This window comes from Giraffa tippelskirchi, chromosome 11 (assembly GCF_054371585.1).
Source record: "Giraffa tippelskirchi isolate mGirTip1 chromosome 11, T2T-mGirTip1v1.2.pri, whole genome shotgun sequence".
In the NCBI taxonomy this organism is placed as follows: Eukaryota; Metazoa; Chordata; class Mammalia; order Artiodactyla; family Giraffidae; genus Giraffa; species Giraffa tippelskirchi.
This window is the reverse complement of record NC_137285.1, coordinates 150,679,787-150,751,273: the sequence shown is the minus strand read 5'-3', so window position 1 is coordinate 150,751,273 and position 71,487 is coordinate 150,679,787. Positions and strand designations below refer to the sequence as shown.

Here is a 71,487-nt window from a genome sequence, read left to right as displayed (position 1 = left end):
TCTTCAGAGAATTCAGTGATATGTTAGAGCTCAGGAATGCCACTGGCATTAGGAAAAGTGTTTGGGGGTCCATCACCAGGAATGGGTGTTTACAGATCCGTGTTTCTACCCCCAGTTCCTCATCTCAGGATCCATGACCATCAGTGCACAGAAGAAACCCACACGATATAAGGTATGTTGAAACATTTGGAGCAATGCCAAAGATAAAAAGTTTTGTGCCTGGAAAAAACTGAGAAGAATTTATTGCTTTTCAGTCAGTTTTTCTAGGAGGAAAAAATACTTTTCCAAATGTTTGTATAGGGGAAAAAAAAACACTTTTTATAAGGATGCCCTCCAGTGCATCTTTTTGTGTACAGGGTGTATGGGTGTTGAGGAGGGTGCAGTGTAAGGAATTAGTTTCATAAGGTGTCAGGTGTGAGGGTTCTGATGGGAAAAATCAGTTCAAGCTATCTAGTGGGGTATGTTGTCGTTGTTTAGTTGCTAAGTTGTGTCTGATGTTTTTGCGACCCCATGGACTGTAACCTCCAGGTTCCTCTGTTCATGGGATTTCCCAGGCAAGAATACTGGAATGAGTTGCCATTTTCTTCTCCAGGGGATCTTCCCGACCCAGGGATCAAACCTGCATCTCCTGCACTGACAGGCAGATTCTTTACCACTGGGCCACCAGGGATGCCCAGAAGGGAATATGTAACCAAACAGAACTCTGACCTAAGAGTCAAAGTAGTGGAAATGGGATAAGACAAAATGATGTTTGAAAAGAGAATTGCCTTCAGAAAACTCAGGTCTAGAGAATAACATTGGAATATGAATCAGATACCATTAAAGTACATCCAACAAAGGATAGTCACTTCCCCTGTAGAACCTTCCCCACTGTGATTGGGATCACACCTCTGGAGATGGATTGTCCAATTGGCTGCGTGAACTTGGGCAAATTGTGCTTCACTCTCCCCATCTGAAAAAAAAAAAAAGGTGACCCATAAAATTCCCTACCTCTAAAGATGGTTCTGAGGGTTAAAAGAGTAAATAAGCATGAAGGATGAGGCTTCCCAAGTGGCAATAGTGGTAAAGAACCTGCCCGCCAAGGCAGGAGACACAGGCGATGCGGATTCAATCCCTGGGCCTGAAAGATCACCTGGAGGAGGGCATGGCAACCCACTCCAGTCTTCTTGCCTGGAGAATCCCATGGAGAGAGAAATCAGATACGACTGAGGGACTTGGCACAGCATGCACGCAAGCATAGAGGACAGTTACACACAGCATGTACGTGTGACCCAGATGTGATCTGGTGTTACTTTTGCCCCAAAGATACAAGTAGAGTTGGCCTTGAAGTTTATGAATGCCCTTGTGATTTTGCAAATCCCTGAAACTGTGTTGGCTGGAAAAAAAAAAAAAGCGCAACATGAGAGTTGAAAGTTAAGCTTTGTGCTGTGCTAGGTTGCTTCAGTCGTGTCCAACTCTGAGACCCTACAGACCACAGCCTGCAGGCTCCTCTGTCCATGGGATTCTCCGGGCAAGAATATTGGAGTGGGTTGCCATGCTTCCCCCAGGGGATCTTCCCAACCCAGGGATTGAACCCGCATCTCTTATGTTTCCTACATTGGCAAGAGGGTTCTTTACCACTAGCGCCACCTGGAAAGCCCCAATTGAGGCTTTTTTGGGGGACAAAGTGAAGAGTATAGCCCAGGAGACAGCATTTCAGATAGCCAGATAGCTCTGAGAAACTGCTCCAAACAGGCAGGAGGGAAGGTCAGTGTATATGTGATTTTGATGAAGGGGGAGTACATGCAGTCAAGCATTTTTTGCAGAAGCTTGCTGCTAGCTTCCTGAAGGTTACTGCTAATTTCATGAAGATTGCTGCTAGTTTCGTGAAGGTTACTGCTAGTCACAAGGAATAGATGTCACCATGAAGGATTTTAGTATTTTTCTAGATATGAGGAGATGCAAGAATTGGACTCATAAAATCTTCTGAAAATATCTAAGTATCTGAAGACCTGTTTGGCTAGTTTTTCCCAGAGCACAGAATGCCTCATTCCTGATCTCCACCCAGAACTTCTTTCAGGTGGATGTCAAAGCTTAAGGGTGGAACCAGCTTGTGATTTAATCCTTGTCAGAGGCAGACAGCAATTGCCCATTTTTAATTGGCAACTGACATTATCATAGTTCAGTTTCATATTTGCACAGGCTGTTTCCATTTTTCTTCACCACATCCAAGGAAACAGGTGTGAATAAATTTGCAACTCAGGAGGCCTGGGTTTGATCCCTGGGTTGGGAAGATCCCCTGGAGAAGGGAACGGCTACCGACTCCAGTATTCTGGCCTGGAGAATCTGGCATGGACTTTAGTCCAGGGGGTCACAAACAGTCAGACACGACTGAGCGACTTTCACTTCACTTAACTGGTTTTCACAAAAACTCACCAAAAGTGTTTTTGGTTTTGTTTGTTTGTTTGTTTGTTTTGCCAGAAGGGTGGTGGGAGAGGATGACGGCTGCAACTTCGAAGTTCTAGCCACAATCTGGCTCCCCTTGTCATTCCTCCCCCAACCTCAAGAAGCAAAAATAGATATTTCTTCTCATATCATCCAGCATAGTTACCTTTCCTTCTCTAGAAACATGTGATATCATTCTTCACAGAAACACAAAGACTCCTCTGCCCCAAGGATGCTAGTCCAGGAATTTAAAATCAGTGTGGCTCAATTCTACAAAATGAAATCAATTATAATTACTTATCAAGTCAGGAAAATGCCTTGGAAAAATTACTCAAGTGGCAGCATAATGTTCTGTTATTCTTGGGTGCTATAATGCACCTCATGTACCTTTAATGTTCCTAAATTCCAGTCAGTTCAGTTCAGTTGGTCAGTCGTGTCAGACTCTTTGCGACCCCATGGACTGCAGCACAGACAGGCCTCTGTCCATCACCAACTCCCAGAGTTTACTCAGACTCACGTCCATTGAGTCAGTGATGCCCTCCAACCATCTCATCCTCTGTTGTCCCCTTTTCCTCCTGCCTTCAATCTTTCCCAGTGTTATAGCCACGCGTTTTGGGAAACAAACTCACTCAGAAGGACAATGCAGGTAATGGAGGGCAGTTTATTACACCGGCGGGCCCAAGGCAGAGTCTCCTCTTAGCCAAGGACCCTGACCAGCATTTGTGAAAATCTTTTATACCCCATGTGTACGTGTCCGAACTCACCACCCCAAATTCCTTGAGACTTACATAAACAAAGGAAGGGTAAATATAATCACAATAATCTCATCATTTAGGTGTTATGTGTTCAAACAGTTAAACAATTGGCCAATAATCAATAAGCCCGAGGTTACACTCCGATAGGTACAGAAAAATTTACGGCCTGTCCAGAGACAGGGGTGATTGGTGTATGTTTTCTCTTAGGCGATGAGTAACCTGGATACGATCTTCAAGGTTCCCCTGTCCGGAGGGGGTCTTATCCTTCTATTGTCGTTTCCACAGGCACTAAGCACAGAGTTTAGAGTCCATTAGAGAGGTGGCCGAACATGATCAGCACAAACCGGCCTAAGATGGAGTCCAGGCCCTATGAATTCCTTCTTCACCAGCATCAGGGTCTTTTCAAATGAGGCAGTTATTTGCATGAGGTGGCCAAAGTACTGGAGTTTCAGCTTCAACATCAGTCCTTCCAGTGAACACTCAGGACTGATCTCCTTTAGGATGGACTGGTTGGCTCTCCTTGCAGTCCAAGGGACTCTCAAGAGTCTTCTCCAACAACACAGTTCAAAAGCATCAATTCTTTGGTGCTCAACTTTCTTTATAAATTCCAATAATTCAGTTCAAAAAAACATCTTGAGTATCAGGCACGTTCTGGTATGTAGGATGCCTTGGTAAACAGACAGACAAAGATTTATTGCCCCTGTGGCACTTATATTGTAATAGGAGGATAAAGAAATGAAACGTGACAGATAAGGAAACAGTACCGTGTGAGAAGGTGAGAACCACCACGGGAGCGGGGGAGACACTCGCAGGGCTGCCCTTGGGGGGCTGTGTGTTTAAGAGCTCTTGTTGGTCGGTCGCTCAGTTGTGTCCAACTCTTTGCAACTCCATGGACTGCAGCACGCCAGGCCTCCCTGGAGTCCCTCACCATCTCCCAGAGTTTGCCCAAGTTCATATCCATTGCATCGGTGATGCCATCCAGCCATCTCACCCTCTGACGCCCTCCTCTTCCCTCAGTCTTTCCTGGCATCAGGGAAAGCTTGTGTGCTTAAATAAGATGATCCATAGTCATCTCACTGAGAAGATGGCATCTGAGCAAAGCCTGAGGGAGAGGTTTGTTCTGAACCCAGGAAGGCTCTTCCTGTTTGTTTCCCCATTTCTCTAGCAAATTAACTTCCCTACAGTTAAAGCCTAGATCTCCCATGCATCTTATCAATTCCTTGCAATTGTCTTTCACCACAGCTTCTGTTGCAGGAAGGGAAACCCCTTCCAGGGCCTGAGAGTGGACTCTTGTCTAACATTCAGAAATGAATTGTCCAAGAAAACACACGTGCTAACAAATGTTAGCAAGAGACTTTACTGGGAAGGGGCACCCAGGTGGAGAGCAGGAGGGTAAGGAACCCAGGAGGACTGCCCTGCCACGTGGCTCACAGTCTTGGGTTTCATGGTGATGGGGTTAGTTTCCAGATGGCCTCTGGCCAATCATTCTGACCCAGAGTCCTTTCTGGTGGTGCACACATCACTCACCCAGATATTCCAGCGAGGAGGATTCTGGGAGATTGGTAGCACTTATGGGCTGGTGTCTCCTCTCTCCTGTTGACCTCTCCCAAATTCTTCCAGTTGGTGGTGGCTTGTTAGTTCCACATTCCTTATCAGCACCTCCTGTTGTTAAGATAACTCATTCAAGGGGCTACTACCTTTTCTAGCCAGGGCAGGTGGTTTCAGTCACTGTTTCCCTTAACACTTCAACTGTTTTTGAGAATACCCTTAGGCCTAGATTTCTCCATACTCTGTTGCAAATGAAGTCACCTCCCTTGGGGAGATTAAAGCCCACTTTCTATAGTTTCCTTCTCCCCTGGACAAATTCTCTGAGCCAGGGCTCTGGTGCTAGAATGTGCTGGGTGTCAAGGACTATGGGGTGCTTCTCTGTGAGTGACACCTCCACTTTAAGAGCTGAGGGCTTGGTGAAGGGTGGCAGCAGCCCAGTTCTCCTCTGTTTGCCTCTTATGATGTGGAACCCTGACCCCATAAGCCAGGGCAGGGGTGATCAGGGCCCAGGACTCACTGATACCACATCCAAGGTATCCCCCTATCCCATGAGTGGGGGGCTGGGCAGATGAAGAGAGCCCCTTTCTCTAGGTTGCACACACTGGGACATAGCCTGGGCAACAGATGGCTGGGCACAGGATTAGACATGCTAATGAGATGACCTGTCCCTCCAGGGAAGGTAGCACTAGATGAAACTCTGACTGGGGGATGAGGGGAAAGACTTGGAGTGGTCTTGCCTTGCTGAGAAGAGACAAGAGGGTGCAGACCTCGGTTCATATACCACAGACTCACAGTTTGTACTGAGTTTAAGTAGGTTTTCTTGAATAAATGTTTCTTCATTTGCTGTATGCCCGGAGGACTGTTTCCAGAGATTTTTAAGTGATTGGGTATATTTTTAGTAACATTCACAAGTTATAGTGGGGAGTTGGTCCTTGAAGTTCCTCAGACTCTCACACTAGAAACAGGATCCCTCAAAAGTAATGATGTTGTGTATTTAATTCAAATGTTCAATTAGGCTCTTTTGGAACATACATATCTTTCTTTAGGTGATCCTGGTTCATGAGGATGAATCACTGTTCTCTTTCCCCCAACCTAGAGAAGGGGGCTCTCTGCATCTGCCCAGGCCCCACTCATGGGCTGAGGGACCATAAATGGCTACAGGGTAAGTGTGCAGAGGCAGTAGCAGTGGGCGTTTTCTGGAGCATGCCACAGCCTGGGTCTTTACTAAGGAAGAGTCCTTTCAGCTGATCCTCACAGCAGCTCTACATGTACATAAAGATAAAATTAAAAAATTTTTAAACTCGTGAAACAGAAACTAGATTCTTCATAATCCATCCCTCACCCACTTCTCTGGTCACATGTAACCCAACTCCCCTTCAGCATTTCACGTTTCAGCCACATCAAATGCCAGGAGTTTTCTGGAACACCGGCTTCTCCATGTTTCTGAAGCTGAGTACATACTGTTCTCTTTCCCATAACACACTTTCTCAACTTTGTCTGCCACTGTGAACTGAGTCTGGCTATCCAAGGAAAAAGGAGAAATATGAGAAGATGGCAGGCTTGTAGCATATACAGGAGATGAAGGACTAGTCATAGAAAATAAACAGGATCTGAGGGAGTCCCAGAGACTCAGAAAGAGAAAGCATGGCGGTACAAAGAAGTATTCCTTTAGTGAGGTATATCTGGCCACGTTGGTACCACCATTAGGTACCTAGCAGCCCAGGTCCCCACTGCCCCCCTTGCATAACATCACAGCTCTCTCTTCCAGGAATGAATCCTAGTCTTTTGTTCATCTCTAAGTTACTTGCTCAAGGTTTATAGTCCTTAAGAGGAGCATTTCATTGGCTGTGGTCTGACTCTGGCTCGACAGATTGAAGACAGGAAGGCCCTCCCTCTGACTTTCATAGAAGTTTGATAAGCATCTCTCATAAAGACTAGACAATGAGAAGAGCCCTTAAAGTAGGAAGGGGGTTGCCGACTGGACAACCAAAAATTAATGTTGCCACTATCATCCTTTCCTTTTGTTAACCAGCATCAAAGCACATCCTTCTTTCCATTACTAGTTTCTGAAAAATCCTCTTTAAAATGTAACTATCCTCACATATACAAAAATGCATGCAGCATCTTTGAAAAGGGGCACAGCCTCTCTTCATAGCTCATGCAAGGCCCTCCATGCTGTCAGGAAGGATGCTGGGACTATGGAAAGGTTTTAAGTACTGAAGTGGCATTACTGAAGGAGGATGACATCGGCAGATGCTAGACTTAAGCTCATTATTTATTGAATTTTATCACATGAAGTATCACTTTGCCTCCCCCTTGATCATAAGATTCTTGAGTTGAAGTCTGAGTTTATCCTTAACACAATGTTTAGCCTGTTGTAGGTACTGTATAATTATTTGTTGAATAAATAAATATATCTTCTGAAAAAAAATGTATCCTAATCGGGTACTAGACAAATTTAACTCAGAGTCCTGCTAGTAAGTGCAATAAAATTCCAGAAAATCAGATTAAAAATTTTAGCTGGAATGTTCTTTAGCTGACGGCTAGACTGATTGCTTCATCAGAATCTGCTTCTGCTGCTCCTGATCAGCTTTCTCTGTGTCTGTTACAGCTTACATCTACCATTGTCATGAGCATATTTAGCGCCTGCTTTTCTGCATTTGGTTCAATTATATTATGTATTGCGTGTTTCTCTTATGCTGCAGAAATGAAAGACTATGTTTGGTCACAGGTAAGTAACAAATTTAAGAATAACTGGATCAAAATTCCAGATGTAACTGAAAAAAACTATGATGAATGGTGTATGTCTGCAATGAGCAAGGTATGGAAAAGACAACCAAAGTTATCAAACATCTTTGGCAGAGAAAAAAAAAAAAAAACACCTGTATTTCCTCCAAATTTTTGTCATGGAAATATTTTTGAAATCAGTTTTCCTTCAGTATTTGGAAACAGTAGAAACCTCAGAGAAAGAGGAACACCTGGGGCTACCAGGGCTGGAAGAGGCAAGGAAGAGTCCTCCCCCCAGGGGGGCTTTGGAAGGAACAGTGTCAGACCGATACATTTCTTTTGGACTTTTACCTTCCAGGCCTGTGAGAAAATACATTTTAGTTGTGTTAAGCCACTGAATTGTGATACTTCATCACAGCAGCCCTAAGAAGCCAGCATGGGAGCCCAGTAAGCAGCCATCCACTCTTCTTCTCTCGTGTTCTGAACCAAAGGAGCAAAGACAGAATCAAGCAGATACAGATGAAACTATCAGCTTTATTGTTGATTACCATAGTTGAGCACCAAAGAATTGATGCTTTCGAACTGTGGTGTGGAGAAGACTCTTGAGAGTCCCTTGGACTGCAAGGAGCTCAAACCACTCAATCAATCCTAAAGGAAATCAGTCCTGAATATTCATTGGAAGGACTGATGCCAAAGCTGAAACTCCAATACTTTGGCCACCTGATGTGAAGAACTGACTCCTTAGAAAAGACCCTGATGCTGGGAAAGATTGAAGGCAGGAGGAGAACGGGATGACAGAGGATGAGATGGTTAGGTGGCATCACTGACTCCAGGGACATGAATTTGAGCACACTCTGGGAGATCGTAGAGGAAATGGGAGCCTGGTGTACTGCAGTCCATGGGGTTGCAAAGAGTCAGACATGACTTAGTGACTGAACAATACCAACACCACCATCATCACCATAGTTGGAGAAAAAGTTTTAAATCTTTGGCCAAAGTTAACCTGCTAATGTACTGATACCTCCCCTTATGAATCAGACTCATCCGCTAGTTACAGATAGACCGCCAGTCTCCCTACACTGGCCCTGGACAACTTCCAGATGTTGAGAAGAAGAACTTGAAGCTGTAAGCACGGATCGTTCTGGAAGGAGCTGGCTTCTCTCCAAAATCAACAATTAGATAAATCGCTGCTTCTCACATGGGGAATCATAAGTGAAGAGCATCAGAAAGCACCAGAAGCCATTCTTTACCTATTTCTAAGAAAGAGAAAACTCCTACTTGGGAGCGTGGTAGAAATGTGGAAGTAGAGGGAGAGTGATCCCACCTGACACATGTCATAATGCTCCTGACACATGAGCTAGAAGAAAACAGAACATGCAAACTACACATGCGCCAGGGGAAGGCGTAACACACAGATCACATAAACATGTCATAATGCTCATGATACATGAGTTAGAAGAAAACAGAATAAAGCAGACTACAGACGTGCCGGGGAAGGCGTAACACACAGGTCACTAGTCACTCTCATCAAATGAGAGACTACAAAGCGAAAAAGATGGGCACCAGTATAGCGGCTGGTCCCATAGGTCATCTCTCTACTACTCAGTCTACTTTTCATGTGTAAAATAGAAATAAAAGCACCCAACTTGTAGGATTGTTCTTAAATGAGAGTGCTTAACATAATGTGTGACACATATATAAGTACTCAGTAAAATTTGAAACATCTTATTGTTATGAAAAATAGCCCCCAAATCATCATAGGTGTGTGAGACTGTTGGGATGAATGATTTTTACCCTATTTTCTGAACATTGTTCCTGTATAGTTTTTAAATGGTCAATTAACAGGAGGAATATTTCTCTTCTTTTTAATTCAGTTAGCTGGTGGTATGCTTTTACAATATTTATTCTTCACCAGTGTCACAGAACTGATCGTTGTAGGCATAACTTTGTCCTGGATTGTGCGAGCATTGCGTCATCCAGAACCCAAAGAAGAAAGTAAGTAGCTTTGTTTCTGGCTGACAGATCAAGATAAAACAGCTTCTGCTAAAACCCCTCTCTGAGGGACCAAAGTTTAGCTAGACCCGAGGGACAGAAGTGTTGCTTCTAAACTGAGGTCAGTGGCAGCAGAAAATATGCTAAAATGTCATTTGCTTGGTACTGTGAAAAACTGAAGCTGAACAACTTGTCTTGGGAAAAGCTGTGGGAGAATTATGCCTTTTAGAACTGGCGTCTCCCAGGTGCTCAGAGCAAACGTAGGCTGAAGAGGTTTCACGGGTCGTACGAAAGATAGGAACACTGAATGCTATAGACTCAGGGGTTCAAATTTAGTTATGAAATGTTGGCTTCTGAAATTTGGGATCTTCAAATGCCTTCCCAGAAGGCTCAGCAGGTGAAGAATCTGCCTGCAATGCAGGAGATGCAGTTTCATTCAATCTCTGGGTCAGAGAAGATCCCCTGGAGGAGGAAATGGCACCCACTCCAGTGTTCTTGCCTCGAGAATCCCAGGGACGGAGGAGCTTGGTGGGCTGCTGTCTATGGGGTCGCACAGAGTCGGACATGACTGAAGCGACTTAGCAGCAGCAGTACAGAAGACCCAGGTTCGATCCTTTGGTTGGGAAGATCCCCTGGAGAAGGGAATGGCTACTCACTCCAGTATTCTTACCTGGAGAATTCCATGGACTGAATAGAGGAGCCTGGCAGGCTACTGCCCATGGAATCACAGAGTCGGACATGATTGAGCGACTCACACACACACACACACACACGATATCCATAAGGGACTTTAAAACTATGACAGTAATTCGGAAATAATAAAGGCCATGTGCATAAGCAGGGTTGTATACATGCCAAAGGAAAACCTGAGAATGTCCTAGTCTCCCAGCTCTGGTTGATCTAAGGCTGTCTGCAAGCAAGGAGAAATGGCTAAGGCAGAGTTGCCAACTGTGTCTCAGAGCTTTAAAGACTTACCCCCAACACACACACACACACACACACACACACACACACTGAAAATTTTATTTGTTGAAGGCAGTTAAGGGAGTGAAGACCAGTGCAACAAAAACAATAATAAAGAAGAGTTAAGAAAACACACAATGAGATACTATCTCACATTCATTAGAATATTTTTAAGCAGAAAATAATTGTTGGTGAGGATGGGAAAAAATTGAAACCTTTGTATGCCGTTATTGAGAATGTGAAATGGTACAACCTTATGGAAAACATTATGGTGAGTACTCAAAAAATAAAAATAGAATTATCATATGAAATAGCAATTCCACTTCTGGATATATACCCAAAAAAATTGAAAGCGGGGTCTCAAAGAGATGTCTGAATACTCATGTTCAATGGCAGCATTATTTACAATAGCTGAAACATAGCAATCCAAGTTTCCATTGACAGATAAATGCGTAAGCCAAATGTAGCATATTCAATGGACTATTACGCAGACTTAGAAGGGAAGGGAATTCTGACATATGCTACAACTTAAATAAACCTTGGCGATGTTATGCTAAGTGAAATAAGCCAATCACAAAAACACAAATATTGTATCATTCCACTTATATGAGATACTTAGAATAATTGAAATTATAAGGCAGAAAGTGAAAGGATAGTTGATAGAGACTGAAGAACAGGTCATGTGAAGTTACTGTTTAATGGCTATACAGTTGCAGTTTTACAAAATGAAAAAAACTATGAGATAGTGGTGATGGTTGCACAATATAATGTACATATTTAAAACCACTTTCAAAACAATTTAAATCAATTTTTAAATTGATAAAGATGTTAAATATTACAAATATTTTAGGACAATTTTTTAAATTGAAAAAAATCAATATATTAATAGTAAACTGCATTAATAGAATAAAAGATAGAAACAATCACTAAAGATTGGTAGAAGGAAATATTAATAGACTGTAATGGCTGATAATATTACCTCCTTACCTCTAAGTTCTTTCAAAATAAAAATCAATCATTAATACCTCAAAAAAACCTGCACAGTAATAAGGCAATCTAAAACTCTACCTGGATCCAGAAGAATAGATATTTGCGGGATTCCTGTAGGATAATGTGGGCTTCCAGGGTGGCCCAGCGGTAAAGAATCCACCTGGAATGCAGGAGACACAAGAGATGCAGGTTCTATCCCTGGGTTGGGAAGATGCCCTGGAGGAGGGCATGGAAACCCATTTCAGTATTCTTGCTTGGAGAACCCTATGGACAGAGGAGCCTGGTGGGCTACAGTCCATGAGGTCACACAGAGTCAGACACAACTGAGCAGACACACATGCATAGATAAGTGTGTGTAGGAGATAATTGGAAAATGAAGGCAGAGAAGCAAATTTAGACCCATTTCTAATACAGCTAAACCAGCTTACTAAAGAGTGTGGAATTGAGTCTGTAAGGAACAGCACGCTATTGAAGGGTTTTACACAGCAGTGTTTCTTTATCAAGCTTTATGGTTATATCATTATTTCCATGAGAGTATTTTCTGCAGCAAATTACAGATCTCCCAACTCAAAATGCTTAATTAATCAGAAAACATGTCTTATAACGGCAAGTTCCCAAGTAAGGGACTTCTGGATCGACTGACCAACAGCTCGGGGATGGTATCAGTGACCCAGGTTGCTTCTGTCTCCCTCTGCGATCGTCACCTTAATGTTAAAGTTGTAAGATGCATACTTCCTGGCTCACATCCGCAGGAGAAAACGGTTTCTCCTTCTCAGGAGCCGAAGGGAAGCCTTTCTTCACCTCACACGGGCCCAGCTGCCTTAGTCCAGCCCCTCTCTGAAATGAACAATGGCAATGGGGATGGAGTTGCCCGGATGAATTTAAATAAAGGGGTAGGAGCGTGATTCTGAAGAAGTCCCTCACTTGAAGAATAGAGAGAGACCTGAAGAACAAGCCTAGAGACGAGGACACTTGGATGATCGCTTCAACAGAGGCCACATTGGAGCCAAATGATGAATTCCTAAATTTGAACTATAGAGAAATAGAGGATAAACTTGAAAGGTATTTAGGAATTTTATCAATGTTTCATATATTAGTTAGGTTCACACTCAATGTTTTTCAATAGCTAAAATTAGTAGTTAGATACAAGAGTAGTAGATTAGTTACATAAACTGCTTATACTCTATTTCTAATTCCAATACTCAGTAACTATTGAGCTTAGCTTTAAATGCTGATCTGTATTTCACCTGAATATAAAACTGTTCAAAATGTTCATTAGTTTCAGTTTTTTGTGTCTGTGTTAATGTATTCTGCTACAAACTTAAAATGCAAAAAGACCAAAGTTTTACTGGGGACGGGAATGACACCGTTAGCATCAGAATGCCTTCTGCAACTGCAGTGACTCCCCCAAACCCTGTGATCTGAGCCAGATAGCGAGCTGTCTGCTCCAGAAGGATATTTCTCTTTCTGACCCAGAACATGAAGTAGAGGATCCGGAAGTAATCTTGAGACCCATAAGTGTCCAGCTGAAGGTGAAAGTTGTTTTGCAAAGAATCATAATTTAGTTTAACATGGTTGTTTGCAATCGATTGAAGCCACCAGTTTCTGATGGGCCATAGGTCCGATGTGTCTTTGACCCTGCCCCAGAACAGAGTAGATACTGTTCTCTTCATATGGTTTCGGCTGGTCACATAGGTTTACGTGTTTGTTATTGCAATTGTTTTATCTCGTTTTGACTCAGTGGCTAAGGATAAGGTCATTATATTACAGTATAATAATGAGGACTATCACTGTACTCACCCCAGGTTACACATTGTCTGAATCCTCTGTGCCTTCGTAATTTCCAAAGAACCAGTGTGACTCCAGTCAAGAAAAGATTAATTGTGAATTACTGAAGAACTCCATAATTGTTTTTTCCAAGAGACCTCATGGAAAATGCATTCTAATGAACTCTTTTCCAGTACTCCCTTTTCCTACCTCTTCAATAAAGGATGCAATTTGATCACAAGTTGACTGTTCCTTTCATAAAAGCCAATCTGAGTTGACATGGAAAAATGAAGTCAGTCTGGGGAATATAGGAAAGTAATGTTGAACGCCCACTTTATCTCACATTGGAGGAGATTGGCCTGAGGGAAGGGACTCCATCTGAAAGAAGGAGGCTCTAACTTTGGAAGCAGGCAGGATGTCAGTGTAGCAATAGCAAGACATTATGTTTTTATTCCTCACCCATGGTGGCTCAAGTGGTAAAGAATCTGCCTACAATGCAGGAAACGTGGGTTCAATCCCTGGGTCAGGAAGATCCCCTGGAGAAGGGAATGGCAACCCACTCCAGTAGTCTTGTCTGGAGAATTCCATGGGTAGAGGAGCCTGGCAGGCTACAGTCCTTGAGGTCACAAAGATTTGGACATGACTGAGCAACTAACGCACTTACCAAACAGAAATAACAGTCCCTAGCCCACGGAGCAGATACAAGGATTAATGACAATACATCATCAAAAAAGGATTTACAACAGCACCTAGTTTATGGTAATCCCTCAGTAAATTATTATTATTCATCATTTATTAGCACTTATGATAACTGCAGCATGATGATGTTAGAGCTATGTGGAGTTCTTCCCATTTTCCAAGAATTGGTGATGAGAGTCCAATTCTGAAAGCAGAAGATATACTCAATATCCTAAGCCCAAAAGATCAATTGAGAGCTTGCTAAGAGGTGCTACTATGGGCTGAATTGCATCCCTCATAAAAGCGATGAAGAAAGTGAAAGTGACAGTCGCTCAGTCATGTCTGACTCTTTGTGACCCCATGGACTGTAGCCCACCAGGCTCCTCTGTCTGTGGAATTCTCCAGGCAAGAATACTATAGTGGGTAGCCATTCCCTTCTCCAGCAGATCTTCCTGGCCTAGGAATTGAACTGAGGTCTCCTGCATTTCAGGCAGATTCTTTACCATCTGATTCACCAGGGAAGTGAAGTGTGTGTTAATCACTCAATTGTGTCCAACTCTCTGTGACCCCATGGACTGGCGCTCGCCAGGCTCTTCTGTCCGTGGGATTATCCAGGCAAGAATACTGGAGTGGGCTGCCATTTCCTTCTCCAGGAGATCCACTAGGGAAGCCTCCAGAAAAGCTATGGTAGAGTCCTGATCCCCAGCACCTCATCACGGGACCTTATTTGAAAATAGGGTCTTTATGGAAGTAATCAAGTTCAAATGAGGTCATTAGGATGGGCCCTTTATAAAATATGACTGGTGTCCTTATAAAGAGGGGAAATTTGGACACTGAGATAGACATACACACGAAGGTTATGTGAAGACACACAGGGAAGACATCATATGAAGACAGAAGGTTGGAGTGATGTATCTATGAGCTATGAAACAGTAATACCAAAGATTACCAGAAAACCAGCAGAAGTAAGACAGAGGTCAAGAAGGGTCCTTCTTGCATAGGTTTCAGAGGGACATGAACTTGATTCACAGACCTAACATTCCAGGTTCCTATGCAATTTTCTATGCAATTCCTATGCAACATTCCAGGTTGCTCTTTACAGCATCGGACTTTACTTCCATCACCAGTCACATCCACAACTGGGTGTTATTTTTGCTTTGGCTCTATCTCTTCATTCTTTCTGGAGTTATTTCTCCACTGATCTCCAGTAGCATACTGGGCACCTACCGACCTGAGGAGTTCATCTTTCAGTGTCCTATCTTTTTGCCTTTTCATACCGATCATGGGGTTCTCAAGGCAAGAACACTGAAGTGGTTTGCCATTCCCTTCTCCAGTGGATCACGTTTTGTCAGAACTCTCCACCATGACTTGTCTGCTTTGGGTGTCCCTACACAGCACGGCTCAGAGTTTCACTGAGTTAGACAAGGCTGTGGTCCATGGGATCAGATTGGTTAGTTTTCTGTGATTGTGGTTTTCAGTCTGTCTGCCCTCTGATGGAGAAGATTAAGAGGCTTATGGAAGCTTCCTGATAGGAGAGACTGAGGGGAAAACTGGGTCTCGCTCTGATGGGCGGGGCCATGCTCAGTAAATCTTTAATCCAATTTTCTGTTGATGGGAAGGGCTGTGTTCCCTCCCTGCTTTTTGACCTGAGGCCAAACTATGGTGGAGGTAATGAGGATAATGGCGACCTCCTTCACAAGGTCCCATGCAGGCACTGCTGCACTCAACGCCCCCAACCCCGCAGCAGGCCGTCACCGACCCACGCCTCCACCGGCGGCTCCTGGGCCCTGGGCCCTCACGGGCAAGCCTGGCTCAGCCTGCTGCGGGGTCTCCGCTCCTTCCCCAGGTTTCTAGTCGCACAAGGGTTTGTTTCCTCCAAGAGTCTGCTTCCCCATCCGGTGAAAGTTCTGTAATCAAACTCCACTGGCCTCCAAAGTCAAATTCCCTGGAGGTTCTCAGTCCCTTTGCCAGATCCCAGGTTGGGGAATCTTGTGGGCCCTAGAACTTTCTTAACAATGTGAGAATTTCTTTGGCAGAATTGTCCTGCAGTTTGTGGGCTGTCTGTTCGGAGGCTATATGGTGGGTGGGGCTTATGCCGCAGGCTGTGTAACCCACGTGATTAAGACGACCCAGGTGTGTGATCCAGCCTGAGATTTAAAGAAAAAGAAAAGGAAGGAAAGTATTGCCTAGTTTATTCCCTCAAATGTCCCTGACAGGATGCTAGCCGATCCCTGGGACCACAGTAGGTCTGACTCCTAAGGCTGGACTGGGTTGGGGTGGACACACCTGGTAGGGTGCCCTGCATTGAGATCCCTCTTAAACCTGAACTGTCTTGTTTGCCCTGTGCACTTGACGGTGACAGGACAGGACCATCTGGCCTCAGGGACCAGGGTCAAGTCACCAAGTATCCAGATCCGCGGGGGTGGTCCCCAACTGAAGCCTCCTAGGTTCCTCAGCAGGGAGGGGTGTCCCAGGTACACATAACTCTGGAGGGGAGGGGTGAGGCTTCAGGGGGAAGAAGTCGTGAGACACAAGCCCTGGGGTGTTTGCTCAGCACATTCCACATTAATTCACAGCCCAGGAAGCTGATTTTCCCTAAGGCTCTGGTTACAGGTGGCGCCAGAGATGAGCATGAAGAAGTGCTGCCTCCCTGTGGACATTTCCAGTAACTACAACTTTCGCACCTGTGCTTACTGGCACCTCCGAGTCACAAGGCCTGTGGGGCTGTTAATGACAGCTGCCCTCAGGGAAGGACCTGGGGTGAGTACTGCGGAAATCAACTGCAAACACAACCAACTTGAAGAGGCCAACTGCAAGGTTAATTTTCCCCACACCCTTTAAAGTAAAGACAAAAAGAATAAAAATCCCCAAACGGCCAGAAAACAAGATGGTCTATATCCCTAAATAGGACAGGGTGAATACCAGTCAAACCGACAACAAGAGATCAAATCTCACCTGTCAGAACAGCCATACTCACGATTCTACAAACAATAAATGCAGGCGACAGCTAGGAGAAGAGCGAACCCCTTACATGGTCATTGGGATGGACATTAGCAAGAGCTGCTAGAAAGCTTGTTTGTCCACATGCCAGCAAATAAGATTTCAAGAGAGTGCAGCCGATGATCTGCCATACCCACACCTGGGCCTATATCCCGAGAAAACCACCATTCAAAAACACATGTGTACCCCACATTCACTGCAGCACTGCTTATAATAGCCAAGACAGAGAACCAGCAAGATATATCTGGACAGATTAAAAGTTAAAGAAGATGTGGTACATATATATATATACAATGGAGTATTACTCAGCCATGAAAAGCAGCCACTGAAATTATGCCAGTAATAATCACAAGGATGGACCTTGGAGGAATATAGTCTAGGCAAACTCAGCCAGACCGAGAAAGAAAAAAGCATATGATATCATCCCTTCTAGGCAAAATAAGAAAAGAGTAACAAAGGAACAAATTTACACCACAAAAGTGACTCTCAGAATTCAAACAGAAACAGAAGGCTCCAAGAAAATGTGAAAGAACAAGGATGAATTAGGAGGTCAGAGATAACATATACACGGAAATCTGTATCTGTATAGACAATCCAGAAGGATTCTCTCTTTCCTTTCTTCCTTCCAAATAGACATAGAAATTTGTATCTCTAACATATACAGAGAAATCTCTATCTGTAATGGATAATCCAAAATCATTATTTCCTTCCTTCCCATCACATATACACAGAAATGGGTACATCTAATAGATTTTCAGGAAGAACCTGATATTCAACACAGGGTACTTTGCTCAACCTTCTGCAATAACTTCTATGGGAAAAGAATCCAAAACAGAACAGATAAGCTGCGTGTACATGTCACTAGTGACTCACGTGACTGTGCCCTGAAGACAAGCACAAAACTGCACATCGACTATACTCCAACACAACACAGGCAGGAGGCTAGAGCAAAGGAATAAAAAAGCAATGCCTAGCTTATTCCCTCCCAGCTCCCTGACTTGGGCTGCTCTCCCATTCGGGAGCCTCAGCAGGCTTGTGTCTCATGTCTGGATTCATCTGGGGTTGAGGCAGCTGGGTTGAGACAACCAAAATTTTAATAGAGATGGGCAACCCTGCAATTTTGGCTCCACTATGTACAACAGCCAAGACAAAAAAACAAGTTAACTGTAGAAGCACAGGTGAATGGACACACAATGGGGTACACGTACACAGTGGGATACAGCCCAACCATAAAGAAGTAGGAAAAAATGCCAAGTCCAGTGTCAGGAAAGAAAGCAGAGATGATCATTCCAAGTGAGGTAAGAGAGACGGGGAGAGACTAGTATCATACGATATCACTTCTAGGTGTAATCTACAGATGGATACAAATGAACTTACTGCCCAGAGACACAGGCTCACAGACTTAGAAAAGAAACTCCTGGTCATCAAAATATAAAGATGTGGGACAGGGAGAAAAGAGCTGCTTTAGACCAATATATGCACACTGCTATTGACAAAACAAGTGACCAGGACCCACCATGTAACAGAAGGAAACATACTCCATACCCTGCATTAACCTATAAAGAAAAAACCCTGACAAATCATATATACATCCATGTAGATGCGAGACAATTTGTCATAGAAGGAAAAGGAAAAAACAAAACACTCATAAGACTGTAATTCGCCTGTATGCTCCAGTTCCAATGAAGGGGTGAGGACAGATAAAACGGAAAGGGTGTCCCAACGCTGCGCCCTCGGGGCATAGTGACTTGTAGTGTCACATCCCTGGAGCCCAGCTGGTTTGGGTGCAACGGCTGGAGTGTCCTGGGGCAGAACGAGCTGGGAGCATGTGGCAGGTGGGGTGTCTCTAAAATGAACCTGGAGTTCCTGCTTCCCTCCGGAGAGACTCCCACCTCCAGATACAGGCAGAAAAAATGAAGAGACTGGAAGTTACACATGCACATTTGTATCTATCAGATAGAGGATAAAGGTATCTACTGAACAGCACAGGGAAGTTTACCCAACACACTGCCATGGCCTATATGCAAAAAAAGAACCCTAAAGAGAACAAACATCTATGTATAACTGAATCAAGCTCCTGTACACCTGAAACAAACACAACATCAGAAATCCACTCTATTCCAACAGAAAATAGCAAGGAATTTACAGATTGAAAAAAAAAAAACACGTGGCATGAACAAGGGCTGCCACCTTGTGGCCATTTTCTGTAATAACACCATGAAGAGCTGGGCAGTTGATGTGCAGTCGTGTCTGACTCTCTGTGACCCTATGGGCTGTGGCCCGCCAGGCTCCTCTGTCCACGGGATTCTCCAGACAAGAACACTGGAGTGGGTTGCCATTTCCTTCTGCTGTTGGGCATTTAATATTCACAAGGATCCAGGGACTGTAAGTAAAAACAGCTGCCCTCGGAAAATGTCCTAGGGGTTGTCATCAAAAAGGAATCCAAGAGAAGGCAGGCGTTAAAGAAGCCAATTTCAAGATTTAAGTTTAATCCAGTTTTTTTAAAAAATCACATGAAAAATGTCAACATCACTAAACATTAGAGAAATACAAACCCAAGCTACAGCGAAATATCACATCACACTGGTCAGAATGGCCATTGCCAAACACTCTACAATCAATGACAGAGAGGGTGTGGGGAGGAGGGAACCCTGCTGCAGCGTTCTTTGCAATCACATAAGTACAACCACAGTACGGATGTGCCTTTGAAAAATAACACAGAAGTACCTTAGGACCCAGCAATCCAATACCTGGAAATAAATCCAGAGAAAACCTAAAATTTAAAAGCATGGGTAATCCTCAATTTCGGCTCCTCTAGGCAAGACAAGAAAGCAGCTAATCAGAGAAGGACAGATGAGTGGACACAGAAGATGGGGAACACGAACACAGAGCAGTATCACTCAGCCATAGAAAGGATGAGATCACGCCATACCCAGCAACAAGGAAGGAAGCAGAGAGGATCACAAAAAGTGAAGTCAGACAAAGGACAACTTCCACAGGGTATCACTTAGAGGTAGATTCTAAAAACGGATACAAATGAACTTCTTCACCAAACAGAAAGGGCTTCACAACATAGCAAAGCACCTAATGGTTACCAAAAAGGAAAGGCAGTGATAAATGAGGTGTAAATGAACACACACACAACTCTTTATAAAATAGTCAGTGAGGACCCTTCATCAACACTGCATAATACACTATATGGGGAAGGAACCTAAAAAAGGACGTGTCCACATCTCTGCAAAGGGAATCATGTTGCTGTACACCTAAAACAAAGATCAAAAAAAAAAAAGCCACACACATCCTACAACATTGTAAGTCACTTATACACCAATATGAAATACAAATTGCAGAAAGAGCATGCCGACTCTATTCCCCTCAGGCCTTGGTGACCTGGGCTGCTGGCACAGCCCTGAAGCCTGGGTCCCCTGGATGGACTGTCGTGTAGCTGACAGAGTTGGGGGAGATGTGCTGGCCAATGAGCCCTGCCCCACGGGCCTGCGTGCCTGCTCCCCTCTGCACTGGCCCACAATCTCCAGATCCAGGAGGTCCTCCTGCACCCAAAGGATGTGGAGCCTCTGGGCTGGAAGAGCCCCCTGGGCTCCACGTCTCCTAGTGTTGGGGTTCCCACCTCCAGCCTCCTTCCCTGGGGTCGGCCCACCTATGGTGAAAGCACCCTCCAGAGAGTGGTGTTGCAGGAACTGGGGTGTGTCCAGGGGAAGGGGGTGAGGAAGGCAGAAGGAATGGGACACGAGCCTTGGGTGTTTCTTCCAGCACTTTCCACTCTGACAGTCCAGGAACAGGACTTTCCCTAAGGCTCTGGTTCCCCCAGGGCAGGGTTGAGCATAAAGACATGCTGCCACCTTGTGGCCACTTCCCATAACAACAATTTTGAAACCATTGCTGATGGGCACTTACGTTAACAGGGCCTGCAGGGCTGCGAGTAAAACAGACCTGCCCTCAAGAAATGTCTTAGGGGAGGTCACTGGAAAAATATTCAGAATAGGGCAGGATTTCAAACTCACACAGTTTCAAAAAATCATGTCAATATCGCTAAATATGAGAGAAATGCAAATAAAAACTTCAACAAGTTATCACCTCACACCAGTCAGAATGCCCACAGTCAGATGATACTCTACAAACAATAAACGCTGGAGAGGGTGTGGCGGAAAGAGAGCCCTCCTACACCGATACTGGGAATGGACAACGGGAGCAGCCACTGTGGAGGACATCAGGCAGGATCCTTAGCAAAGAAAATGAGAAGTGAAATTAGAATAATGCCACGTACAAAAACAAACTGCAAATAGATTAAGGGTCTAAATAAATGGACAGATACAATGAAACTCTTAAGGAAAAAAGCAGAACACACTTGGACATAAAATGCAGCAAGTTCTTTTTTGATCCACCTCTTAGAATCAGGACTATTGAAGTAAAACAGAAATAAACAAACGGGACCTAATAAACATTTAAAGCATTTGCACAACAAACGACACCTGCAGTGAAAGAAAAAACCCTCAGGATGGAAAAAAATTCCTGCAAAGGAAGATACCACAGGGATTTGTCTCCAACACATACAGACAACTCCTGGCATCAGCGCTGACCCCTGGGAGGGCCGTGGGGCCCACGCAGAGAAGAGCACGTCACCCAGAGAAGCCCACCTCAGCCCCAGACCCCAGACCTCTGAGCACTGACATCCAGACGCGGGCACGGAATTTTCCAGGCCAGACGCTAGGCCAGGTCTCTACCCAGGTCTCCAGTCCCAGTGCACACAGAACAAGGTCAGGCCTAAATGTTCTCACTGTAGAAGCACACGGTCTCATCTAAACATCATCAGTGTAGACAGGACTTGGGGAGGTCTGAACCTACCGTGTAGACAGACCTTGGTCAGGTTTACACTAGCTTAAAGCTGCTCTCCCAGGAGGCACAGGTCACACACATGCAGGGTCTCTCACTGTTGAAGGGAGCTCACCCTCGCGTGTGAATTAGGATGCACATTTCTTGAACAAGAAATAATCAGTGAGCTCCACCCTTCACCCACATCAGGGGAGGGTGAAACTGGAAGAATCTGTGTCATTGAACATTCCAACAGGCAAAACAAAGTGTTACCTATTGCTTTGGCCATGTGAGGGTCAGTGTCTCGCTGTTCCTCCCTGTTCGTTGCACCCAAGGCAGGGAAGCTGGAAGCGTAGGAAGCGTGGGAACCGCAGACTTGTTCATTCTCTCCCGACTGGCACAGCGGCTGTAACAGCGGACGCGTTGTATTCTCTGGTCTCCTGGTGATCCAGCGGGCGCAGGCGTATCGTAGCCGCAAGGGCTGGTGGAACTTACTGATGTTTACAGAGCAAAAGTGGTCTGCGGCCAAGCGGGTACCTCGTGAAGTGCGTGCGCTGGGCTGTAAGTGCTCTCAGCTGATACAGAACCGTGTATTTACAAAAGGTAGGGCCTGAGAGGCTGTGGGCGAGAGAGCCTGACTACCACCAGCTTGGCTCATTTGCTTTTTCCTTCGTTCAGGATCCAGGATAGAGCCAGGAATTCTTTAGAGTGCAGCCCAGTGTCGTGTAAAGACACACAGGATGTGGCCTGATTCCAGCATCCCAGGCTTCCAGCAGGAGGTGGCCCCTCTGGAAACCTTTTGGAAAAGTATATTCTTGATCAGAATAAAAATGTGTTGTTGAAATTTCAACCATACTAGTTATTATTTGCAACCTAACGTATTCTTATGGAGAAGGAAATGGCAACCCACTCCAGTACTCTTGCCTGGAGAATCCCAGGGACGGCGGAGCCTGGTGGGCTGCAGTCCATGGGGTCACGAAGAGTTGGACGTGACTGAGCGACTTCATTTTCACTTTTCACTTTCATGCATTGGAGAAAGAAATGGCAACCCACTCCAGTGTTCTTGCCTGAAGAATCCCAGGGACGGCGGAGCCTGGTGGGCTGCCATCTATGGGGTCGCAGAGTCAGACACGACTGAAGCGACTTAGCAGCAGCAATGAAAGGTCACACTTGAAAGAAAATAAAAGCAAATTCTTGCAAACAATGAGTGACTCAAAGAGCACAGGAGCCGCAAGTACTTTTTCTTCTAACAGTTTCATTTCTCTTCATGAAGAAAACAGAAAAAAATGCCACCCTCCCCTAGATTTTTTGCTTCTCTGTTCAAACTGAGCTAAAATGAAATTGATATTCATATCAACAAATGAGAGTTTTTGAGGTTTGAAATGTCATACCAGGGAGACAGGGCCTGGAGAAAAGGGAATGCCCCTACACTGATGGAGGGAAACCACATCCAAAAAATGAGGCTAAAATTCAAATTGGATTTAATTATGACAGTGTGTGGTTACATGGAGTATGAACCAAGGGTCTACATACAGCAGGCAATATGTGAAGGCAAATTTGATATCTCATATGTGAGAGTAAAGGTTCCCTGTCAGATCTGCAGCTGGTATGCACTGATTCTTTAGCATACTGCACGTATCTTTTAGAATTATAGCTTTGTCTTGCTGCTTGGCTAGGAGCGGGATTACCGAATCATATGGTGACTAGTTTTTGGAGGCATCACCATGCTGTCCTCCACAGGGACTGGCATCACCATGCTGTCCTCCACAGGGACTGGCATCACCAGGCTGTCCTCCACAGGGACTGGCATCACCAGGCTGTCCTCCACAGGGACTGGCATCACCAGGCTGTCCTCCACAGGGACTGCACCCGTTAACCGTCCCTCCAATGGTGGGAGGCTCCCTCTTCTCCACACCGTCTGCAACACTTGTTATTTGGAGATTTCTTAATGCTGGCCATTCTACCAGTGTGAAGTGGTACCTCACTGTGATTTTTATTTGCATTTCTCAAATGATTACCAATGAGAAGCATTATAGGATGATTCTTTAAATTTCAGATGTGTGAAGTCCATTAAGTGTAACATGTCAACTTGACAATTTTTACACAGATAAGGATTTATTAAATATTTAGTTATTTCATTTCTTCTTAGTTAACTATAGGGACATGCGTTATCATGTTAATCAAGGTGATGAGCTCAGTTATGCATCTCTGAGCAGTTTTAAAGACGTGCATTGCTCCCTTCAAAGGGAAGGCTTGTGCTGGGACTAAGGTCCACCTCCCAATGAAAGCTGTTTCTTGAGCAAGTTCAGTCAGTGTGGGGGGCAGATGGTGAGACCACCCTGTCACCGGACACTTTCCGCATCTCAGGCCTCGGCTGACCATCCCATCTGAGGCTGAACAGTTTGTCCTGGTGATAGAAAGTATATAGACATACTTTCTGTATGTCTAGGTCAATTGTTAATAATTTAGGATTAAACTCAGGATTCTATAGGATTAACCACACTCTAATAGCAAAATATATGTTTTAAAGTTACACCAGGACACGAGGGTTACACCATGAGCCTCAGGGAGCTTCTGCAGATTTTTCTGTTCTAACATCAAGGCCCCTTCCCCAGTTTTATGACAGCACAGTTGCCAGAGACTGGATGAGCTACATCATTGGCAGGGATCAGGACAGAATGAAAATGCAGAAATCCTTGCGTTAGAAGAATGTTGTGCTGACAGCACAGCCTTAAACCAAGCACGAAGCCCCTCTAAGCACAGGAGCCGCCAACAGTGTGTGTCCACGAAGACAAAGGCTTCCACTCGCATAGAACCAGTTTTGTGTAATGGTGTGTTAAATTGAATTATAACTCCAAATATTTGCATCAGGGACGTGTGGACTCTTTTTTGTAATGAAAACTGGGGCATTTTTAATTGAAGAGTAGTGTTTTATGTTGTTAGTTCCAGGTGTACAGCAAAGGGATTCAGTTATATGTGTATATATATATATAAAACATATATATATAGTATATAATTACATTATATATATAAGCATATATAATACATATATATAAAAATACACCCACATACATGCTTTCAGATTATTAGGTTTCAGTTGTTGTTGTTCAGTCACCCAGTCGTGTCCGACTCTTTGTGACCCCATGGACTGCAGCATACCAGGCTTCCCTGTCCCTCACCATCTCCCAGAGTTTGCCCAAGTTCATGTTCCTTGCATCGGTGATGCCGTCCAGCCATCTCATCCTTGGACATCCTCTTCTCCTTCTGCTCTCAATCTTTCCCAGCATCAGGGATTTTTCCAATGAGTCAGCTCTTCTAATCAGATGACCTAAATACTAAAGCTTCAGCTTTAGCATCAGTCCTTCCGGTGAATATTCAGGGTAGATCTCCCTTAAGATTGACTGGTTTGATCTCCTTGCTATCCAAGGGACTTTTAGGAGTCTTCTCCAGTACCACAGTTCAAAGGCATCAACTCTTTGGCATTCTGCCTTCCTTATAGTTCAGCTCTCACGACCGTATGTGACCACTGGGAAGACCATAGCCTTGACTATACAGACTTTGTCAGCAGTGTAATGTCTCTGCTTTTCAACACACTGTCTAGGTTTGTCATAGCTTTCCTGCCAAGAAGCAATCGTCTTCTGATTTCATGGCTGCAGTCACCATCTGCAGTGATTTTAGAGCCCAAGAAGAGGAAATCTGCCATACTTCCACCTTTTCCCCTTCTATTTGCCATGAGTAATAGGACCAAATCCCACGATCTTAATTTTTTTAATATTTAGATTTAAGCCAGCTCTTTCACTCTCCTCCTTCACCCTCATCAAGAGGCTCTTTAGTTCCTCTTGGCTTTCTGCCATTGGAGTGATATTATCCACATAACTGAGGTTGTTGATGTTTCTCCTGCCTGTCTTGATCCCAGCTTGTATGTAACTCATCCAGCCCGGCATTTCTCATGATGTGCTCAGTGTATAGATTAAACAAACAGGGTGGCAGCAGACAGCCCTGCTGTACTCCTTTCTCAATCTTAAACCAATCAGTTGTTCCATACACGGTTCAACTGTTGCATCTTGACCCACATACAGGTTTCTCAGGAGACAGGTGAGATGGTCTGGTATTCCCTTCTCTTCAAGAGCTTTCCACAGTTTGTCATGATCCACACAGTCAAACGCTGTGGTGTAGTTGAAGAAACAGACGTAGATGTTTTTCTGGAATTCCCAATTTTTCTCTATGATCCAGTGAATGTTGGCAATTTGGTCTCCGTTTCCTTTTCCTTTTCTAAACCCAGCTTGGAAATCTGGAAGTTCTTGATTCAAAAAATGCTGAAGGCTAACATGCAGTATTTTAAGCATGACCTTACTAGCATGGGAGATGAGTGCAACTGTCCAACGGTTAGCACATTCTTTGGTACTGCCCTTCTTGGGAATTGGAATGAGGATTGACCTTTTTCAGTCCTGTGGCCATTGCTGAGTCTTCCAGATTTGCTGACATATTGAATGCAACACCTTGATGGCATCATCCTTTAGGGTTTTGAATAGCTCTACTGGAATTCCATCACATCCACTAGCTTTATTAACAGCAGTGCTTCCTAAGGCCCACTTGCCTTCTCTCTCCAGAAGGTCTGGCTCTAGGTGGCTGACCACACCATCGTAGTAATCTGGTTCACTAAGACCTCCTTTGTGCAGTTCTTCCTTGTATTCTTTCCATCTCTTCTTGATCTCTTCAGCATCGACTGTGTGTCTACCATTTCTGTCCTTTATTGTGCCCATCTTTGGGCAAAATGTTCCCTTGATATCTCAGATTTTCCTGATGAGATCTCTGATCTTTCCCCTTCTGGTGGTTTCTTCTAGTTTCATACACTGTTCATTGAAGAAGGTCTTCTTGTCTCTCCTTACTGTTCTTTGGAAATCTGAGCTTAGCCGGATATACCTCTCCCTTGCTTTTCTCTTTTCTTCTTTCTTTAGCTATTTGTAAGGCCTCCTCAGATAACCACTTTGCCTTCTTCCTTTTCTTTTTCTTTGGGATAGTTTTGTTCGCTGCCTCCTGTACAGTATTATGGACCTCTGTCCAGGCACATTGTTTACTAGATCTAATCCCTTGAATCTATTCATCACCTCCACTGCATATTCATAGGGAATTTGATTTAAGTCATATGTGGCTGGCCTAGTGGTTTCCCCCAGTTTCTTTAGTTTAAGCCTGAATTTTGCTATGAGAAGCTGAGGATCTGAGCCACAGTCAGCTCCAGGTCTTGTTTTTGCTGACTGTGTACAGCTTCTCCATCTTCAGCTACAAAGAATGAAATCAATTTCATTTCGGTATTGATCACTTGGTGAAGTCCATCTCTTGTGTTGTTGAAAAACCGTATTTGCTATGACCAGTGCATTCTCTTGGCAGAATTCAGTTAGCCTTTGCCCTGCTTCATTTTGTTCTCCAAGGCCAAACTTGCCTGTTAGTCCAGGTATCTCTTGACTTCCTACTTTTACATTCCAATCCCCAATGACAACTAGAACATCTGTTTTTTGGTGTTAGTTCTAGGAGGTCTTCTAGGTCTTCATAGAACTGAACAACTTCAGCTTCTTTGGCAATAGTGGTTGGGGCACAGACTTGGGATTACTGTGATATTGAATGCTTTGCCTTGGAAACAAACCAAGATCATTCTGTCATTTTTGAAGTTTCTCCTAAGTACTGCATTTTGAACTCCTTTGTTGATTATGAGGGCTACTCCATTTCTTCAATGGGATTCTTGCCCACAGTAGGAGATATAATGGTCATCTGAATTAAATTCACCCATTCTCGTCCCTTTTGGTTCACTGATTCCTAAGATGTCAATGTTCACTCTTACCATTTCCTGCTTGACCCCATCCAATTTACCTTGATTCATGGACCTAACATTTCAGGTTCCTATGCAATACTGTTCTTTGCAGCATTGAATTTTACTTTCATCACCAGACAATCCATAACTGAGTGTCATTTCCGCTTTGGCTCAGCCACTTCATTCTTTCTGGGGCTATTAGTAGTTCTCCTCTACTCTTCCTCAGTAGCATATTTCAGACCTAGGGGACTCATCTTTCGGTGTCATAGCTTTTTCTCCTTTTATATAGTTCATGAGGTGCTCACGGCAAGTATACTGGGGTGGCTTAGCCATTCCCTCCTCCAGTGGATATGTTTTGTCAGGTTTCAGATTATTAGGTTATTCCTGTACTATAGAGCGATATGTTAGTCGCTCAGTCGTGCCCAACTCTTTGTGACCCCATGGACTATAGCCCACCAGGCTCCTCTGTCCATGGGATTCTCCAGGCAAGAATCCTGGCATAGGGGGCACTCCCGTCACCTTCTGAGTCTGTGTCAGAAGCTTTCTCTGTCCTTCCTATACTTTAATAAAACTCTGCCACACAAAAGCTCTCGAGTGATCAAGCCTGGTCCCTGGTCCCAAAGCTAAATCTTCTTCTTCAGAGATCACAAATCTGACATCGTTCACCATAAACTATCTTCTTGGGGGCTCATCTGGGATCTTCAGGACAAGCTTTCATCTTTTCAACCTCCTCACCGATTGGAGAATTCCCATGGTGGGTTTCTCCACTTTAAGGAAAGGACTTTCTCCAAGTCTGCGAATACCTTCGACAAGAACAACCATGCCTGACGTCTCTTCTTAATCTGATGACATCTAACAATCCAAAAATGGACTGATGCAACACTCTGAACCTTAACTATGGACCTAATGTAACTTTTAACTTTGCTTATTGTTCTGTTTTTGCTGTTTGCTACCTGCATCTGTAACTGTGTAACTGGATTTGTTTCTAACCATCTGCAAGCTTTTAAGTTACAAATGGTTGTCCCCGCTCCTACAAGTGCCACAACCTCCTCCAACTATTACTTGGGGCCCCTGGATCAGAGACCCTCAATATGAGGGTTAGGAGAACATGTTGTCTCAACAATTTAGGGATGATGCCACTCAATAGCAGGAAGTAGTTATGGAATGAAAATGATGCCCCTTTCCCTTGGCAACATAATTCTCCTAAAAGAAAAGGGAGGAATGAAACAGTCAATCCCTAGGTAGGTTGATAAGAAGTCCGGTGTCCCTGAGGAGGAGAGAGGAGTCTGGGGCTCTTGAGGAGGAGATAGGGGTCTGGAATTCTTAAGGAAGAAGAAAGGATAAACTTTTTTTTCTACATTCCTTAGTCTTAGTAAGAATTATGTAACAACAATGTATCTTGCTGAAGGACATGTTTCTCCTTAAGGAGAACCTTCTGACTAATCCTGCTATCTTAAGATGCATGTTGTGGGAGTGGCTCTGATAAACGCATATAAGGCCTCGCTAAGACTAGCAAGGGGCGCACTCCTGTCCCCTTCTGAGTCTGTCAGAAGCTCTCTCTGTCCCTTTTCTTACTTTAATAACACTCTGCTACACAAAAGCTCTTGAGTGATCAAACCTTGTCCCTGGCCCCGCAGCTAAATCTTCTTCTTCAGAGAGCACAAATCCAACATTGTTCACCGTAAACTATCACAGAAAAGGGAAAACTGGAGACAGTAAAAAGATCAGTGGTTGTGGACTTCCCTGGTGGTCCAGTGGCTAAGACTCTGTGCCCCTAATGCAGGGGGTCTGGGCTCGATCCCTGGTCAGGGAGCTAGATCCCACATGCCGCAACAAGAAACAGCACAGCCAAATAGATAAATATTTTTAAAAAAGAGAAAAGATCAATGGTTGCTAGGAGTGAGGTGAGGGGTGGAGGAGGGATAAATAGGCAGAGCACAGAGAATTCTAAGGGCATTGAAACTACTGTGTGTGATACTATAATGATTGATACATGTCATCATACATTTGTTCAAAATCATAGAACGCATAATTCCAATAGTGACGCCTAATGTAAACTATAGACTCTGGGTGATAATGGTGTGTCGATGTACTTTAGTTGATCATAACAAATGTACTACTTTTGTGCGGGATGTCGACAGTGGGGAGGCTGTGCATGCATTGGGTGAGGAAGCTTCTGTACTTTTGGTTCACTTCTGCTGTGAACCTAAAACTGCGTTAGAAAATAAAGTCCTTTCAAAAAAAAGAATACTGGAGTGCACTGTCATTTCCTTCTCCAGGGGATCTTCCCGACCCAGGGATCAAAACTGGGTCTCCTGCATTGCAGGCAGATTCTTTACTATCTGAGCCACTAAGGACACAGAAGAACTGCACAAAAAAAGGTCTTCGTGACCCAGATAACCACGACGGTGAGATCACTCACCTAGAGCCAGACATCCTGGAGTGCGAAGTCAAGTGGGCCTTAGGGAGCATCACGACAAACAAAGCTAGTGGAGGTGACGGAATTCCTGCTGAGCTCTTTCAAATCCTAAAAGATGACGCTGTGAAAGTGCTGCAGTCAGTTCAGTTCAGTTCAGTTCAGTCGCTTAGTCGTGTCCGACTCTTTGCGACCCCATGAATCGCAGCACGCCAGGCCTCCCTGTCCGTCACCAACTCCCGGAGTTTACCCAAACCCATGTCCATTGAGTCAGTGATGCCATCCAACCATCTCATTCTCTGTCGTCCCCTTCTCCTCCTGCCCCCAATCCTTCCCAGCATTAGGGTCTTTTCCAATGAGTCAACTCTTCGCATGAGATGGCCAAAGTATTGGAGTTTCAGCTTCAACATCAGTCCTTCCCAGGACTGATCTCCTTTAGAATGGACTGGTTGGATCTCCTTGCAGTCCAAGGGACTCTCCAGAGTCTTCTCCAACACCACAGTTCAAAAGCATCAGTTCTTTGGCACTCAGCTTTCTTCATCATCCTACTCTCATGTTCATACATGACCACTGGAAAAACCATAGCCTTGACTAGATGGACCTTTGTTGGCAAAATAATGTCTCTGCTTTTTAATATGCTGTCTAGGTTGGTCATAACCTTCCTTCCAAGGAGTAAGCGTCTTTTAATTTCATGGCTGCAATCACCATCAGCAGCGATTTTGGAGCCCAAAAAAATAAAGTCTGACACTGTTTCCACTGTTTTCCCCTCTATTTCCCATGAAGTGATGGGACCAGATGCCATGATCTTAGTTTTCTGAATGTTGAGCTTTAAGCCAACTTTTTCACTCTCCTCTTTCACTTTCATCAAGAGGCTCTTTAGTTCTTCTTCACTTTCTGCCATAAGGGTGGTGTCATCTCCATATCTGAGGTTATTGATATTTCTCCCGGCAATCTTGATTACAGCTTGTGTTTCTTCCAGCCCAGCATTTCTCATGATGTACTCTGCATATAAGTTAAATAAGCAGGGTGACAATATACAGCCTTGACGGACTCCTTTTCCTATTTGGAACCAGTCTGTTGTTCCATGTCCAGTTCTAACTGTTGCTTCCTGACTTGCATACAGGTTTCTCAAGAGACAGGTCAGATGGTCTGGTATTCCCATCTCTTTCAGAATTTTCCACAGTTTCTTGTGATCCACACAGTCAAAGGCTTTGGCATAGTCAATAAAGCAGAAATAGATGTTTTTCTAGAACTCTCTTGCTTTTTCGATGATCCAGCAGATGTTGGCAATACGATCTCTGGTTCCTCTGCCTTTTCTAAAACCAGCTTGAACAACTGGAAGTTCACAGTTCACGTATTGCTGAAGCCTGGCTTGGAGAATTTTGAGCATTACTTTACTAGCGTGTGAGATGAGTGCAATTGTGCGGTAGTTTGAGCATTCTTTGGCATTGCCTTTCTTTGGGATTGGAATGAAAACTGACCTTTTCCAGTCCTGTGGCCACTGCTGAGTTTTCCAGATTTGCTGGCATATCGAGTGCAGCACTTTCACAGCATCATCTTTGAGGATTTGAAATAGCTCAACTGGAATTCCATCACCTCCACTAGCTTTGTTCATAGTGATGCTTTCTAAGGCCCACTTGACTTCACAGTCAACATGTCAGAAAATTTGGAAAACTCAGCCGTGGCCACAGGACTGGGAAAGGTCAGTTTTCATTCAAATCCCAAAGAAGGGCAATGCCAAAGAATGTTCAAACTACCACATAATTGTACACATTTCACTTGCTAGCAAAGTAATGCTCAAAATTCTCCAAGCTAGGATTCAACAGTAAATGAACCAAGAACTTCCAGATGTACAGATGGATTTAGAAAAGGCAGAGGAACCAGAAATCAAATTGCCAACATCTGCTGGGTCATAGAAAAAGCAAGAGAATTTCAGAAAAACATCTACTTTCGCTTCATTGACTACGTTAAAGCCTTTGACTGTATGGATCACAACAAAATGTGGACAATTCTTAAAGAGATGGTAATACCAGACCACCTTACCTGCCTCCTGAGAAACCTGTATGCAGGTCAAGAAGCAACAGTTAGAACCAGACATGAATCAATGGCCCGGTTCAAAACTGGGAAAGGAGTATGTCATTGTACATTGTACATTGTCACCCTGCTTATTTAACTTATATGCAGAGTACATCATGTGAAATTCTGGGCTTGATGAATCAAAAGCTGGAATCAAGATTGCTAGGAGAAATCTCAACAACCTCAGATATGCAGATGACACCACCCTTATGGCAAAAAGCAAAGAGGAACTAGAAAGACTCTTTAGGAAGGAGAAAGAGGAGAGTGAAACAGCTGGCTTAACACTCAACATTCAAAAAACCAAGATCATGGCATCCAGTCCCATCATTTCATGACAAGTAGATGGGAAAATTGGAAACAGTGGCAGATTTTATTTTCTTGGGCAGACAGTGACTGCAGCCATGAAATTAAAAGACACTTTCTCCTTGGAAGAAAAGCTATGACCAACTTAAGCAGCATATTAAAGAACTGAGACATTGCCAAAAGGTCCATATAGTCAAAGTTATGGTTTTTCCAGTAGTCATGTATGGATGTGAGAGCTGGACTATAGAGAAGGCCGAGCGCCGAAGAATTGATGCTTTTGAACTGTGGTGTTGGGGTGTAGGAGACAGGCCTACTAAAAGGTCTGGCAAAAGAATTAAGCAATCTTACTGAGAGGACCTGACTCAGCATGTGACTTCTGAAGGAATCCAAGAAGGAACAAAAAACATCTTGAAAGCAGGATGTACGCCTGGGCGTAGAAAGCCATCAGCAGATTGTTCCTATCTTTGGCGCCTGCGAGGCACATAGAGAGTAACTGGGTCTTTGTCCTTGAGGCCGGGAAACAGGGACACAAAAGTGTTAGACGTGAACTGCACAGGATTATCACTGACGGCCACCTGGCCTGCTGTGCGCACGTAAGCACGTACCAGCAAGTCTCAAAAAGTGTGATAAAGCCGACTTGAGGTCAGTTTGGGCACCTTCACCTCGTGGGGGTGTTGGCCCCCTGATCCCCCCTGTAATTTTCTTGAGTGTTTCTCATTCTTTTGCCACGCCGCACTTTCGGGAACCTGTGCTGTCGAGCTGGACTCTACATTGGGGAAGACTCTTGAGAGTCCCTTGGACTGCAAGGAGATCAAACCAGGCCATCCTAAAGGAAATCAGTCCTGAATATTCATTGGAAGGACTGATGTTGAAGCTGAAGCTCCAATACTTTGGCCACCTGGTGCGAAGAGTGGACTCATTAGAAAAGCCCCTGATGCTGGGAAAGACTGAAGGCAGGAGGAGAAGGGGACGACAGAGGATGAGATGGTTGGATGGCATCACCAACTCAATGGACAGAGTTTGAGCAAACTCCGGGAGATAGTGAAGGACAGGAAAGCCTGGCGTGCTGCAGTCCATGGGGTCGCAAAGGGTCAGACACAACCGAGAGGCTGGACAACAGGGAAAAACAACAACAGGGAGGGGGCTCCATTCTGGGCAGCAGGCGCGGGGCCACTTGGCCCTCATCACCTGCAGGGCCTGGGTCAGGTCCCAGGGCTCTCCTGCCTTCATCTCCAGTCCCGGGGGCTGCTCTGGCCTGGGGCCCCTCCAGCCTGATTTCTTGCCTCCTCTTTCTCTAAGCTCAGTGAAGTACAAAGCGGGGCTGTTTCTGGCCAAGGAACCTCTCGGGGGTGTGTGTGTGCATGTGCGTGTGTGTGCATGTGCGTGCGTGTGCGCGTGCATGCTCCGCCATGCTCCAGCCCCCTCTAGCGGCCTTCTGCACTAACACCAACTCTCAGCACTTTCTCCTACCTTTGTCCCCATCCCCAGGGGCTGCCCTGGCCTGGGGCACCTGCCAGCCTGATTCTGGCCCTTCTCATTTGGTCCAAACAAGGATACAAGAAGGGTGGCACCCCACTCCCTCCAAAGTCCTGCCCTTCCTGGGAGCTGAGTGCACACACAGTTTGTACGGTGGGTCCAGGTGTGAGGGCTGAGCTGCCCCCTCGGCTCCTGCCTGTTCTGTGCAGGGAACGCCCCCCCCCCAAGCACTGGTGTAGGTTGGGGCTGGCGCTCCCGGTGGGGATGACTGGGGTAAATAACTGCCAGGGGCCCCCAGTGTGAGGGAACAAGCTGAGGACACTGGGAGCCCAGGCTGCAGATCTGAGTCCACGTCATCCCCAGGTGGCTCTGGCTGGAGCACAGAGGTCTTGGGCCTGGACTGTCAGCTGCCTGCCTGGAGACTGCCTCCTCGAGGGGTAGTGGGCTGGAGCCATGGAAGTCACTGTGGAAGTAGGGGCTGGAAACATCAGGCAGCTGCCTCCTGGGAGCTGTGCACTCAAGGGAACCACGAGAAATATCCCCTGGCACTGCCCTCCTGCTTAGGACAAGGCTCCGCGGGATAACCAAGGCCCCACAGCTGACAAGCAGATGGAAGCTGGCACCCCTCACGCTGGGTCCTGAGGCAGACAGCCCAGGGTTGGACCAGGAGGCTCCTGTCCCTGATGCCCTGTCGTCCCAGAGGAGGTGCCTTGTCCACATGGGCGGACAAGCTTCAGAGCTCCCCTTCCCAGGGGCAGGGCAGAAGGGTCTGCTTCTCTCTCCTAGGGCAGATTCTAGCACTTGTGCAAACCATGCCCTTCCCTTCTGGAGGAAGAGCTTGGTCGCACAACCAGTCTGGCGGCAGAGGAGGTCGGGCACATGGCCAGCTGAAGGGCAGGGTCCCGTGCCCTGGGAGCTGCCCCTTCTAATGTTCCTCCACCCTCAAGCACTCTCCACCTGGAAGTCATGTTTTATGAGAGATACAATTGCATAAAGTGACTTATAATTCAGGAATCAGTTGAAAATCATGGGCTGGCAGGTGCCTTTCATGAGTTTTGCTCACAGATTGCTGGCAGGGCTGCGTTACTGACATGGAGGCTCCCCCAGCCCCGCAGAGCCCATGGGCATCCCGTCCGGTGGAAAGCCCCCATGTCACCCCCTGCTCCTCTGTTCCCTCAGTCCCTGTGGGACGGAGCTGGGGACAATGAGGGTGACCCAAGGCAGCCGTGGCCCAGCCAGCCCCACCCAAGGCTAATAAAGGAGCAGCCAGTCTCCTGAGCCCAGTGTCCGTCATTGGAGCCGACTGCCTTCCAGCCCTGAGCTGAGGGGTGTTTCAGTTTGGAGACACGGAGCACAAAGCACCAGCCAGGGTGGTCCTGGAAGAGAGGGGGCCGGCCCAGCGCCCACTCCCCAGCCTCAGTCCTGTGTGCGCCGGACACTGCAGCTTCCTCCTGCCCGGATGCCTGTTCTCCAGTCCCTGTGGCCAAACCCATGCATGGGGACCCACTTCCTTCCAGCAGCTGCCCTGACCCCGCCCTGCAGGGGAGCAGGTACTGTGCGGTGTGTCCTCCCTGGTCCCGGACCGGTGACTGCACTGTCGGGTCCGTCTCATCTTCCCGCTGGACTGGGACCTGCACGATGCGGGCGGGGCTGAAAGGCCTGCAGGGGCCGGCCACAGAGGGCCCCGAAACGCCAGTGAGGAACTGGGACTCACGGGGAGGGCTGAGAGCTGTGGACAGATTTCAAGGAGAGCAGCACTGGTGAACCGCACACTGGGCTGCTTAGCGCAAAGAAAACCAGAACCGGGAAGATAAAGGGTACAGCAGGGCCCCCACCCCGTCCCAGTCCTCTTGCTTCCCACCCCACCCTCAGGGCCTGGAGGAGGGTCCTCTCCGACTGCTCCGGTGCGGACCTGTGGGCAGCATCACTGCGTGGTGACAGCAGGGCACACAGGGCCCCTGGGCCACGTGCAGCCGCCCAGGGCTTCCAGGAGCCCATGTGCAAGCGCCGGTACAGACATCTGACACACAGACGCACCACCTAAAGTGGAAACACCCTGTTCCTGGGAATCTGGGACTTACCTTTTTAAAGCCCCTTTCCTTGGCCTTCATACTTCTGGGCTGCTGTGTCTCCTCCTCACTCCTCCCCCTGGGACGTCCGGCTCACAGGAGCATCCCCAGGACCTAAGCTGCTCAGCGGCTCCCACCGTGGTCCAGCCTCTCAGAGGGGCTGCTCCACCACCTGTTATAAACAGGGGAACTCGTCCTGGGAAGGCCTCCTGCACGACGGTCAGGAGACAGCTGAGCAGGGACGGCCACGCTCACGCCGCCTTCTCTGCCTGCCCACGCCGCCGGGTTCACGGACTCTGTTCTGCTAGTAAGGGCCTCGGAGCTCCCCTCGGTCCTTCTGGAAGTGTTCTGGAATGCGAGTGCAGGAAGCTAGCACACGCTTTCCGTAATCCTGTCCTGCAGTGCAGCTCAAGCCTTTCCCCTTCATGGCTGTGTCGGGAGTCACGGTGATAATTTTCTCAGGTCGTTTTTTCCGTTTAGTTGCTCTGATTAATTCCAAGGACCACTTGGCTACACGTGTCTCTAACTGGAGCATGCATGGCCCCAATTCCACGCAGGGGGAGGCAAAACAGAGTGTCTCTGACACAGCTTCCTGGGGCATCATGTTTATTATGGGTGCTTTAGAAGGACCGTCCCCTCCCCCACTCGGGAGAAAAGACTCTGAAGAGCAGGGGAGGGGAGAGGTGCTGCAGAAAAGGCTGTCCAGCCTCTGACAGTCCAGTCCCCACCCAGGTGGGCCTGCATCAGGGCGGTCTCTCCTCTTGTCCCCAGGCAGTGCCAGGCCGTCCTCTGAGCGGGCCAGGTAATCCGGATACGATGCTTCTGAAGGCCGCAGGGGTGCGAGCCACTCTCCTGATGTAAATCCCGGGCAGAGAACACCCCCGTGTTCCCCTGGACCATGTCCTCTCCACGGGCATCAGGCACACACAGCGCGCACTGCCGGCACTGCCCTCACCTCAGGCTGGGCTGTGTGCACCCAGCCCTGGCCTCCAGGGGGCCGGGGTTCAGCATCATCCTGCCCTCCACTTCAATGCAGGGGGCGCGGCCTGAACTTCCTGTGTCGCCAGCCATGGGGAATTACCCTGGGCTCACTTTGTGGTCAGGCTTCCAGCTGGCCAGTCTGCAACACAAGTGTTTTAAAGTTCTAGAATCTCCCAGCCACCCCTGCTGTCTCTGGCTGTGGCCGGAGCGGGGCTGGGACACTCTCGGCCTGTGCAGTGTGGGGTGATCTTCAGGAGGACAACACACCCAGGGCAGCAGGAGCCTCTGGACCCCCAGGTCTGCTGGTGGAGGGGGAGCCCCAGGGCCTCCTGGGGGCTAGGGGCGTGGACCGCTGGCCCTCCAGGCTGCTGTCCCTCCCCCTCACAGAACTGTGCGCCCACCTCAGGGCCCGAGAGGCTCAACCGGTGGTGCTGAGGTCAGCAGAAGGGGAGGGCCTCAGAGTGACAGGATGAAGCCTGCCTGTGGCCACACCCCCAAGCCCATGGTCATCACCAGTCACCCGGGGAGTCCTCGTCACAGGGCAGCTCACTGGATGGCCCGAGCGGCTCCTCCTGGCCCACGTTCACTCATGGATGCCTCATGGGTCACTCCAAGTGACCCCTCTGTCGTCGGGGTCAAGGGTTATCGTTGTTTCAGAGAGATTTTTCTATCTCTAGAGGGATAAAGTGGGAACATGGTGTTGCCCACTCAGGATCCACTGCTGCAGCTCCCAGCAGTCCGGTCCCACGAAGGGCAGGGACCCAGGCCCCACGAGTACAGAACCCCTAGGCTCCAAACGTTCAGGTGAGTGGCCGTCACAGAAGGTGCTGACTCAGTGGGAAAGTCTTGATTCTTATACTCAGCTCAGCATCAAGAAGTCAGGCGTCTGGCGTCAGGTCTCTTCTGCGGGCGACACCTTCTGGTGGCAGCACTGCCCAGCAGGCACCAGCTGCTGGGACAGGCCTTGACCGCCTCACCTGCCCGGCAGCCACCATCCAGTAAACAGTCAATCACGTCTCCTCCACTCACATACTCCGTGACAAGGAATAATGTTTCTTCAGTGTCAATCACCTGGAGAAGCTTTCAAGCCCCTGATGCTCTGGACTTTGCAAGAGAAGTCTCTGGAAGCTCTTGTTAATGGCCTTCTTGAAAAGACCACTCTCATCATATTTACCCCAGTAAGGTCAGCAGCAAATTCATCATTAGAAAGCTTGGGAGACCAGGAGACAGTGTGTTGACTTATTCAAAGCACTGAAGGAAAAATACGTCAACCAAGAATCCTGTGGCTGACAAAACAGGGAGTTCTTTAACGTTAGGTCTGCCTTGCATAAAGGACACTGGACAGTAACTCAAAAACAAGTGTATATATGGGGAAAAATAGGAAGTGATCGCATAAGCCAAAAGAAAGATTCAGAAAAGACCTTAGAAGACTTGAAGTTTACACCTCAGGCTGGTCCTCATCTTGGAGACTGCCCACAACAACCAGAAGCACAAAAACAGTGTCAGCAAACAGCAAACCCTGGGGAAGAGCGGGAACCTTCTCTTCAGAGTTACCACATTATTGTACTCAAACGTCCAGTATTCAACAAAAAAAATCACAAGGCAGAGGAGCGACATCATCAAAATGGTGGAGCAGGAGATTTCTACTATCTTCCCCCAAAGAAAACCTATTTGGACGATCGCCCACAGACCAGACAGCCTTTGTGGGAGGCCCGGAGCCCAGTGGTGGGTGCCCGCGCGGTGCTGGACGGAAAATCAGATACTGGATGCACTGAGGAGGCTAAGAGAAACGATCTAACTTTTCCCACGTTGACCCCCCCGAACCCCCAAGGTGACATTTCAGGACTAAAGGGAACCAAGAAGGGTTCATTTTAAATTTACACTGGCTCTGCTCCAGTGACTCGAACCCTTTTTGTTTTTTTATTTTTTATTTTTTTTCCTTTTTTGTTTTTATAAAGAGACATAATGGCCTGCCTGAAAGAGTAACCTGAACCGCCCACCTGTGGAGGAGTGTGAGGAAGTGAGGCTAAGACACCTCCTGCCTGAGGCGAGTCATTCTTGCAAAGACGGATTAGTCTTTTTACTCTGTCTCATCTCCCCCATCTCTGAGCCATAAAAGAACCTGGCAAGCAGGCCCTGAAAGACGGCGGTTTTGAGGCACAAGCCTGCCTTCTCCGTCAGCTGGCTCCCATTAAAATCTCTTCCTCGTCTCAACCCCGCTTCTCTGGGAAGGCGCGCCCCGCCTCCCCGCGCATGCGCTGACGGCCGGGCGACCGCGCTCCGGTGTCGGGGAGCCTGGGCGGAAAGGGGCGCCTTAGCAGGCCTGTGGGAAACCAGCGACTGGACCGCGACTGGACCGCGGGGCGAGCCCCAGGGGCACAGGGGCTCTCAGCACGCAGCCGGGCCCTGCCGGACCGAGGGCCGCGGAGCTGCCACGTTCGCCACAAGGGGCGGCGTGGAGCCGGCGCCACCACAGTAACAGGTGAGAGTTCCCAGCACAGCCCCCAGAGGGCGCTACTCTCCTGAAATCAGCCGGGAAGAGGTCACTCTCTTCAGATGTGAAGGCAGCAACACAGGGCTTCAAGGAGTATGAAAAATCGCGGTCCAGTTATCAAACAAATGTCACAGGGAGGCAGTGTACAGCATAGGACACAGGGTCAATAGAACTGCAGTAACTCTGTATGATGACAGAAGGCTCCTGCACTTATCATGGTGGTCAGTTCATAATACACAAAAACGCTGAATCACTCTGCTGTACACTCCAAACTAATATAACACTGTATGCAAACTATGCTTTATTAAAGAAATTTAAGGAGATGACTTCCCTGGTGGTCCAGTGGCTAAGACTCTGCACTCCCAATGCAGGGGTCCCAAGGTTCGATTCCTGGTCAGGGAACGAGATCCCACATGCCACATCTAAGAGTTCAAGTGCCACAACTAAAGATCATGCATGCCACAATGAAGATCAAAGATCCCTCGAGCCGAAACTGAGACTCAGCACAGCCAAAAAAATAAATATTTTTTTTAAAAAAAGAAAGAAAATTTAAGGAAACATGACACCATCAGTGGAACACAGTAACTGTGTCTAATAACTGACCCCAAAGAAATGGAAATCTGCCATTTACCCAATAAATAATTCAAAATAGCTGTTTTAAGGAAGCTCGGGACGGGAAGTCGCTCAGTCGTGTCCGACTCTTTGCAACCCCGTGGACTGTAGCCTACCAGGCTCCTCCGTCCATGGGATTCTCCAGGCAAGAGTACTGGAGTGGGTTGCCATTTCCGTGAACACAAAACACACAGACAATTCACCAAATTAGGAAAATGACACATGAACAAATAAGACGTTCTACAGGGAGAAAAATCATTAAAAAAAAAAAAGAATTGTATAGAAATTCTTAGGCTGAAGAATACAATGGATGAAATTATTTAAAATGCGATGGACAACAGTAACAGCAGAATGAATCAAGAGGAGGAACTTGTGAAGTAGCAGACAGAACCTTGAAATTATTCATTCAAAGGAGAAGATAAAAGAATGAAGAGTGAAAATTCTATGAATTATTCTAACTCCCTTAGATTAAGAAAAACAATCTAAGAAGTCTTGGAGTCTCAGAAGAAGACAGAGACAAGAGGTCAGAAAGCATATTTAAAGAAATAATGACCGAAAACGTCCCAAATCTGAGGAGAAATTTTGATACCCGAGCTCATGAAGCTAAAAGGTCACCCAAAAATGTCAATTAGTTCAGTTGCTCAGTTGTGTTCGACTATTTGTGACTCCATGGACTGCTGCACACCAGGTTTCCCTCTCCATCACCAACTCCCGGAGCTTTCTCAAACTCACGTCCATCGCATCGGTGATGCCATCCAACCATCTCATCCTCTGTCGTCCCCTTCTCCTCCGGCCTTCAATCTTTCCCAGCATCAGCGTTTTTTCAAATGAGCCAGTTCTTCGCATCAGGTGGCTAAAGTATTGGAGTTTCAGCCTCAGTATCTGTCCTTCTAATGAATATTCAGGACTGATTTCCTTTAGGATGGAGTGGTTGGATCTCCTAGCTGTCCAAGGGACTCTCAAGAGTCTTCTCCAACACCACAGTTCAAAAGCATCAGTTCTTCAGTGCTCAGCTTTCTTTATAGTCCAACTCTCACATCCATACATAACTATTGGAAAAACCATAGCTTTGACTATACGGAATTTTGTTGGCAAAATAATGTCTCTGCTTTTTAATATGCTGTCTAGGTTGGTCATAGCTTTTCTTCCAAGGAGCAAGCGTCATTTAATTATAGCCACATATAGAGCTCTAGAAAGAGGTTTTTTTAGGTAGTACTGGCTCACATGATGATGGAAGCTGAGACATCCCAGAGCTGCCCTGCCCTCTGCCAGCTAGAGGCCCAGGAAACCCAGAGGCCAGAGAACAAGGGCAGCTGTAAGTCACTGTCTGAGTCCAAAGGCCTGCGACCCCAGAGAACTAGAGCCAATTTTAGGAGACAGAAGTCCAGGCTCAGAAAAGCAGCTCCATCCTCCACCCCCACCACGTCAAACCCTGAAGCTCCCTCCCCACTCCCTGCCTTGTTGCTCTATCCTGGCCCTTGTAGGACTGGGTAAAGGACCGATGAGGGCTTCCCTCATAGCTCAGTTGGTAAAGAATCTGCCTGCAATGCAGGAGACCCCGGTTTGGTTCCTGGGTCAGGAAGATCCCCTGGAGAAGGGATAGGCTACCCACTCCAGCACTCTTGTGCTTCCCTTGTAGCTCAGCTGGTAAAGAATCTGCCCACAATTCAGGAGACCTGGGTTCGATCATCTCCTGGAGAAGGGAACAGCTATCTCCTCCAGTATTCTGGCCTGGGGAATTCCATGGACTATACAGCCCATGGGGGTCACAGAGAATGAGTGACTTTCACTTTCATCCTCCTTCCAGAGTCTCCGGATTCAAATGCTAATCTCTTCTGAAACACCACGACAGACACACCTAGAAAGTTTTACTAGTTTTCTGGGCATCCCTTAGCCCAATCTAGTTACCACCAGAGACAAACGGTCTTAGCAAAGCCACCCTCTGCAGCCCACTACGCACTCCCTCTTCGGACCCCCACCCCCACTCTGGACGCTCAGGGATGCAGCGAGGCCGCCCTAACCCGGGAACGCCCCCTGGCCAGTGGGAACGCAAGCCCGCCCTGGGTGCACGGCCCAGTGGGAGGGGCGGGGGTCCCGGGAAAGGGCTGGGTGCGGGGAGAGCCCCGAGGGGAGCGGTTGGGGCCGCAACAGAGCGCGCCCCCCCAGCTGCAGGAGACCCCGGCGGCAGGCTGTACACCGGGTGGGCGTTTAATGGGAACGGCCGGTACCTAGGGTGGAGCTACCCCCAGGGTCAGAGGGTCAGGCCAGACTGTGCCAGGGGCCGGGCGTGGCCTGGAGGAAACGTCCGCGTCGGACACCACCTCACCAGACCACACCTGGGAAGACGTCTTCCCACTTCCTACTCAGCCCGAGTGAGGGAGCCTGGCCGCGCGACAGCGGGGCCGCTGGACAGATCGCCGAGGGGCGGAGCCTGCGCGGGGGCGGGGCCTCGAGGGGCTGAGCCGCCCACCCTCTCTTTGCCCTGGAACAGTTCCAGCCTGGGCCCCTGTCCATCTGGACGGTTTGTTGGGCAGAGCTGCCCCTATTATACTCAAGCTGTATGTTTTAACCAACATCAGGTACCCTCTTAAAAGTTGTGAGAGGCACTTACAGTAAATTCTGAGTTTTCTTCATTAAATTCTGAGTTTTCTTTTTTTAAAACCTTTTCAATGTGTTTATTGGTGTGCGGGGGTTTAATTTTTTTTTTTTTTTTTTGGCTATTCTGGGTCTTCCGTTGCTGCACGGGCTCCTCATTGCTGTGGAGCATGGGCGGGCTCTGATCTGTGCTGCTGCTGCTGCTGCTGCTAAGTCGCTTCAGTCGTGTCCGACTCTGTGCGACCCCATAGACAGCAGCCCACCAGGCTCCCCCGTCCCTGAGATTCTCCAGGCAAGAACACTGGAGTGGGTTGCCATTTCCTTCTCCAATGCATGAAAGGGAAAAGTGAAAGTGAAGTCGCTCAGTCATGTCCGACTCTTAGCGACCCCATGGACTGCAGCCTACCAGTCTCCTCCGTCCATGGGATTCTCCAGGCAAGAGTACTGGAGTGGGGTGCCATTGCCTTCTCCGATCTGTGACCACGTTACAAACACGGATTCATGGCTCAGAGGTTCAGGTGCCTGCCGCTCCTGCTGTGATGCTGGCTGACCAGGCCTGTCCAGCCCAGGGTACCACAGCCTGGCCTCGCCTCACCTTCTGAGGGCTGCCCTCAGCCTGCACAGGCCAGTCGGTGTGTGGTTCTGAAAGGCTGTTGCTGAACCACGAAAGACACCAGGATTCTTGGCCTCCAGAGGAGAGGAATTCGATCCGGGGCCCATGACAAGGGTTGATCGCTCACAGCTTTTGTGTGATCAAGTTTTATTAAAGTATAAAAGTGATAGAGTTTCTGATATAGACATCAGAAGGGGGCAGAAAGAGTGCCCTCCTGTTAGCCTTTAGCAGCAGGTTATATACTTATCAGCAAGCTGTTAATTAGAGAAAGGAGATGTCTCAAAACTCAGCAGGGCACCAGGCCCCTCACCCATAACATGCCTTTTGAGATAACGTTGGCACCAGGTGAGTCAGCCCAAGCCATAAAACTATTGATGTGAATCTTGAAGCAAGGCAGGGTTCTGTCACGCGAGTGTATGCGCCTCGGTTCTGTCTCATCACAACAAAGATTTGGAGTGACGGACACTAGAGCCCTCGGCGGGTCACGGCTCTCGGGTCTTCGACAGACCGTTATACCTCTCAGGTCTCGAACAGACCGTGTTATAGCCCTTAGACGAATCAGTGTTACAGCTCTTTTATTTAGATAATAGCAGGAAAATCCATCCTCGAAGCATGAGGGCATGCCGACCGTCGACCCAGAGACACAATGAGAAGAACGCAGCAGCGCTCAGGAGAGAGAGAGAAAAGGCTTTGGCTCCTCCTTTTATATGTTTTTTCCTCCCCCTGGGCCTGTCCTATGCAAATTGGGCTTAGCCAGGAGTGCTATTCTACCTGAAGTTCTCACTTCAGTTTTCGGACCTTCCTTTGTTCTATTTTCGCAGGCTTTTCCCTTCCTTGTCTTTAGCCACTGCCATTCTGGACTCCTGTTTCCTATTCTAACTACCTAACACTAGGATGTCAGAAGATCGATTCTGTCATAAGTTCTTAGGACAGATTTGGAGCTAGTGGAGCAGTTTTTCTAATGCATTATTCAACCAGTGCTCAGTCCGAAAACACCCCACACTATAAAATACATCTTCTCTGTAAGGGCATCTGTTGTTTCTTGCAGGCAGTTAGTGGCCACTGAATTATCTATTTTTTATTTTGCTATGCCTAAGACCGTTTGTTGTAATTAAGGACCACGCATGCACTCAACAAACGTGCCTTATTTGTAAAATGAGCCCTGCTGGATGAGTAGCCCTCAGGAGGAACATGTCTCAGGGTGCCAAGGCCTCACAGGGCGAATCCAGCCCGAGTTCCTCTCCTGCCTGGAGCAGCTCTGACCCTCGGAGCACAGTGCGCACAGGGGCCCAGCAGCCCCCTGTCCCGCCTAGGCCCCCAGGGGACACAGGGCCACTGTGCCCGGCCCCTGGACACTGGGCAGGGAGGGAGGCTGGGGCTGGGGGAGATCGGGGCAGGGAGAGGTGGCGATTCCTTCCTGAGGCCTCATCCTGAGATTCCTTCTCACCTGTGGCCTGTGCCCAGGGTTCCAGCACAGATGGAAGGGGGTGGTGCTGATGTACAGTGGTGGACACGTTAAGAGAACAGCTATGACAGGGAGAGAGAGGGGCTAAATCCTGTTCGAGTAAAATATCCAGAAGTCACATGTCTCCCACCCTTGGGATAGGGGGACATTGCACATGTGCAGAAAGGCTCCTAATTGGTCAAAAAGGAGGGGTCGCCACACCGTAATATGTGATGCTAAGGGCGTCCCATAGGCCTCTGGGCTGAAATCCATCTTGGAAAAAAGTTGTGCCTGCGTTCCAGGGAGGGTCCTAGGGCAGGTCAGGTGTGGGAAAGAAACCAGATAATTAGCCAAAGGTAGAAGAAGACCCGGAATAACTTTCATATAAATGACTCCTCTTTATCAGGGGGACACCCGCATCCTTTCTCTGTGTGCATCTCTGCCTTGGTTCTGTCTTAAATGACTGTTTCTTTGCATGCTCTCCCACATGAGCTGTGTCTAAACAAACTTTTCACCTGTTTTTAAGTTTTTGCCTCCTTGAAACATTCTTGCTTTCAAACAGGGGCAAGAGACAGGGGAACTTTGCCTCTAGTCTCTTGCCCTTGCTGGTCGGCAGACAGGAGTCCTGGTTTTCACCCAGGCCACCCAGGTCCAGCTCCTGGCAGGGAGCTGAGCTCTAGCATCAAGTTGCCACTCACTGGTGTCTCAGCGAGATCGTGGGCAAATCCTAGGGCTTCACGAAAAAACAAACTCCCTTCTCCCCTGGGAGTGCAGTGATAAGCACACCCCTCCCATCTCCACGGCTGTGAGTCTTCATCTGCCCTGAGCCCCACCCATCAGGCTGCAGAGAGGGGCGGGCGGAGCTGAGCTGGACCCCCCTGCCCCTGCAGTGCCACTCCCAGCTCGGCTGGGACCGCCGGGCACAGGGCCACATGTCCCCAGTTCTGGACAGGCCAGACCACAGCTGCCCCGCCAGGCCGGCCCCAGCCTGTCCAGCACCTGGACTGCAAGCTTCTGAGACCTGGATCCGATTCAGAAAGTCTGTTAGTCACTCAGTTGTGTCCAACTCTTTGCAACCCCATGGACTGCAGCCTGCCAGGCTCCTCTGTCTGTGGGATTCTCCAGGGAAGGATACTGGAGTGGGTTGGCACTTCCTTCTCCAGGGGATCTTCCCGACCCAGATTCTTTATTGTCTGAGCCCCCAGGGCAGCCCTCAGATTCAGAGGACCCGTGTAAACCATGCTGCGGGTGCTCCCCTGAGACTACGAGGGGCCATAATAAACAGTTGCTGAGCCCTGCAGCAACCAGTGGGCTCATCGGTAACCACGCCGGGGCCGAGGTCGGAGAGTGCGTGTGTCCACGTGGCAGGGCCCAGCGGCTCGCAGGACCCAATGCTGCTCTGGGAGGTCTGGGCTGAGGCCGGGCCTGGGGGGTGGGCCCAACAGTCATGGTGGGTGCCGTGGCATCCGCTGGGCCCTCTGCCCCTCGGTCAGGCGCTGTGCCTGCTGCTCTGGGGGGCTCCCTTGAGGGCTGCGCTGACCCTTGGCGGGGAGGAGACTGTTGGTCATCAATGCCAGGGGTCTGTGTCTGGCCCCAGCAAGGTTGTGCCCCAGGCAGCAGGGCCCAGGGCGGCTCAATCACAGTTTCATTCCAGGATCCCTTGGATCAGAGCGTCTACAGCTAAGATTTGAAAACTGCTCACGGAATAATTACTCATGTAAGTCATTTCTGTTTCCTTGTTTTTTTTGAAGTCATTATCTTATTGTCTCTAATTAGCAGTGAGGAAATACAATCATTTATCCGCACAGTCTGTCTTGACGTCTGCATCTGGCTGTCTCTGCCGACCCCGGTGGCGGAGCGGGCCTGCGGCCGCCCCCCGGCCCCCCTGACGCCAGCGGCCCATCCTCGGCTCCCCAGCGCCCCGGCCTTCCTGAGCTCTGCAGCCCCTCCAGGACCCTCCGTGGTCTCTGGGGCAGGGAAGCGATTCAGTTCAGCGATGGCTCAACACAGACTCCATGTCCGCGGTGTGAGCACGGCGGAGGGCAGGGAGGGGCGCTGGGGAGGGCGGGCCCGCGGCCTGACCACCGCTGCCTCCCCTCCTCTGCCTGGCTCTCCAGGCGCCTTCCCTCCCGCCGGCCCTCCCTCTTCTGGCTCTCTGCCATCCTCTCCCTCTCACGTCCTTGTTTCTCCTGGTTCTCTCCCCTTTCACCCTCTTTCTTTTGTCCTTCTCTGTTCCTTCTCCTGAAAGGACAAAAGCCTGCCATCAGGAGTCCATGTAAATTACAAGTTTGCATTTATGATCACCTCATCCCATTTGCTATAAATGAATGTAATGTGGGCAGAAAGCCATTTGATTGAATCAGTTATACAATTATGCAGCAAAGGATGAATTTTGTACATTCATTTATAGCCAATATTAAATCTGTGGGTGGCACAAAGCATTCCACATCCAATCACAGGGCTGATTTCTATCTTTCTGTGCATTAACAGTGTTTCCAAATGAAGCCATTTTCCCTCCCCTCCTGCACACGCTCCCTTCTGCTGGCACCTTGACTGCCAACCCCACAAGAAGGATGTAAGCGGTGCGCAAGGCTGCTTAGGACAGAATGAAGCCAGAACACGCTGCTTTCCTCAGAAGAGGTTCTGTTCTTTCACGGCCATTTGTGTGCCGTGTGAACGACAGTCTGACTGCAGGGACTGTGATGCGCTGGTCTCAGGGGCGAGGCCCCGTGGAAATGTTGAGCAAAAGGGAGGATAAGAAGGGACTCAGTCTGGAGGCTGTGGCCAGAGGGGAGCGGCCCCGGGGACCCTCCTGCAGGGGGCAAGTCTGCCAGGTGGCACGCCCACATGTCCAGTGTTCTTTTTCTTTTGTTTATGTTTATTGATGTTGGCATGTAACATTGTGCAAGTTTAAGGTGTGCCGCTTGTGGATTTGACACATTTGCGTATTGCTGTCTGATCGCCGTGATCGTGTTAGCTACCACTGCAATCCCATCACAGAGTTATCGTCTTTCTCGTGGTGGGAGAGATTAAGACCTGGCCTCCTAGCACGAGTGAGGTATACAACCCAGCGCTGTTGTCTAGAAGCGCTATGCCGCGCTGCAGGTTTCCAGGACTCACCTCTCGGCTTGGTGCAGTGTGTGCCTGTGAACAGCATCTCTGACTGCTTGAGCCCCCAGCCCAGTAACCATCATCCTTTCTGCTTTTATGAGCCCAGTGTTTTTAGATTCCACATACACATGCTATTGTACAGTATTTGTCTTTGACTTCTTTTCCTAAGTATAATGCTGTCAAGATCCACGTGTGCAGTCACAAATGATGAATAATATTTCATTTTTATTATATATATATCACACCTAGATCCACTCATCCATCCACACCCACTTAGGTTCCGTGTCTTGGCTATTGCAAACAATGCTGAAATAAACACTGGGCACTCGAACATCAGGTTTCCCTCGAGTCCAAGCACGGCACTGTTACTTCCGGCCTCTCCTGAGAACGAGCCCGGCCAGGGGCTGGGGCCCTCGCTGCGGGTTGCCCCGGGTCTGAGCCCCTTTGCTGCTAGGCCTCAGGCCCCGCCCTCCTTGGCCCCTGGCCTGGCCCACCACCGCCCTGCACACCTGGACGTCCTGCTTGGCCAGTGCGATGGAGCTCTGCACCACTTTGAGAGCTGGGTCGTGCCCGTGTTGTGGTCGCTCCTGAGCAGGAGGGCACAAGGGCTCTCAGTCGCCCCCTGGTTCCCTACTCGGCACTGGTCTCAGGCCGGTTCTGCCACACCCGAGATGAGATCTAACAAATGAGTTAGTTAACCAGAGTCTTCCTCTGTCTACTGCCTCCGGGTCCTGCCGTGACGCTGAGGCCTCTTGCCCTCTCCTTCCGTGTGGGCTTGAGCGGAAGCGATCCCATGGACAGGCGGTGGCCTGGGCTTGGCTCCAGGGTGCCTACGACCTCGGGCTGCCTCTGCCCCACACCTGGAAAGCCACTTTAGGCTCAGACAGGCTGCTTGTTCCCCCGGAAATGAACACAGGACAAGGGATCACACAAGCGGCAGAGACGCCAGAGGGCCTGCGTCTGAGAACATGCCCGCACGCTAGCGTCCTTGTCTGAGACACTCCACATTATCCGGCGGGGGAAGACAGCCCTGGCAGAATTAACCGTGTCCGGAAAACAATTTCACACCAGAACAGACAGGACAAAGGCGCATTGCAGAGTCCAGATGTCAACCCAGTCTTGACATCACAAAAGAGCAAATCAGTTATTTTCAGCATGACTGAAAATCCCATTGCTTAACCCAGTGAGGAAAAGCGAGTGTTTTGGGGTAGGGAGCTAGTTGTCTGATGGGCCCTGCACCGAGGGCACGAATAGGTCTGTCTGGGCCCCTGAGAGATGCCGGGCACCTTCGCTGCATCTCCGGGAGCAGACGACACGGACACGGGCTCCAGAAGCAGGAGAGACACAGCACCGCGGGGGGACCAGTGTGCAATCATGAACACCGAGAGGGCCGATTCGGAGAGAACCAAGAGGGAACAGTCTCGGGCCCCGGGCATGGGAGCGCTGGCCTGTGCCCCGGCTCCGAGGGGCCGTCTCCCTGGAGAGGCAGGGAGACCGCAGACCCGGGGGTCCAGGGGTCTGGCTCTGGTTCCGGCACACCTGTTTGGTTTCCGTGTGATTTACTCCAAGGGGTTTCTTGTTTCTGGGTGTGACAGGCGAGTTTCAACAGCTCCCCACCCTGCTCGGAGGCCAGAGACAGGGGCCCAGCACAGGGGAGACCCCCACGCAGACCCCTGCCCACTGTGGGTCCTGCTTGTTCTGCGGGGCCTGCAGGCAGACTCTGGTCTGGGCTCTGCCCCAGGACCACGAGGCCGGCAGACGAGGGCACCAGGACGGGCCCCGTGTGCCCTTCTCTGTGTCTCCAGCACTGTGCTGCCTGCTGACTGGTGCCCAAAACAGCTGTCTCCTTTCTTCTGTCCAGTTTCATAGCTGCTTATGCCAGGAAGATGAGTCCACTGCTGAGTCTAAAGCAGAGTCCTAAGTGTTTCTGTGCACGTGAGGGCGGTCTGTGTGTGCCCAGAGGAGTGAGGTGAGTCTGAGTCACAGACACAGGACAGGCGGGACGGCCTCTAACTCAGAATAGGAGGCTGAGCCGTGGCGCGGGGGCTCTGCTGTCACACACAAGGCTGGGGAGGCCTGGTCCCCGCGTGGTGCATGGCTCTCGGGGAGGACGCGGGTGGCACACCTGTGATGCCCACCCAGGGACCAGAGTAGAGGCAGGAGGGGGCCAGGTGCGCGGGCTGCTGCCCCACCCCCACCCCACCCCCCAAACATCACACTTTCCAATGGCCAGGCCCAGGGCCCTTGACCAACCCTCTCTCTGAGCCCGCAGCCCCTCGCAGGCTCTGACAAGGTTCTTCTATCTCTAGCATCTTTGAGACGTGGAAGAAACTGAGGCTCCTGGGAGGTGAGGGCTGCTCTGAAGTCAGGAACAAACCTGGGGGCATGGCTAGGCCCCAGGCCTCTTAGTGGAAACGGTGTCAGACTTTATTTTTCTCGGCTCCAAAATCACTGCAGATGGTGACTGCAGCCACGAAATTAAAAGACGCTTGCTCCTTGGAAGGAAAGTTATGACCAACCTAGACAGCATATTAAAAAGCAGAGACATTGCTTTGCCAACAAAGGTCCGTCTAGTCAAGGCTATGGTTTTTCCAGTGGTCATGTATGGATGTGAGATTTGGACTATAAAGAAAGCTGAGCACCGAAGAACTGATGCTTTTGAACTGTGGTGTTGGAGAAGACTCTTGAGAGTCCCTTGGACAGCTAGGAGATCCAACCAGTCCATCCTAAAGGAAATCAGTCCTGAATATTCATTGGAAGGACTGATAATGAGGCTGAAACTCGAATACTTTGGCCACCTGATGCGAAGAGCTGACTCATTGGAAAAGACCCTGATGCTGGGAAAGATTGAGGGCAGGAAGAGAAGGGGACGACAGAGGATGAGATGGTTGGATGGCATCACTGACTCAATGGACATGGGTTTGGGTGGACTCCAGGAGTTGGTGATGGACAGGAAGGCCTGGTGTGCTGCGGTTCACGGGGTGGCAAAGAGTCAGACATGGCTGAGCGACTGAGCTGACTGACTGACCTGCTGTTGATGGAGCTGTGGGGGGTGGGGGGGGGCGGGGGTGGTGGGGACCACCCGCATCTGGCCCAGGGTCTGCTGAGCGCTGGCTCCGTCCGCCCGCTGCTCTGGACCCGAGTCCGTCGGAGTCTGTGTGAGCCCTCCGCTGCCTGACTCCGGAACCCTGCCTCTTCTGTCTGGACTGTAAACTAAGGGGAGTAGGAGAGGCCATTTGTCATTTTAAGGAGATCTGCACATCAGATGTTAGGGGCCTCTAGTTTTTTGGTGCTTCAGAGTAAAATACTAAGGAAAGCATTACTTCCTGCAGGCAGCTGGTTCTGTGAGGCCTTTTAAGGCACCCAACAGTGGCAGCCTCAGATAGATCAGCCGCCAGGCGCCCCCACCCCGCACTCCTGGTGGGCCTGGCCCGCCCCTCATCACAGCTCTGGGGGCTCTGACCGCTCAAGGTGCAGCTGCTATAAGGTAGAGGTGGGGCTGCGGGGGCCCCAGGCCCCTCCACCACAGGGGAGGAGAGGTCCTCCCCACCAGCTGACGTGTCCCCCAAAGGGGCCTGCTGGGAAAGACCTCCCAGCCAGTCATGAAGAAGGAACATCATCTTCTTTTTTTAAAAAAAAATGTATTTATGGATTCGGCTGAGCCAGGTCTTAGTTGTGGCAGGCGGGGTCCCTGCACTGCGAGGGCGGAGTCTCAGTCACTGAACCACCAGGAAGACCCAGGAGACCAGGCAAGCGTGGCACCTGAGTGTGCACCTGGGCTTGTCGCCTCTCACGCCCCAGCCCCAGGAGACTCACCTTGGAGACTGGGAGTGGACAGGACACCGGACGCAGCCCAGGAGACTTTTATGTTGGTTTCCTGAGCACTGGCCCAGCCCCTCTCCCCACTGCAGCTCACTCAGGCCCTGGGATGCCTGACCCACGATCACGCATAAAGTGCACTCGGAGGTCCCAACTCCTGGGGACAAGCAAGGTCGTGTGCACACTGACCTGGGTGCGCCCTGGTCACCTGCTCTGCCTCTCCTGTCCCGGGAAGGACCACCCGCACCCGGGACCCCGTTTCACTTGGCAGCAGTTGGCTTCCCTCACGCTGGAGGTGCTGAGAGTGTGCTGAGTCTCTCCGCTCCACACCCCAAAGCCCTGGGCCTCCTGCGTCCCAGGCCCGTTTCCTGCCCTGTGACCGGCTCCTCCAGGGAGAGGCTCCTCCCTGCAAGGCCGCCTCCTGGAGCGCGCACTGAGCCTCTGCCCGCTGGGGGCCGAGCTCAGTGCATCGAGACGTCCCCACAGTAATCCGCGTCCACTGACACCCCTCCTCTTCGCCTGCGAACCTTCAGCTGCCTCTGCGGCACCTTCAGCACTGAGCTCAGTCCTGCGGTTGAGTTCAGGCCTCGTCTTGTAGGCAGGGCGCTTTCCCTTCCCCCTTTCCTGCTTCTCTGGCTCATCTCATAATTAAATTGACGTCTAAGACAGATGAACTGGAGAAAACATTTAATTTGTATGCATGGGAGCCCAGAAAAATGTGAGACTCAAAGAAGGAACCAAAGCAGGCGGCTGTTATTCCTTTTAGACAAAGAAATAATGATTGTGAAAAACTGACAAGGCCAAGGGGTTTGGGCCGTGGTAGTAAGCTAGTGTGGAAGAACCAAGGTTTGTCTGTGAGTCCCCATCTGTCTTCCTCCAGGTACAGGGGGCCCCTTCCCGTGGAGACTATTTCCTGCTTTCAGAGGATGAAGGCGGGTCAGAGCGCCCTGATTGGAAATAATCAATGTGCACAAATGGCACGTTTTGAGGGGCTGGTCCTGAGCCCCATCACCATTTTTAACTAGCGTTCAACATGTTTCTTTTTTAAGACCAGAAGAAAGGTGAGAAATACATACATCGATCAGGCTTCTTTTCTCACATCTTTTCCTAGATTAAAAAAAAACCAAAAACGTTTCCCAACTATTTGTCGAGGCACAAAATACACGCAGACGAGCCCCTGGAACGGTGTGGGGTCATTGCTGACAACCGCGGGAGAGCGAGTTCGTGTGAAGGTTCTGGTTTCCCATGGCATGTACAAGTCATGTTCACACTACGCTGTGATCAGTTAGCTCCTGAGTAGCACTGTGTCTAAAGCATAGTGCACATTCCTTAATTAAAAAATGCTTTATTGCTAAAAAGGGCCAACAATTAGCGGAGTCTTCAGTGAATCCTGGTATAACATCAGATTCATCATAACAACATAACCGACCTTTATAACAGATACGGTAACAGTGAGGAAGCCCGAAATGCTGAGAGCCGCCCAGACGCAGCGCAGACGTGCGGGGGCAGACGCTCGCTGGAGAAGCTTCTCGAGAGGCCTGCCCGAGGCGGCGGCGCTAGCAACACGCGGCCTGCGATTTGTGAGACGCGCAGCCCCTGCCAAGCACCGTGACGCGGGCCTTCCTGTGACACAGGGGCGTGTGCCCTGGGCCACCTGGGGTCTCTGCAAAGTCGACCACAGCTGCTTGTCCAGGTCGGGAGACGAGACAGGCACCCTCCTTCCACGGCGGGTTTTCAGCCTCGGATGAGGGAGGGCGGGAACAGGGCGGGGGCCAGCCCGCCACGACTCCAAGAGCAGGCGTTCAGCCAGAGGGGCCCCACGTGCCCTCAGGTTACACCAAGGTCACAGGACAAAACTCGGAGCTGACTGCGCCCCACAACAACTGCTGTCGTGAGCCTCCTGATCTGAACCAGCTAGCTCCCTGACCCTGAATTAGGCAAAAATACGCACCCTAATCAACCACCTAAGGCCACCCTCCCAGCAGGAATTTTCTCTGCCTGGAGGCTGTAAACATTGGTTACTAGTCCTAGGAAAGACTGGCTCTCCCTTGAGCCCGCTGTTCCAGAGCGTCTCCCGCCCTGAGAGACTATTCTCCTCCCACTCTGCCTCACGTCTGGTAACTTTTCCAGGCCACACACAGACCACGAGGGTCACCGTGTCAGGACTCGGCAGCGGCTGGAAGTCAGATGGCATCCTTACAACGGATGAAACGCTGCCTGGACACATGAATTGTGTTAAACATTTAAAAACCTTTTGCTGATTACATTTGTCTTCCTGAGTAGTCTGGAAAACCCGAGAGGAAGACTAAAAGCAGCGGTGACCCCTGCGGTTGACGGAGCCCCTTCCCGTGTCAGGCACAGGCCAGGCTCACTTGCCCCGTCCTGGTGGTTCCCACCACTACCTGGAAGGGACCACGAGGGGTCTGAGCCCAGGGCTGACCCCCAAAGTCCAGCTGCCTGACCCCCGCTGTCCTCCCCACCCTCAGAGCAGGGTGCCGGCCACCCATCTCTTTGCTGCAAGGTCTCGGAGCCTCCTTTCAGAAACGGGTGAGCGTGGCCAGTTCAGTTCAGTTTAGTCGCTCAGTCGTGTCCAACTCTTCGTGACCCCATGGACTGCAGCACACCAGGCCTCCCTGTCCATCACCAACTCCCAGATTTTACTCAAACTCATGTCCATTGAGTCAGTGATGCCATCCAACCATCTCATCCTCCTCTCGTCCTGTTCTCCTCCTCAATCTTTCCCAGCATCAGGGTCTTTTCCAATGAGTCAGCTCTTCGCATCAGGTGGCCAAAGTATTGGAGCTTCAGCTTCAGCATCAGTCCTTCCAATGAATATTCAGGACTGATTTCCTTTAGGATGGACTGGTTGGATCTCCTTGTAGTCCAAGGGACTCTCAAGAGTCTTCTCCAACACCACAGTTCAAAAGCATCAATTCTTTGGTGCTCAGCTTTCTTTATAGTCCAACTCTTATATCCATACATGACCACTGGAAAAACCATAGCCTTGACTAGACGGACCTTTGTTGGCAAAGTAATGTCTGTGCTTTTTAATATGCTGTCTAGGTTATTTATAGCTTTTCTTCCAAGGAGTAAGCATCTTTTAATTTCATGGCTGCATTTTTCTTGGGGATGGTCTTGATCCTTGTCTCCTGTACAATGTCACAAACTTCCGTCCATAGTTCATCAGGCACTATATCAGATCTAGTCCCTTAAATCTATTTCTCACTTCCATTGTATAATCGTAAGGGATTTGATTTAGGTCATACCTGAATGGTCTAGTGGTTTTCCCTACTTTCTTCAGTTTCAGTCTGAATTTGGCAATAAGGATTTCATGATCTGAGCCACAGTCAGCTCTTGGTCTTGTTTTTGCTGACTGTATAGAGCCTGTCTATCCTTGGCTGCAAAGAATATAATCAGTTTGATTTCAGTTTCGACCATCTGGTGATGTCCATGTGTAGACTCTTAGCTTTTGTTGTTGGAAGAGTGTTTGCTAGGGCCAGTGCGTTTTCTTGGCAAAACTCTATGAGCCTTTGCCCGGCTTCATTCTGTACTCCAAGGCCAAATTTGATGAGCATGGCCATCTCTTCCTAAACTCTGGGGTTAATTAACATAATTAATTAACAGACAAAAGGGTCCCCAAATCCAAGGAAGCTCCTACCCCATGAAGAGTGCCTCCTAGAAATAACAGCCTGCAGCCCCACCTCTGGGGCTTGGGGACACTGCCCGGCCCCTCTAGAGCAGAAGCTGTGCGAGCACCCCCACCCCCACCCACAGCTCTGCCAGGCGCATCCTCCACTGGGGCCAAAACAAACCAGGAAACAGCATTAACATGGGTCCTTAACTTGGAATTTGTGTTCCTTCCAATTTGTGTCCGTGTTTATCTTTCTGTAGATTTCCCTGGTGGCTCAGATGGTAAAGTGTCTGCCTGCAATGCGGGAGACCCGGGTTTGATCCCTGGGTCGGGAAGATCCCCTGGAGAAGGGAATGGCAGCCCTCTCCAGTGCTCTTGCCTGGAGAATCCCATGGACGGAGGAGCCTGGCGGGCCGCAGTCCGTGGGGCCGCAGAGAGTCGGCAGGACTGAGCACTTCACTTTATCTTCCTGTGTTAAAAGGGTTTGTTAAGCAAATTAAGAGAATAAATGAGAACTGCTTGAAAGAGGGAATGTATTCAATGCTTTAGGCACACGGTTTTGCATTATAAACTATGCCCCACCCCCCGCCCCAGGTCTAACTAAGCTTTAATATAGCTTAGCTTGGGGGGCCTCAGAGACCCCCACCAGGCAATATTTTATTTGCATGCTAAAAGTCAAAAATAGAGATTTAGTGAGAGTTTTAACTGAAGTAGAAATTTAAATGATGAGACAGGATAAGTAAATGCATTAACGAGAGAAGTCAGCACAGGTTCTGGAGGTGAACTACATTTAGCCTGGGCTTCCCACCAATGATCCCTGTTAGCCCTGGTTTTCTTTCTGTTTGTTTTAAGTATTTATTTGGCTGCACCATGTCTTAGCTGCAGCACACGGGGTCTTCACTGTGGCGTGCGGGATCTAGTTCCCTGACCAGGGATCGAACCTGGGCTCCCTGCACTGGGAGTTCAGTCTTAGCCACCAGGGAAGTCCACGTTTTCTCTTTACAGCTGGCTTTGTTTGGTTTTGTTTGGCAAATGCTCTTTGACTATACGTGTTTCTCTGATTTTCCCTAATACAGATGCGCCCACAGGCTCACACACTCACTCATTCAGTGACTCGTTCACTCACTCACCCTCATTTTTCTCTTTAAATTGAGGGTCTATGACGTGTTAGGATTTGGTGGCAAAAAAAAAAAAGTGCTCTGCTCCTCCTTTCTTGGAGCCTAAGGATGACTGAGAAATACACTCGAACCAAACCAGGGACCACAGAAATAAACCTCTAACAAAGGGATCGCAAGGGTAAGAGGCAGCCTCTGGCCCCTCCCAAGTCTTGCTGAAGCTGAAACACGGCTTCCCCGCCCTCGGGGGCCTGCAGCCTCCCGGGAAGCCGGGTGGGTGGGAGGGGTGGGGGGGCTGGGGTGGGGGTGGGGGTGGAGTGCCCTTGGTGCCGCCACATGGATGGTTAACCAGGGAGAAGCCTAGCATTCTTGCTCCCAGAACAAACCAGGATAGCACTGCTGCACCGTAAACACTCCTTACCCAGTCACTGGATGTTTGCAGAGGGGCCCGGACGGATGTCACTCACACAGGCCTTGAGCTGGTGGGCGGGGAGGAAACAGGCTCAGACACGTCGCCTTGACGTCTTAAGCAAGGCGACCCCAAAGTGAGTTTTCTAGGGCCACCCATGTGTGGCTTTCGGGGCATATCTTACATTTTCAGGACAAATCAAAATTCAGGCAAAACACGTTCTCACCGCTCACATCGGCTGGAATTTTCATATACTGTCCAGGGACTGATACTTCTCTAAGGAGGAGTCCAGTCCCTGGCAAGAACACACATGTCTGAAGACAAGGCTGCCAAACACAAGAGGCAGTGATCACGGGACAGAGCAGCGGCTGGGCAGGGCAGGCGTGTGGTGAGGAGGGGCGTGGCCCTGGGACCGGGAAGAGGCAGCCGCAGCAGGGACAAACGGGGCCGCCCTGCCTCTGCGGTGCCCCCACCACCTCTGGGGTCCGGTCAGGGAAGCATCTCTCCAGCGGCAGACAGAACAAGAGGGGCCTCCAGGTGGACTGCAGGCTTCGGGGGCAGTCCTGAGCCGGTCTTCCTCCAGAAGCCTGGTATCAGCGGGCCTCCAGGTGCCTCGGGGGGTGGGCGAGGGGCGCAGGCTGGTCTTTGCACTCTCAGCGGCACCAGTGAAGCAAGTCAGGACATGTGGGCAAGTGCTGGGAATTAAAATAGCAGCCAAGTTACCTCCTGAACCCTAGTCACATTCCAGGCTGGTGGTGGTGGTGCTTTGGTTGCTAAGTCATGACTGACTCTCCCGACCCCACGGACTGTAGCCTGCCAGGCACCTCTGTCCAAGAGATTCTCCAGGCAAGACTACTGGAATGGGTTGCCATTTCCTTCTCCAGGGGCTCTTCCCAACTAGAGAGTGAACCAGCATCTTCTGCATTGCAGGTGGATTCTCTACTACTGAGCCACCAGCCCTATTCCCGGCTATGACTCCCTTATTAGTGATAGAACTCTAAACAAACAAGCTACTCTCATTATTTATATACATAAACACAATCTGAAGCTTCAAAGACAAAGAAGACACAATCTCCTTTATTTTTAATTGAAGGGACTCTTTCATCTTCTCTCCTAATTGGAGGAGGGGGAAGGGTTGATCTCCCTGTCTCTCAAAGGGATTACCACGTTGCAGAAGACGGGGCTCAGGCGGCAGTTTGCTAGAATTCCTGAAATCAGAGTGTGTTGGTCCTTCCTGGTGGAGGGGGTGTCTGAGCACAGGAGGGTCGGGGCTGCCCACAGGTGACCTCCTGGGGCCGCCAGACACGGGCGCCCAGCCCCGCCCCCGGCAGCTGCGGGCACCGCAAAGGAGGACAGCGTCCGTCCGTCCCCAGGGAGACAGATGAGAATGCAGCGCTCCACCGGGCAGGAGGGGCAGGAGCAAAGGGGCGAAACCAGAGCTCAAGATGAGCCCGGGGACGGGGCGAGATCTGGGACGTGCAGTGAGCATCACCCTATTCCACAGCTAGAGAACTTACCTCTTTGGTTAAAAGATAGTCATGTATGTGTGTGTGTGCTAAGTTGCTTCAGTCAAGTCCAACTCTTTGCAACCCCGTGGACTGTAGCCTGCCAGGCTCCTCTCTCCATGGGATTCTGCAGGCAAGAATACTGGAGTGGGTTGCCATTCCCTTCTCCAGGGGATCCTCCTGACCCAGGGATAGAACCTGTGTCTCTTATGTCTTCTTCACTGGCAGGTGGGTTCTTTACCAATGCTCCACCTGGGGAGCCCAGTCATATATACATATATATATACACACACACACACATACATATGTCTTGATAATTTAGGATTACTGACAGATAATTCTGGATGATGGAAATATGTAGAATTGGTAGTTTTTTTAAAAATCTGATTTAATATATTTTCTATAAAGTCTATATACCCCTTTTGTAATGAGAAAAAATACTCTAACCAAATGCAAGCCCCTCCTGCCTCAGATCAGGCCTGGTCTGGGGAAAATGGAAAGGACTGAGCCTGAAGATCAGGCTGGGGTCGATCATCCTGGGAAAGGCGACGGCTGGGGGCTGGGGTGTGGCCCCCGAGCAGCGGCAGTAAGAGCTGCTGTCTCCCGCTCCCCTCTGTCTGTCTGTCTCCCACAGGGTTTGAGTGGCTGCTGCTTCTTGCCCAGGTTTTAGCTATGATGGCACCTGGAGGAAGCAGGTGGCTGCTGGGTGGCCGGTGGCTGCAGAGAGGTTGCAGGCGCAGTGGTGCTGGGAGGAGCCACCAGCAAAATCAGGCAACAGGCACTGATTTCTCTGTGCAGTCAGTCGAGACACAGCAGGCCCGAGGTTGAAGGTGAGGGTGTGTCCGTGTCAGAGAAGCAGAGCCCCTTATGGCAGTCTCTCCCCGCCAGGGCCCGGTAGGAGAAAGGCACTGAACAGCAAGAGCCCAGGGCCTCCGACCCAGCCCGCCAGGAAGAGCCAGCAGCGAGGGGGCGCTTCACTGAGTGCATGGGGCTTCTCAGCTCCAGACGCACCGGGCCAGAAAGCACTGCATGTCGAGAAACAACCGCATCCAGTAATCCGAGAGATCCCAGGATCTGCAGGCAAGTTCAATCCTTGCTTGCAAAACAGCGAGTTTGCTGGATACTGAGTGCAGGGCTCTAGAGCCTCACGCCGGTGAGCTCGTTCCTGGTAAACTGTGAGCAAATGCAGAGTCCCCTTTGATTGCTTGTTTTGGCAGAAGGCATCTCTCCAATATTCAAAATGGGGATAATCCACATGAAAACCATGACTCAGTTTTATTAAATTTTATTAACAAGATAATTACATTTTTAAAATGTTAGATATGGTTTATTATATGTCATTAATGTTTAGGAAATTTATTAAGTGTCATCAGCCATTAGAACACATGCACACACACACCTGCAGGTCCTGCCTGTTTTCCGGCACAGGGGAGACTGGTGCTCTGGGAGGACCCGAGACCCCCTCCCTCCACTAAAAGGTCCCATGTTTTTCTTCTCTCAGTAGCTGGCACCTCCTGCCTCCTGCTTGCTGAGGTCAGACACACCCTTGAGTTTGTTTTCTTCGTCCCTGAGGCCACATTCAGTCCATGAATCTCAGTTTCTCCTCCAAGGAGGATCTCAGTCTCTGCTTTTCCCCAGCCCAAGCAGCCACCTGAGTCCTGAGTGCGCCCCTATCCACCTCCATCTCCCTGCTCTGTGCTCCCTGCCAAGAATCATCCTCACACAGTGCCCAGAGAGGTGCATGAAAATGGAGATCAGGAAACCAAAGACAACACAAACAGATGGAGAGACACACCATGTTCTTGGATTGGAAGAATCAGTATAGTGGAAATGACTATATTACCCAAGTTAGTCTTAGCTGCTCAGTCATGTCCTACTCTCTGTGACCCCATGGACTGCAGCCTGCCAGGCTCCTCCATCCATGGGATTTTCCAGGCAAGAATACTAGAGGGGGTTACTGTTTCTTTCTCCAAAGCAATCTATAAATTCAATGCAATCCCTTTCAATCTACCAATGGTATTTTTCACAGAACTAGAACAAAGAATTTCGCAATTTGTATGAAAACATGAAAGACTCTGAGCCAAAGCAATCTTGAGAAAGAAGAACGGAGCTGGAGGAATCAACCTTTCTGACTTTAGACTATACTACAAAGCTATAGCTATCAAGACAGTATGGCACTGGCACAAAAACAGAAATATAGACCAATGAAACAAGATAGAAAGCTCAGAGATAAACCACGTACCTATGGGCACCTTATCTTTGACAAATGTGTGTGATCAGTCACTCACTCGTGTCTGACTCTCTGTGACCCCATGGACTGTAGCCCACCAGGCTCTTCTGTCCATGGGATTTTCCAGGCAAAAATACTGGAGTGGGTTGCTATTTCCTACTCCTGGGGATCTTCCTGATCCACAGATCAAACCGGAGTCTTTTATGTCTCCTGCATTGACAGGTGGATTTTTTATCACTAGTGCCAATTGGGAAACCCATCTTTGACAAAAACGGCAAAACTATTTCATGGAGAAAAGACAGTCTCTTCAATAAGTGGTGCTGGGAAAACTGGTAAACTACATGTAAAAGAATAACATTAGAACACTTCCTAACACCATAGACAAAAATAAACCCCAAATGAATTAAAGACCTAAATGTAAGACCAAAAACTATAAAACTCTTGGAGGAAAACAGGCACAACACTCGATGACACATGCACAGCACGACCGTCCATGCCCCACCCCCTAGAGCGATGGAAGTAAAAAAAACAAATGGGACCTAACTAAACTTAAAACTTTTGCACAACAAAGGACGTGATAAGAAAGGTGAAAAGACAACCCTCAGAATGGGAGAAAATAATAGCAAATGAAACAACTGACAAAGGATTAAACTCCAAAACACACGAGCAGCTCATGCAGCTCAACACCAGAAACACAAACAACAGTCAAAAGCGGGCAGAAGACACAGACAGACATTTCTCCAAAGAAGACACACAGATGGCTAACAAATACATGAAAAGATGCTCAACGTAACTCATTATTAGAGAAACACAAATCAAAACCACAATGAGGTACCATCTCACACAAGTCAGAATGGCCATCATCAAAAAAACTACAAACAATAAATGCTGGAGAGGGTGTGGAGAAAAGGGAACCCTCTTGCAGTCTTGGTGGGAATTTAAATTGATACAGTCACTATGAAGAACAGTATGGAGATTTCTTAAAAAGCGAGGAACGGAACTACGATATGACTCAACAGTCCCACTACTGGGCATATACTCTGAGAAAACCATAATTGAAAAATACACATGTACCCCAATGTGCACTGTTTACATTAGCTAGGACATGGAAGCCACCTAGATGTCCATCTGCAAAGATGGATGGATAAAGAAGCTGTGGTCCATATACACAAAGGAATTTTACTCAGCCATAAAAAGGAATGCATTTGAGTCAGTTCTAACGAGGTAGATGAACCTAAAACCTATTATACCGAGTGAAGTCAGTCAGAAAAAGAAAAACAAATATCGTATATTCACGCATGTGTGTGGAATCTAGAAGGATGGTTCTGATGAGTCCACCTTCAGGGCAGCAACGGATGCCGACATGGAGAGCAGACCCGTGGACACGGCCGGGGGTGTGGGGGGAAGGAGAGGGTGGGACAAATGGTGAGAGCAGCATGGAAGCATGTACACACCGTGTGCAAAGTGGAGAGCAGAGGGGACTGTGCCGTGTGATGCAGGGAGCTCCAGCCTGGCGCCCTGCGATGACCTAGAGGGTGCGGTGGAGAAGGAGGTGGAGGGAGGCTTAGGAGGGAGGGGACGTGTGTTACCTACGGCCGATTCCTGATGCTGATGTATGGCAGAAACCAACACAACACTGTAAAGCAATTATCCGCCAATTAAACAGAAATGCATTTTTAAAGTGTAGCTGGGTGCATGCTCAGGCCCCAGCACCTCCCCGGAGCATCATCCTCCCGACAAAAGGCTCTCGGGACCTGGCCCCGCCTCCAGGCCCTGCCCTGCAGACTCCAGCTGGGACTCTGGCGACTCCTCCGATGCCCCTTCTGCCTCGCTGCTGCTCTGCCCATCCTCACCCTTTTTGGGCGCGTCCTGAGCCGTCTCTGGGAAGGGATGCTCCGCTGCCCAAGTCGCACAGCATGACCCACGTGCTTCACTCCACGTCCACACTACTGTTCCCTGTTTACTTGCTTATTGACACCTCTACCTATGGGAATATGAGGGTGTCAAGTACACGGTGAAAAGCCACCGTTATGGGCTGGACCACGTTCCCCTAAACAGTGTGGGAGGCCTCCCCTCCCCCCCTGCAGCATGGGGCCGTGCTTGGAGACGGGCCTCTGAAGAGGCGATCAAGTTGGAATGACGCTGTCTGGGTGGGCCTAACCCGAGCTGACAGGCATCCTTCTAAGAGAGGAGGTTTGGGCCCCAGAGACACACTGGGGGCTGCACGATGACCCGCGGAGGGGCAGCAGGCCGTCCTCACCCACCCAGAGGCCTCGGGAGGAGGCAGCCCCGCCCACCAGCTCTGGGCTGAGAGCAGAGGAACCTCTGTGAGGTTTGGCCCCGAAGCCTGAACTGACAGACGCGGGCCCTCTCCCCAGGAGGCTGTGATGGACGCCCAGCCCTGCCTGATGGAGGGCCGTCAGGAGCCCCTCCCGGGGTCCTGCAGAGGGCTCCGCTGAGCCTGCTCTGAGGCTGGGCCTCCCACCGACAGGACCGTGAGCCCGAGGGCGGGTGAGCCTGGCACCGCGGACTTTCTGCCCCAGGAGGGAGGAAGTCAGCGCTGAGTGGGTACGGCTGAAGGAGGAAACAGAACAGGCTCCATCTTGAAAGCAGGACTCCATCTTGGGCCGGACTGTGGACTTTGAGCTATATGCCCAGTACCTATGGAAACGATATACCAACTGGAAAACCAGGCACCGGGAAGGAAGAGCCCCAGGGCTCTCCTTTACTAAAAGAATACCCTAATTATCTGTGTAAGGGAAGAGAATTATACATTCTATTATGCTTATTGGGGTATGACCACAGGCCTATTGATAACTGTCCACTGTTAACTACCTAGGCTTAAGGCATATGAATCACAGGTTAACTTTGATTGTATCTTTCTTTTTCCTTTGTTCAGACTAGTTTCAGGGAATTTGGGGAGGCGGGTTTGTGCACATACACTTAGGGTATATACGGTTTTCACAAAAACTGGTTGGGGTCCTCGGCTAAGAGGAGACTCTGCCTTGGTCCCGCTGGTGTAATAAACTGTCCTCCACCATCGGCATTGTCCTTCTGAGTGAGTTTGTTCCCGGAACGTGCGGCTATAACACAGCAGGGGAGTGAGGAGGTGGCGTGGTTAATTATTCTCTGGTCTTCGTGACTGTGACTGAAAGTCACTTTTAACCTGGGCTTTTCAGTTTAAGCCACTAAACTCCCTTTTTGCTTATCGTTCAGGGATGTGGAGTCCTGACTGGTGATCTATACCTTCATACCACTGAAGGACCATCTACCAGGCTTACTCATGCTGTTTCTGTTAATGTTTGGTGTTTATCTTTCCAGACTATCCTGTAAGTATGCAAATGTAGGTACATAATTAACGACAGGTGTAGAATCTAATATACGTGCAGGTATAGATATAGGGGCTTCCCTGGTGGCACAGATGGTAAAGAAACTGCCTTTAATGCAGGAGACCCAGGTTCAATCCCTGGGTCGGGAAGATCCCCTGGAGAAGGAAATGGCAGCCCACTCCAGTATTCTTGCCTGGAGAATGGACAGAGGAGCCTAGTGGGCTACAGTCCATGGGGTCGCAAAGAGTTGGGCACAACGGAGCGACTAACACACACACATAGATACAGAAACAAATGTCACTTTCTTTAAACAGCCAAATGCCAGGGGCCCACCTGCCCCCTGCGCACCCACATCAGGAGGCTGCAGAGCTGAGGTCAAGACGGCTGAGGTCAAGATGGCAGAGGCCAAGCGCCCAGGTTCGCCGCCCAGCCCGTCTGGAAGATTTCGTTTCTGAGCTTCCACCTGCTTCCTTTAATGGGAACCACAGCCGCACCTACTGCCCACGATTGTGAATGTCAAATGAGATTATGCGCAAAAAAATAAACTTCTAGTGAGCATCGCCTGTGTTTCCTAATTACAATGAAAGGCTTTTGTTCACAGAGCAGTGTCAGAAGTGAGAAAGATATCCGTGCCAGGGGCATCACGGGTGGGCTTCGAGCAGCAAGAAACGGAGACGGAGCCCTCCTGAGGGTAGAGGGCTCTCCTGGGCGGGGACCAGACTAGACCCCACAAGACCGGGCAGGGAGACGCCCTGGGGCCAAGAGAGTGGGGAGAACTTCCGGATGTCTGGGAGGGGAAGCTGGTTCCCTGGGGCCAGAGGAAAACAGAGAAGAAGGAGGGAGGAGAGACTGGGCTCTCCTCACACCGCGCACCTGCTCCACTCTGGGGGGGATCCTCGGCACAGGAGATGTTGTTGTGTCCTCAGGGGAACCCCTGATGCCAGCTCTGAACTGAGCCAGACCCTCTGGACCCCAGCCTGAGCGCAGGCTGCTCTCAAAGAGCCTTTTTTTTTCCTTAGAAAGAGCCACAGTGAGGATATTGATCAGAACTGGCCGCGGAGGACATTTTTGTGTTGGACGGATGACCTGGAGGGGGATTGCCCCCTTCCCTGGGGGCAGCGTCGGCTGAAAGGCGGCAAGTCACCACTGGTGGGCCTGGCGGTCCCTGCCGGGACACACAGACGGCCTCCTGGGAATATGGGGGTCCAACAGGAGCAAAGGCCTTGGGGAGCCACTCCCTCCCCAACAAACAGGGCTCTCCCTAAACAGGCAGGCTGGGAAGTGGTTGTGACAGGGGGCACCAGGTCCTTACTTTGAAAAAGATCTCTGGCAAATATTCAGCTTTTTTTTTTTTTTTTAATTTTGGGGGCACATGGGACCTTAGTCCCGAAACCAGGGATGGAACCCACTGCCCCTGCACTGGAACCAGAATCTTAACCCCGGGCATGCCAGAAAAGTCCCATGGTCCCTTACCTTGAGAACAGATGTGCAATGCCAGGGGGCAGTAAAGCGCCAGTCGTGAGAACTGGCTGGACTCTGGGCATCTCACACTGTCCAGCGGGAAATGCTTCCTTTGGTTGACCTCCCAACCACACACTGGAGCTCATGTTCCACCCCCTCCCTTCTCCTCTGAAAGGATTTTGAGCTGGGAAAATCCTGCTCTTTCCTGATTAGAGGTTTGCTTCCAAACAGTGAAAAGAAAGCCATAAAGGTAAAATTCGTTTGGCAAATTAATTGGCGTTGCCTAGAAAAATTAACAAGGAATATTGGAGATAGTACTTTCTCAACCTTGCAAAAAGGTTAAGACAAAGTCAGTGCCAGTGGAAACTGTCTTGTCATTGAGATGCCAAGATGTATACATTTGCATTTTATTAATGGAGATTGCTTCCTGAAATGACTATGGAACTTGAATATCAAGTGCAGGAACCATGCAGTCAAAACAGCAGCTGTGCGAGGAAGGCGGCTGGGGCAGAGGGGCCTGGGAGCTGCCTTTAATGGGGTAACTGTTCCCTTCTACCCAGTAATAATGAATTTCCTTATTCTGGGTCTGGGCCAGCTAAGCTGGTCTGTTCTGCATTAGGCTTGAAGTCAGGGACAAAAAGACCTGCTTAAGCGGAACAAAGGCCTCGCCCGCTCCCAGGCGGATTCTACCCTGTCTGTGTGTTGGTGTGTGCTCACTCCATCCCTTTCTGCAGACACTTGTCACTGCTTGGTCCTAAAGCCCCTGCCCTTGTCCCGCCGTCCCGCGGGGGGCTCCCTATCCACGTGCCCCCTTGGCAGCCTCAGTGCCCCCCCCCCCCACGGCACTGGTCTCTGGCTCTGCTGGGCGGGGCCATCCAGGCTGCAGCGGCAGGTCGGCCCGACGACTCAGCTGAAGTGAGGCCCGCGGCCCCTTCTCTCCACGGCTTCTGGGGATTCCAGCCTCGCCACCCTCAGCATGACCTCCTATATCTGATCGTGTGACTTTCCAGTTTCCTATATTCATGGTATCGGCACTTGATTTAATCTAGGACAGGTAATTTCCTCCGTAATCTGCCTTAAGTCAGTGGTCTATCTTTACAGTTGCTTGGTTAAAACAAAGACTCCACTTTTGGTTCAAGGCCCCAGAAAATCTGCACCAAACTTTCTTCACCACGACACTGGTGCAGTTGAGTGTTACTGAAGAATAAGTCACACAAAAGGACAGACTGGTTCCACTACAAATTCACGACCACCCACCTCAACGCGAGTTGGCAATCTTGCTTGTTTCTGGAGTAAACACCCTCCTCTGTTTTGCTCCGATATTATGTCTGCATCCTCTACTTTTCTCAAACTTCCTTCGTGTTCTGAAGGAGTTCTCACCACGAGAACTGAAGTCACAAAGCAGGGATCCCTTCTATGCCCCACAGGAGGGCAGACATTCACTCTGCTGCATTGTCTGGGCTCAGGGTCTTCAGTGCTGTTATTACCATTCATCTGTGCGAGTGTCAAATCTAGCCCTTCTCTCCTGACTGCAACAGCAGACCTCACCGACAACCCTGGGCCCATTTATAATCCACGGGTCCAGCCCCCTCTGAGCCCAAGGTCTCAGCGGCTCCAGGAGCTGAGAGGGCCTTACCTGGCCCTTCCCGACCTGCCCAGCCGCCTTCTGACTCTGCTGCAGATGGAGCGGATGGTCGGCGTCCAGGGGACATGCAAGGAGGAGGGGTCGGGACGGCGGCTGGTACGCTAAACCCTCAGACTCTGGGGTCAAGCCCTCCGCCCTCGCATCAGCCCCTAGGGTCCAGGCGGCCCGAGGGACCGCTGCGCCATCTCACATGGAGGTCACGAGCGTCTCCGACAGCTGCTCCGGCACCCACGAGCACTGATGCTGCTGCTGACTGTCAGGTGCCCCCTCAGCCAGGGCACCAAGGCCCAGGCCACAGCCTGCCCGGCCGGAACAGACTGCTTCCTGGATACCCATCCCTGCCACGCCACATCCCAGGGGCCCACGGGCTAAATATGTGGTGGGCTGACAACACGTGGGGAGGGGGGGCGAGCCACCATTTCACGTCTCCTCACGTGTGGAACGAGCTATTTTTGTAAAGCATGCTCAGTCATCTCCATGGAAACCACGTCCTCAGCTGGGTCTCACCTCACCGACGCGGCAGTGGAGTTTGGTTTTAATATCCTTTCAAAAACATGACTGAGGGTGTGCACAGATATGTGTGTGTATTGATTTTCACACATGCACACACATACACGCGTGCACACACTCACACACGGAGTCATCCTAGTCCTTTTTCCTCAGGGCTTTTACAAAGCAGATTGCCTGTCGCTCTGGAAACCAGTCACGTTGCATCGCGTCCACCAGCACAGCTTCTGCGGCGTTGAGGGCGGGCTTGCATCCAAGCAGGTTAACAAGAGACGGGTGGGTGCTGGAGCGAGACAGAGGCAGAGAAGGGACAGCGGGCAGCAGGTGGTCACCGTCAACAAGGAAACTGAAGCAAAAAGGACACGTTTCGGGAACCCAGCCAGTTTCAACCTCCAAGGACACTGTGTCTCCTGAACCATATTCCCTCAGCTCAAAAGCTTCCTCCCGTCACCCCTCAGCTCCAGACACTGTCCTCTGCTCACACACATGTGCACACGCACACACACAAGTGCACACGCACACACACATCCACGTAGCACACTGTCCCCTTGCTGACCACATGACACAAGCTGTCACACACGTGTGACGCATGCTCACACACGTGCACATGTACACAAGCACAAACATCCACTTAGCACGTTGTCCCCTTGCTCACCACATGACACATGCTCACACACATGTGCACACACACACATCTACTTACACACACTCCACTCAGATCTCACACATTCACTGATCCTGTGCTACAAGCCCCTGAGAAGTGCTTGGACTGTACAAAACTGGGAAGGGAAGGGACATGCCCATGGAGCACTGTAAAATGAACAGGAAAGATAAGTATACAAACTCCGGGTCTACAGGTCCAAGTAACTTCACAGAAAGGCCCCGTACAAGATGGTAATCTTTCAGTGTTTTAGTTTCCTCGTTGAAAGCTGGCGGTGGTAAAGACACACACAGTGGTTGCAGGGAATGAACAGAAACGGCTGTGCAGCTGTGAGGCGCAGGTGAGCACACGTTCTGCAGGGGTCTTCAGAATAAGCTAATGGCGGCAGCCGAGCCAGGTCCTAGACCCCAGCGGCCACCTGTAACAGGCCTCAGAGCCTGTTACAGGCACAGGGAGACAGGGCACAGTGCTGCCTGCCTGGAGGAGGCGTCAACACGGTTACCAGGAACGAGAGAGGGTGCTCACAGTAGCACAGGGAGAGGGCGGGGAAGGCAGATGGGAGCCGCTAACGGAGGAGCTTGTGCACCCAGATCCAGAGAGAGGTGGGTGCTTCTACAAGAGAACACAGGCAGGGCATGGCCCACGGGGGGCACAAACCCACGGGCTGCGGGCTGAGGTCAGTGGGCAGGAGCGTCATCTGCTAAAGTTTTACTCTCATTTGAAAGCGACCTTGCTCTCTACTGGCGGGGTCTGCTCGCCTTCAGTTGGCTACAGAGTCACCATCCTACTGTTTCACAACCACGGACACACACACTTACAGCACCATCTACCCCTAGAAAGCACATGAGGCTCTAAAGTCTGATTTAGTATGAAATTTTGAGAAACATTAGTCTGGTGCCAGGATGGAAGGTGCCGCAGAAGCTAGAAGACGACAGGTGTGTTGGGAGGGTGAGTCTCACGCCAGCACCTCCGCCTGCCAGCCTCATCCCTGTGGGCAGAACCCAGACTGCGGTGTTGCAGCCTCAACCCTGGGAGGTCCAGGTGGAGGGCTCAGACCCCGGACGCACGGGCCATGTGCTTGTCTAATAATCAGCTTTGACCCCTCGTCCCAGGACTAGTCCTGAGGGCACATGGGGGGCACTCTGTAAGGAGGGGCTTGCCAGGTGTGGATCAAACCAAACGACACCCCTTTATCGTCCACTACTCCATGTGCTTGAGGAAATCCAAAGGTGTGTACCACGTGTGTGCAGCCTTCGAGAAGCTCATGATCTAGGTGAGCAAGCAGGAGGTGAGCATGCATGACAGAAACAGCATGGAGGGATTCAGCGGTGGCGGCAGCAGCATCTTCAAACAGCACGATCAGGTACCAAGGGCGCCTGGACCCCAGCATCTCTGCTAACTAACTGGCTCTGTAATCTCAGATAGGCTGCTTGATCTCCTTGAAAATGATTTGTTCACTTACAACCTGAGAATTAAAATGATTATCATTTCTTTCCTACCTGTAGTTGTGAGAATCTTGGGCCTCCCTGGTGGCTCAGATGGTAAGGCGTCTGCCTGCAATGCGGGAGATCTGGGTTCAATCCCTGGGTTGGGAAGATCCCCTGGAGGAAGAAATGGCAACCCACTCCAGTATTCTAGCCTGGAAAACCCCAAGGACGGAGAAGTCTAGTAGGCTACAGTCCATGGGGTCGCAAAGAGTCGGACATGACTGAGCGATAAATAGAATAAAACTGGAGAGTATAAGGGATCTTCACAGCATCCAACCATCTCTCCAACTTCCAGGTGACGGAGACCGAGATGTGAGTCTCTATGAGCTATTTTCCGAGGTTACCGTGTGCTCAGTTGTGTCCAACTCTTTATGACCCCGTGGACTGTAGCCCGCCAGGCTCGTCTGTCCATGGGATTCCCCAGGCGAGAATACTGGAGTGGGTTGCCATTTCCTTTCCCTTTTCCAGGGTTATCAAGCTGGTCACAATAATTGACATTATAAACTTATCTTTTACTACACACACTCCTCCTTGAAAGCCTGTGTTTAGGCCCTGCTCCAGGCTCTGTGGACAGCGCTTGGACAAGGAGGATCTCAGGTCTTATGCCCCCTACGAGGTCACATGGAGAAGACAGGCACTGAACGCAGAAGTACAAGTGCAGTGGAGGTTGCAGACAGGACCCCCACGATGCCAAGAGAGACCATGCCGAAGGTCAGGAAGGCTCCTGAGGTGGGACCAAGACAGCACATACGTGACTTCAGAGGAGCTGAGACTAGAACATGTCGTTTGAAGTGAAGGTCGATGCTCACTCTGTAAAAGCACCTTTCAGACTTTGGACTTAACCTCCACCCATAAACAACCACAAAACCACACACAATATATATGAAACAATGAATTTCATGAACTAGACGACAGGTGAGGGATGACTGATTCCTGAGATGTGGAAAGACGTGGCTTTCCATCTGGAGGCAATTTCAGGACCTCAGCACCAGTAGACAGGGCTGACAGAGCCTGGGAGCCATGCTGCTGGGGGGACAGAGACCAGCCCTGGGGCCTGGAGAGGACAGGGAGACCAGCCCTGGGGCCAGGGAGGCCAGCTGGGGCCAGGAGAGGGCAGGGGGACCTGCTGGAGCCAGGAGAGGGCAGGGGGACCTGCACTGGGGTCAGGAGAGGGCAGGGGGACCTGCACTGGGGCCAGGGAGACCAGGAGCTGCAGAGAGGGCATCAGCTGAAGAAGGCAATGGCACCCCACTCCAGTATTCTTGCCTGGAGAATCCCACGGACAGAGGAGCCTGGCGGGCTGCTGTCCATGAGGTCACAGAGTCAGACACGACGGAAGTGACTGAGCAGGAGCACTGGGTGGTAAAGGAAACAAACCGGTCCCAGAGGACACACAAGGGGTCCTTCCAGTTACACGGAGTGTTCAGGACGGGCACATCCACGGAGGCGGAACACAGCTGAGTGATCCCAGGGGCGAGGTGGGGCTGGGCGGTGAGTAGGAGGCATCTTTTTAGGGCATTAAATTGTTCTAGAATTACACCGTGGTGAGGGTTTCACAATTCTGTGAGTAGACTAGGAACCACTGGGTAGCTCACTTTAACAGGTAAGATTTGCGGGACGTCAATTACATCTCGACCAGCACATGATGAATACATACAACGTGTGGAAGCAGAAGCGTAACACAAAGGACAAAGGTGGTAAATAGGAGTATCTGTTATAAGATTCTTATATTTCACATGGATGTTCTAATATTAAATATTTGAAACTATGGGTGAATACTGTGATTTCTAAACACTCAAGTAGTTAAATCAAAGTACTATAGCTAATAACCTAACAGTGTTAATAAAGTAGAATTATGAAAAATACTCAAATAATTTTAATAGAGAAATAAATTTAAAAATAAAACAAAGCACATATTTCATGAGGAGAAGTAGAGAAAATGATAATTTAAATCTGAAAAATATGGATACATTAAATCTAGATGGTCTAAACATTTCAGTAAAAAAAACCCTTGTTAG

The 71,487-nt window shown here is 49.3% G+C and overlaps 1 protein-coding gene, 1 long non-coding RNA gene and 1 other non-coding gene across 6 annotated transcripts in view; 2 read left to right on the top strand and 1 right to left on the bottom strand.

The window, feature by feature from the left end:
- Positions 1–13,407, top strand: part of LOC145527346 (membrane-spanning 4-domains subfamily A member 12-like) — a 26,147-nt gene extending 12,740 nt beyond the window's left edge. The window contains exons 4-8 of one of the 4 annotated variants that reach the window (XR_014069699.1): positions 116–172; positions 7,339–7,458; positions 9,370–9,449; positions 12,176–12,461; positions 13,205–13,407. Coding sequence is in view for 2 of the 4 variants with exons in the window: in XM_081545157.1 (XP_081401283.1) it covers positions 116–172; positions 7,339–7,458; positions 9,329–9,449; positions 13,205–13,239 (333 nt within the window). In the remaining 2 variants the exon portion in view is untranslated. Of the gene's footprint in view, positions 1–115; positions 173–7,338; positions 7,459–9,328; positions 9,450–12,175; positions 12,462–13,204 lie in introns of all 4 variants that reach the window. The other 3 variants (XR_014069698.1, XM_081545158.1, XM_081545157.1) reach the window with 3 other exon arrangements.
- Positions 13,408–34,737: 21,330 nt separating this feature from the next.
- On the bottom strand, positions 34,738–38,159 carry LOC145527345 (uncharacterized). The gene is made up of 2 exons (XR_014069697.1): positions 35,833–38,159; positions 34,738–35,480 (listed from the first exon to the last, which is right to left on the bottom strand). It is a non-coding gene; the product is annotated as an uncharacterized LOC145527345 (long non-coding RNA).
- A 1,464-nt stretch (positions 38,160–39,623) lies between these two features.
- Positions 39,624–39,697, top strand: TRNAG-CCC (transfer RNA glycine (anticodon CCC)). Its single transcript has one exon. It is a non-coding gene; the product is annotated as a tRNA-Gly (tRNA).
- Positions 39,698–71,487: the final 31,790 nt, after the last annotated feature.